This window comes from Saccopteryx leptura, chromosome 10 (genome assembly GCF_036850995.1).
Source record: "Saccopteryx leptura isolate mSacLep1 chromosome 10, mSacLep1_pri_phased_curated, whole genome shotgun sequence".
NCBI classification, from domain to species: Eukaryota; Metazoa; Chordata; class Mammalia; order Chiroptera; family Emballonuridae; genus Saccopteryx; species Saccopteryx leptura.
This window is the reverse complement of record NC_089512.1, coordinates 17,585,760-17,657,848: the sequence shown is the minus strand read 5'-3', so window position 1 is coordinate 17,657,848 and position 72,089 is coordinate 17,585,760.

The window sequence follows — 72,089 nt, the reverse complement described above, 5'->3', positions numbered from 1 at the left end:
ATAGGGATTTTTTTATAGTTGTTTTTTTTTATAGTCCGGCCCTCCAACAGTCTGAGGGACAGTGAACTGGCCCCCTGTGTAAAAAGTTTGGGGACCCCTGGATTAGAGAAACAACACTAGCATGGCGTTCTCAGTATTCTCTCCTTTTGAAGGTGTAGTGAAGAGCATGGAAAAAGATTTTGCCAATATTATTGTTGTTGTTATTTAAAATTTAGAGCTACAGGAAATTGATATTTTGGACCTCAATCTGGTGAGTCCTGGTGGGCTATTCAGTGGGGTAAAGGTAGTGGGAGCCATTATGGCGCTATCCAAGTGTTCCAGAAAGTCAGGAAGCCGTAGGGTGGCGCGGGCACAGAGGGGATTTCTACTTCAGGAGAACTCAGAACCTCTGACGCGGTGCTGGCAGGTGCCCTGGCCTCCAGCCCTGGGTGCAGTGAAGACTGCAGGGAGAGAGGAGAACTCAGGACCCCCGACGTGATGCTGGCAGGTGCCCTGGCCTCCAGCCCCGGGTGCAGTGAAGACTGCAGGGAGAGAGGAGCCCTCAGGACCCCCGACGCGATGCTGGCAGATGCCCTGGCCTCCAGCCCCGGGTGCAGTGAAGACTGCAGGGAGAGAGGAGCCCTCAGGACCCCCGACGCGATGCTGGCAGATGCCCTGGCCTCCAGCCCCGGGTGCAGTGAAGACTGCAGGGAGAGAAGAGCCCTCAGGACCCCCGACGGGATGCTGGCAGGTGCCCTGGCCTCCAGACCCAGGTGCAGTGAAGACTGCAGGGAGAGAGGAGAACTCAGGACCCCCGACGCGATGCTGGCAGGTGCCCTGGCCTCCAGCCCCGGGCACAGTGAAGACTGCAGGGAGAGAGGAGCCCTCAGGACCGCGTTTTGGAGGATGACACCCCCTGAAGGTCCCCTGGAGAAGAAAAAGGAAAAAGCAGTGTTCTTGAAAAGAGACTTGACAGCACGTTGGATCAGGAGGTGACCTCCGTCTGCGGTCCAGAGGGTCAGGGAGAGGGGCCCAGGCTGGGCTGGGCTGGGCCAGAGCCTCAGCTGCCAGGCCAGATGGGAATTCAGAGCTCCCAGATGCGGCAGATGGTTGTGCCCGCAGGCTGCCTGCCGGCCTCCCAGGCTGTGGGCACGGGTGCGATCAAGCTTTATGCTCCCTTACCCAGCGGCATTAAAACAAATGTAGGAGTATGGACTCCCTTCAAAGCATTTTCACAAAGAAGGTGGCTGGCGGTGGTGGGAATGAGGCCTGAACGATCTGTGTGTAGAAATACAAGTCTGAGCCGCAGTTAGAGGAGGAGACTTGTGTCTGAGGTGGGGACGGGGGACCAGGTGTCTTGCGTCATAAACTTATTGTAGAATCTCTGGAAATGCCCTGAACTTGTGCAGATGACTTTCTCTTCTCTTGGGAATGGCCTTGCTTGTTCTTCCTGTTTGGGGATACCCCTCTCCAGTGGGAAGGAGCGTGCCCGCCTGGGCTCTGGAGTTCATCCATAACCTGCCCCGCACCTTGCCTGAGACCAGGAACCCAGCCTTGACTCTGTTCCTGGGATGGTTGAGAATCTGCAGGCAGACTCTCAAGTGGATGGTTGGTTGCATTAGTTAGCTCGGGCTGCTGACACAAAAGAACGTAGGCCGGGAGTTTCGACCTCAGACATTCACTCCCTGCAGCCCTGGAGGCTAGAAGTCTGAGCTCAGAGTGCCAGCACAGTCTGGATCTGGGGCGAGCCTGCTTTCTGGCGTGTAGGTAGCCGCCTTCTCACTGTGTCCTCATATGGCCGTGCGAGTTTCAGCTCTAGTCTCTTTCTCTTCTCAGACACTGATCCCATCATGAGGACTCCACCCACGAGACTTCTGAACCTAATCACCTCGGAAAGGCCCCACCTCCTAATGCCATCCCGTTGGGGGTCAGGGTTTGAACATAAAGATTGGGGGGGGGACATATGTACAGTCCATTACAGCATCTAAGCCAGGGGTCCCCAAACTTTTTACACAGGGGGCCAGTTCACTGTCCCTCAGACCATTGGAGGGCCGGACTATAAAAAAAAACAACTATGAATAAATCCCTATGCACACTGCACATATCTTATTTTAAAGTAAACAAACAAACAAAAAACAGGAACAAATACAATATTTAAAATAAAGACCAAGTAGCCCTGGCCGGTTGGCTCAGTGGTAGAGTGTCGGCCTAGCGTGCGGAGGACCCGGGTTCGATTCCCGGCCAGGGCACACAGGAGAAGCACCCATTTGCTTCTCCACCCCTCCGCCGCGTTTTCCTCTCTGTCTCTCTCTTCCCCTCCTGCAGCCAAGGCTCCATTGGAGCAAAGATGGCCCGGGCGCTGGGGATGGCTCCTTGGCCTCTGCCCCAGGCGCTAGAGTGGCTCTGGTCGCAACATGGCGACGCCCAGGATGGGCAGAGCATCGCCCCCTGGTGGGCAGAGCGTCGCCCCATGGTGGGCGTGCCGGGTGGATCCCGGTCGGGCGTATGCGGGAGTCTGTCTGACTGTCTCTCCGTTTCCAGCTTCAGAAAAATGAAAAGAAAAAAAAAAAAAAAAAAAAATAAAGACCAAGTAAATTTAAATTAACAAACTGACCAGTATTTCAATAGGAACTAGGCTCCTCTCACTGACCACCAATGAAAAAGGTGCCCCTTCCGGAAGTGCAGCGGGGGCTGGATAGATGGCTTCAGGGGGCCGCATGTGGCCCGCGGGCCGTAGTTTGGGGACCCCTGATCTAAGCCTTGATTTAGAGGGTAAGGCCAGGCTCAGACCAATAACTGCTATATTTATTTACAGTCTGGAATTGAGGGGCTGAGCTTGGTAGTCAGCAGAACTCCAGGTCTCTCGCCCACCACCTGAGTGTTAATTGGGCACATTATTTAGCCTTTCTGAATCTCAGTTTCCACATCTGGGCTTGCTGGGATAAAATTTTCTACACTCCATAGGGTTAGGGAGAGGAATCGCTGGGATAAATTATGTAAAGTACTTCATTTATAGTAAGTGATCAATAAATGTTAATTACTATTATTATCCATGTCCCACATCCATTATTATTCATCCACATATTTATTCCCTTGCACACGGATCAAGAACCCGTCAGAGAAGATAATTGACTTTTGTAGATAGAAAGCATTTGAATAACCTCTATTTGGTTGGGTGAAATTTTCTGCTCATGTTTATTTGCAAAAGCTATAATCCAAGTTGCATGACTAGCCATCAGAGAGGCATCTAGGAATAAAAGTTTTCAAGGGCAGATGGAGATAATGACACCTTGTGGAGCTGGGCTGATGAAACGCAGAGTAGAGAGAGGTGGAGGGATTTAATGATGAGGCACTCCTGAGAGAGGCACCTGTATTTTATGCTCTTTCAGAGCTGAATGCAGGTAGTCACGAGGGCCCCTGGCTGCGTACACTAAACGAGCAAAGAAAGGCCTCCGTGATCCTGGACCAAAGCACTCTTGGAAGGGGCATGCACGAAGCCTCTGTTAATAGCACACGTTGTCTGGGCTGTAAAATAAACCATGTAGGAGCTCCAACTTGCTATTTCATTCCTTCTCTGATACCCAGATGACATTGTTAGGACATCGAGGATGATGGCAATGATGAAGCAGCCACCATTGACTGATCAGATGCTACTTGCCAGCTGCGGTACTAGATATTTTCTACTCGTTACATCCCACCCGGACAGCACTGTGAGGTACACCCATCCCATGGCATCTCTCTTGGTCTGGGGACTTGTGCTGGAGCTGAGGCCCAGGGCTTGACTTACTCTAGCTCACAAAGCTGGGAAGTAGAAGAGTTGCGGCTCAAACCTTGTCATCTGAATCCAAAACCTGTGCTCTGTCTTCCATAACTGTTACCCCCACCCCCACCCCCAATACCCCGAACTACCAACAGACTATAGCAGGAGTCAGGAACCTTTTTGGCTGAGAGAGCCATGAACGCCACATATTTTAAAATGTAATTCTGTAAAAGCCATACAACGACTCATGTACATTACGCATTATCCAATAAAAATTTGGTGTTGTCCCGGAGGACAGCTGTGATTGGCTCCAGCTACCCGCAGCCATGAACATGAGCGGTAGGAAATGAATGGATTGTAATACATGAGAATGTTTTATATTTTTAACGTTATTATTTTTTTTATTAAAGATTTCTCTGCGAGCCAGATGCAGCCATCAAAAGAGCCACATCTGGCTCACGAGCCATAGGTTCCGACCCCTGGACTATAGAGTGTTGTCTCCAGCATCCAGCTGGCTATGTGATTAATTTGTATATTTAGGTTTTTTATAGTCTTCATAGATATATATTTTTTCCATTTAAATCATGGGTTGAGAGAAGCAGATTAAAGTAATCTAATGTATTTCTGTTTATTTTTCCTTGTTTTTTGGTACCACATCCTATGTCCTAAATAGTGCTTTTTTTTCTGAATTCAATCCCGTCTTAGTGAAGATTCAGAGCCTCTACTTTTTGATTTGTATTTGCCTGCATATCTTTGTGCAGTTTTTATTTTCAACCTTTCTGAGTTAAAATGTCTCAGATGTGTCTCTTGTATGCACGTCATAGATTTTTACTTCATGGCCCAATACAAGTATATGTTTTTTTCACAGATGTTTACTTTATATCCATTGTTACCAAGTAAGTTAGGAATTAATTATGTTGCCTTATTTGATGTTATAGCTCCTATTTTTGTTTGCTTTTCAATAATCTTTTGTTATCTGGTCAGTTTCCTCCACTTGTGTGTGGTGGAAGGGTATCATATGTGTGTACTTTCTGGTGATTTGGAAAGTTTGTGGTCTGTTTTAGTATCTTCTGGTGTTTGCATTGATAATTTATCTTTTCTCTTTGTTTAGATTCTATTAGCTTTGCTGTAACCACTTTTGCTTCCATTCCTCTCTCATTTCATCTTTCCCCATTCTATACCCAATTTTTTGTCAGTTCTCTCTTTTCTTTAATTTTTTTATTTTTTATATATTTTTTTCAATTCAGTGAGAGGAGGGGAGGCAGAGACAGACTCCTGCATGTGCGCCTACTGTGATCCACTGGGCAAGCACACTAGGGGGCGATGCTCTGCCCATTTGAGGCATTGCTCTGTTGCTCAGCAACCGAGCTCTTCTTAGTGCCTGAGGCAGAGGCCATGGAGCTATCCTCAGTGCCGGGAGCCAACTTGCTCCAATTGAGCCATGGCTGCAGGAGGGGAAGAGAGAGAAAGAGAGAGAGAAAGAGAGGGAGAGAGAAGTGAGAGGGGGAAAGAAGAGAGGTGGAGAATCTGGGACATCTACATGCCAGGCATTCAAAAACATTTCTTTTAAAGAAATGTTTAAAATATTGACCTTTGTATTAGAGATAAATTAGAAAATGAAAAGGAAACTTCCTCTTTCAGTCTTTGTGCCAGTTTTTAAAACTATCTTAATGTGTTCCGGAGCTAGAGATGAGGTAGAAGGGAAGGAACCTACAGTGCTGGCTTTGGGAAGCGACCACCGAAACCCTCTGAGGAATGGGCCTTTGCTCCTTGTGAGCCCATTTGTAAGTCAAAGGAGGGAGGTGAGCAGTGGTGTTAGAATAGTAGGTGCTGTCTACTTAGCTCAGTGGTCTCTGCTTCTGGGTTTCAAGTATTAGAATAGGTCAGAGAGAGGAGCGTTAGTGATGTCTGTAAATCATTCTCACAGTCTTCATGTTTTTTTCCCCACATGTTTGCTTCATGCTCAGTCACCATATTTTTGTTTAGAGATGAGGAAGGCTCAGGCTGAAAAAAATTGACTTCTTGTTCTGCTTTTGTACTAACTTTCCTTTCAGACACTGGACGAGAGAGAGGAGAGAGGGGAGGAAAGAGGAAGTATATTGATATGGGTAGAGAGAGACCCACTTAAGTCTCTGCACCGTAAATTCACATTTTCTGCTGGAGAATCTGATTGGTTTGGCTTTCATCAAGTTTTTACATGGGTAAAAACAAAGGTGCCCAGCTGAGAGGTATATTGTCTGAGAAGGGGGACTTGGACTGAGGAGGGGATGTGTGGCATCTCTTGGCCATTAAATTGCTATGTTAATGATTGGGACCCTGCTGTGACAGGGCACCTTGCACTCCGGCTTCTCAGTGACTGGGGACACCAGTCCTGCCTCCATTCCCAGGCCAGTCCCCGAATGTGCCCCTCGTGCTGGCCTGGTTTCCCCGTGTTGAGTTCATTTGCTTGAGTTCGTTAGTTGTCTGATGTGGACGGTTCACCTTGGCAATTGGTGCCGCTTGTTGGTTCCTGTGCCCTCTTTAGAGCAGTGGTTTGCCTGGCATGTCAACTTTGCCTCTCTCTGCCAGGTGATCTTGCCCTTGAGCACCTTGCCATGGCAGCAGGGCGCCCTGGCTCAGATCTCAGCCAAAGTTCTGGAAGAAGGGGGGTGGGCCACTTCTGGAAGAAGTCCTCCGTGCCACTTCCCTGCACCTCTGTACACATCATCCCAATCTATTTTAAACATTGAGCTGAACAATCTCAGGGGGACATTTCATCCCTAAAAAGTTCTCCAAGGAAAGTTTAAAGATGGGCTGTTGTTTAGAGATCAATGAAAAGGAGATGGAATTTAAATATTAAGAAGAAAGCTCTTGCCTTCAGGTGAAGCTGACATTTGCATAATAATGAGAATGACTAGGCAGATGGAATTGAGAATCTGACTGGAATCTCAAATCCTGGTGAGGGAAGATTCATTTACCTGAAGTGGCAGTGGGAAATATGCTAATCAGAGGCTTGCTGCTGTCCATCACGTTCAACAGATTCCCAGACAAAGAAATAGAGTTCACAAATAGGAGGTGATACAACTTGACATTAAACTTAATTTGGTTTGTTTTCTCATCAGCCCTTGGCAGATGAGCAACTGTGGAAGTCTTTAAGGGGGGTGAGGGGGAGAATCACTCTCTTCTGTCAGAACTGTGTGACAGTGTCATCACCAGTGCTGCCATTGTCACTATTGTTATTGTGTGAGAAACAAAAAGAGGGAGGGAAAGGAAATCTGAGTATGACCTGAGTCATTATTGAGAAATAATGGTGACATCTAAGGAAAAAAAAAAAAAGTAAGAGGAGAAGAAATAATAAGGACTCCAAATAAACATTTTTGTGTCTTGACGGTCAAGAGAGGGGAAAATTAGCATCTGGGTAATAAAGTTAATAATTTAGAAGACACCTGAACTTGGAAATTGGATTCTGTGAGGTAGAGAAGTTTGTTAGGCTGTCCTAGACTTGAGCCTGAATTCTTTTACTTATGGGAAACAAGAAGCTATTCTGGGGGAAGATAGCGAAAGGTTGTGGTAGACAAAATTCTAGGATGGCCCCTGTGATAGCCTCCTTCTGGTGTATGTCCTATACAAGTCTTTCCTTTTGAGTGTAAGCAGAACTTGTGGACTGCTTCTAAGAGAATCATTCCCATGATTATGTTACATTAGATGGCATAGGTGAAGAGATTTTTGCAGAGGTAATTAAGGTCCCTCAACAGTTGACTGAGTTGATCATAGGGGAGACTATAGTGGGTGGGCCTGACCTAATTGGGTGAACCCCTATCAGAAGAGGGTGTAGCCCTATTTTTGAAGTCAAAGACTCTAAGCAACAGACTCATCCTCTATTGCTGACTTTGAAGAAGAAGCTGCCATGAAAGTCACAGGAAATGACTTCTGTCAACAACCCGAGGGAGTCTGTAAGTAGATTCTGCCCTTGTTGAGCTCTTAGATGAAACCAAGGCCCTGGCCATTTTGATTTCAGTCTTGTGAGACCTTGATCAGACAGCCTAGCTAGGCCATATGTGAACTCTTGACCCACAGAAACTGAGATAATAAAATGAATGTTCTTTAAAGCTGCTGAGTTTGTGATAATGTAGTACATAGCAATAGAAAATTAATATAGAAGTTTATACTTAAATAGGTCCATTGAAGAGATACTAGGTGCGTTATTAGCCTTTCTGGTGGAAGGGCAGGGCACTGGGAACCAACAACACCTGAGTCACATGTACATTTCTGTAGCCAATTAGATGCCAGTCTAGGCTCTTACCTATTTAGGACGTCTCCACAGGCCTGGATGGCTAGTATGGCCCGGTCTCTATCCCAAAATCACCACCTGTTCAGCTGGTCTTTTTTACCTTTCCAATGGAACAACTGAAAAATGTGTCTACCCAAGACTACACTTTCAAGGCAGTAAGTTTATTTAGGGTTGTAGCCATTCTTCATCCTTAAGCATCCTGACTCCTGTTACTCAACTAGTTTAGTTCAAGTGAAGACAGCATTTGTTGAGCATTTACTATAGATGGGCTTCCTTTGGGGTGAGGACAGGAAGTTGGAGTGTTGGTAATGATTAAAAGAATGGAGGACAGGGCCCTGGCCGGTTGGCTCAGCGGTAGAGCGTCGGCTTAGCGTGCGGAGGACCCGGGTTCGATTCCTGGCCAGGGCACACAGGAGAAGCGCCTATTTGCTTCTCCACCCCTCCGCCGCGCTTTCCTCTCTGTCTCTCTCTTCCCCTCCCGCAGCCAAGGCTCCATTGGAGCAAAGATGGCCCGGGCGCTGGGGATGGCTCTGTGGCCTCTGCCCCAGGCACTAGAGTGGCTCTGGTCGCAACATGGCGACGCCCAGGATGGGCAGAGCATCGCCCCCTGGTGGGCAGAGTGTCGCCCCATGGTGGGCGTGCCGGGTGGATCCCGGTCGGGCGCATGCGGGAGTCTGTCTGACTGTCTCTCCCTGTTTCCAGCTTCAGAAAAATGAAAAAAAAAAAAGAATGGAGGACAGAATCAAAGCCAAGGTCATACAGTCCTATAGACATTTCAATTGGCATCTACTGTAGAAGCTATTATACATGGTGGATTGTCAAGTATTGTAACAGGTAGCAAAGGGTTGTGGCTTCACTATTTTCTGATTGGGTGACCTTAGGAAAATCCCCAACCTGAGCTTCTTCTGAAAAAATAAGATTAATGATAATTACAAAATAAATAAGAATAATGATAATAGTAATGATAATATGACTTGGAAAATTAAATCAGCAAAACTACATGCGATACTGGCATTTTAGTGAACTCCCAATTTATGTTACTATTAGAATATTATTGTTTATGAGGGAAATAAATAAAGGAGAGCTTCCTGTAGGAAACAACATTTTAATGAAGCCTGAAACTGTTGTTAGGTATTTGATGTAGAGAGATATGGGATGATTCAAAGGAGAAAGACCATCGATCAAAGACTCAGAGGTGAAAGGTGAATTATGACTTGGGCAAACAGTGGCTTCCTATAGTCTTTTTTAAAAATCATATTTATCTTCTTACCTTCTGAAGAAGTTGACAGTTTATTTTTTTCAGACAACAGTTGAGATTTTAGAATGGCATAAATGCTGGCCTCCAAGTTCCCATTAAGTTTATTTTTCTCTCTGATTAATACTGGAATTTGAACCCTGACACCTAAAAATATAAGGACAGCATGTCCACTCTTTCAGAATGGCACAGTCTTAGCTCCAGGCGGGGCCCATTTAGATAGCTAACCACAGGGTTCGTGGGCTGCAGTCACCCCAGCCTTTGGGGAATGGGAAGAAGGTACACAGTCTCAGGTGTGGAAGCGTCCATTAGTGATTAATTTCAGTGAAAAAAAAGTAGTCTTTGTAGCTCTGCAAAACCAAGCGTGTTAGGGTAGATTCTTTCCTTGTCCTCCCCTTCTTTTCTTTGTCTTCTTCCTCTTGGCAAAGAGTCAGAGACTCAGAGTAATACATCCTAGTTATATGAAAGAAGGCTCAGTGTTATCCTGAAAAAGAGCTTGTGACGATCCACTTTGAAGACTGAACTTTAGGCCTCCTCTTACAAAAGGCAGTAGACACTTCCCTGTGACATATTAGGGAGGCCCCAAGACCCTGGGGTGAGGATAGAAGACTGGAGGGTATACATGGACACAGGAAGGAGGAGGGACATTATTATTATTATTTTTTTGCATTTTTCTGAAGCTGGAAACAGGGAGAGACAGTCAGACAGACTCCCGCATGCCCCCGACCGGGATCCACCCAGCACGCCCACCAGAGGCGATGCTCTGCCCACCAGGGGGTGATGCTCTGCCCATCCTGGGCATCGCCATGTTGCGACCAGAGCCACTCTAACGCCTGAGGCAGAGGCCACAGAGCCATCCCCAGCACCCAGGCCATCTTTGCTCCAATGGAGCCTCGGCTGCGGGAGGGGAAGAGAGAGACAGAGAGGAAGGCGCGGCGGAGGGGTGGAGAAGCAAATGGGCGCTTCTCCTGTGTGCCCTGGCTGGGAATCGAACCCGGGTCCTCCGCACGCTAGGCCGACGCTCTACCGCTGAGCCAACCGGCCAGGGCAGGAGGGACATTATTAAAGAGAGGGTGTCTTGGATGTTCATACAAGATGAGTTGTGTGGGGGATGAATTGCATATTGGTGGCCCAGTAGAGCAATACTTCGCCCACCTCCTGAATCCTGGGGTGTTTAGGACAGTCTACTTATTCTCTATTGTGGACTCTACCTGTACACCCCCCTGTCCACTGCCCCCAAGCTCTGGGGTTTCTGTGGGTTGGGTGGATGTTGAAATTGCACGAGACTGTTGCATGCGGCACCCATTTGGGACTCCTCGTGGGCATGAGAAGATTCTTGGGTAAATGGGAAGTATCATAGCACCCTATTGCCTGGCACCAGTTCTGCCTGGAGTCTTAGTGCTGGAGGGCACTGGTGAACTGGGCACATTTACCACAAAGTCCAAGACGTGAGGGTCAGAGTGGTGCTCACTGTGGCTGACAGGATTGGTGGTTTTGCTTGTTTGAACATTATCTGGTATTTGCTTCCAAAAATTATACTTGTGAGACTTGTTAAACAATACACACAAGACTCAGAGTACTAAGGTCAAATGTCTATCACTGATACACGGTGGACATGAACTAGTTCAAATCCTAGCCCTCGGCTTGCTTGTTGTTTTCCAAGGTTGGGGGTCTCAACCGTGTTTCTCAAGACACCGATCACAATTTATATCTTGTTTATTTATATCCTGTTTTCTCTGGGCTGTGCATCTCATCAACTGCTTTATTCCCACACTGTAGCTTGTTGTACTGTCAGTGCATATTTGTTGAATAAATGAATGAAGTTCAAGTGAAACTCCTCTAAGTCCATGAATATGTATTGTTTAGTGTCCATGTGCCTCGAGTTCTTGTAAGGTTGCTGGTTTGTGTGTTCAGTATATTCCGGGCCTCAGGAATGAGGTCTCTTGTGTGTTTATACTGATGGGTCTCCTCCTGTCGGACATGGCCGCCATTTTCTCTCTCCCTAGCCCCTGCTCCTTCGTGCTTTCACCAGTGGCTTTACTGTCTTTCCTGTAACCTACAGTTCTTTTGGTGACTCTATTATTGGGGAGCTAGTGTCTGCTAATTATTTTAAAGTTTCAAACCTGTTCTGCCTCTTTGGTGGGAGGCCCAGGGTGGGTGGCTATTTGGTGAAGCAGGAGAGACAGGTCGCAGCAGCAGAAGTGGGGCAGCTGTGGCGCGAGCCAGGAATGAGGAGATGCCCACATTCCGTAAGTGATGAGTACTAGGGAGTTCTTCATCTAGAGCAGGGGTCCCCAAACTACGGCCTGCGGGCCACATGTGGCCCCCTGAGGCTATTTATCTGGCCCCAGCCACACTTCCAGAAGGGGCACTTCTTTCATTGGTGGTCAGTGAGAGCGTCGCTCATGTACAGTACTACTTCCGGTGACGCAGAACACATGTGTCAGGGCTCCGGAAGTGCGTCATATCACTTGTTATGGCTAGCAGTGACAAATATGGAACCGGACAATGACCATCTAATTAGCCAAAAGCAGGCCCATAGTTCCCATTGAAATACTGGTCAGTTTGTTGATTTAAATTTACTTGTTCTTTATTTTAAATATTGTATTTGTTCCTGTTTTGTTTTTTTTTTACTTTAAAATAAGATATGTGCAGTGTGCATAGGGATTTGTTCATAGTTTTTTTTTATAGTCCGGCCCTCCAACGGTCTGAGGGACAGTGAACTAGCCCCCTGTGTAAAAAGTTTGGGGACCCCTGATCTAGAGCCCTGTGGCCTTAGTGTTGCTCAGATTGGACAACCTAGGGAGCATCTGTCAGCAGAAAAATTACCCTTCTCTTCTCCCCCTTCCATTGACCTTCCATTGTGGGGTTCAGGCGCGACTCTGAATGTACTCAAGCTGTCACTAGCATTTTCCTGGCCCTAATATACTTGGGAACTTGGCCACCTGTGGATTGAGACCTGAAGGATGTCTTCCACTGGATATCTAAGATATGCCAAGTATATGGGTCAGAATTCTCCAGAGAAACAGAACCCAAATATATTTATGTATTTTTATGTGTTTTCTTAGCTATCTGGACACCCCCTCGCCTAGTCGAGTTGACAGTTAACCATCAAAACTAAAAATTAACTATCACTGGGTTTTCCCACAAGTCCGGATGGAAAGTAGAACAGCACATTGGTTGTCCCAGGAACTGGACCCAGAGCAGGGGCCTCAGACACAGGTCTCCCTACTGCCGAGATTTTGATGGGTGAACAGTGGTGCCTGCTTTGAGGTTGGGCTGGCGGCTATGGCAGTGTATATATAATATTTGCATACCCATCGTGCTGGAGGAGGGGGAGGCACCGTTCCAGTGACGTGTTGGTTGTCTGAGCTGCTTTTCCCCTTCTGTAGCATAATGCCACTTGTCACTTACAATTAAACTGTCACTTCACAACTAACACAGTCATTCTGACCGGCAAGAGACTATTGGAGAAGTACTCATCTCTGAGAACACCAAACTGGCACTGAGCTGTTTGTCATCACTGTTGTCAGTGTCTTCCTGTGGATGTGAGTGTTATTAATAGTGACGATCATGATCATTAGGCCTAGGAAGAAAATAATGATAAAATGGCTCTAATTAGGCATTATAAAGACATCATGTCCTTATTATGTTGTCTAGTATTAATTATAATCACTATAATCACTATAACAATATGAACTTCTGCCTGCGTTTGTCTCCTATACGATCAAAGCATCGGAAGGCTTGATCTCGATAGCTTTCTGACATGCCGGCAAAGGGAACTCAGGTTTCAAATTGTGGCCTGTGTGTTGGAGTAACGATGAACTGAAGGGGATGTGATAAAGAACTCCAGAAGCCAACACACGAAATGCAGCAAAATAAACAGCGAGTAGACATCGTAGGGGAAATATGTCTGCTGTTGCACAAAGTCTAAAATGAAATAAAATTTCGGGAAGTTCAACTCTACCTTCAATTTGACTTTTGCTTCTGCCGCGTTCCAGCTGTGTGACCTAGAGGAATTTGCTTTGTCTCTCTGGGCACAGTGATTGATCGCACTTTATTCTACTATCGTGATTAGGGACAGCACACACTTTCTATCTCACTCCTCCTTTTAGTTTAATGGAAAAACGCAATGCAGCCTGTCATTGGGTCCCAGGCTGAGAATTCTAGGAAGAAACCATGTGAATATTTACTCCAGCACCTGGCACAGGGCGTGGCACCTGCTTGGTTGGTACTTCACAGATGTTAGGTGAATGAGTGAAGATATCAAAAGAGATGGCCTTCATACAGCATTTATAGCTAGGAGAAATTTTACGTAGATTGATTAATTTCTGGTATATAACTAAGCTTCTGAGATGGTGGAAGTCAGGGCTAATCTGCTCTTTGCCCTGGTCAATTGTACCCTGAGGCTCTGATTGCTTTTCTTCACTTACCTCCCCCTATTGCTGGTAAGGACCCCTGAAGGCAGCTTTTGGGGGCGGGGGTAGGTCTCTGGGCTATAGGCATTTAAAAATGTGGACATGGGTGAAGATGGCCCATTAATGCCCGCCATTCCTACCGATAGCTCAGTGGGCTATGCTCCCGCCCATCCGCTCACTTGCTGTCTACTGTGACGGCAGCCCTCACTTAAAGACTTGCTGCTCCTTCGAGCATCCCTGAGCCCAGGCCCACTCTTTAAACTCTTCCCACAAACAAACATCCGCACTGTGTCTTGGACCAGGACTCAGGGAGCTTATCCGAGGAATCCCTAAACTGCCTAAAAATGGTCTGGCCTCTGAGATAGTCCAGTGTCCCCCTGTTCTGTGCAGCTTATACTCTTATTTGCCTCTAGGAGGTGTGCTGATAAAAGTAAGCTTGGTTTTGTCTTAAATATTGAAAATTCCTCATTTGTCAGGAACAATTGAATAAGGTCTTCACTGTCTTTTCAAAGGACCAATCCTGGAGCCTTTGCACAGCGCCCGCCGGCTTTGAATGACCTGACCTCATTCACTCCTGGCCAGGCCAGGGACTTCCTAGCATTGTGACATCCAGAAGACACTTCCCGGCCTGGCTTTAAACCATCCAGTGCGACTGTCCACGCTCTTGCTTTCCCCTTCTCCAGTGTTCTCAGAGGCCATGCGTTTGGCATAGAAGGAGCCTGGATCCATGTGGAGGAGAAGCCGCAAGCAGAACGGACCCCCACAGGAGGCGGGGTCACGAGAGCATCAACCCTGTGTCCCCTGCCTCCCTGAGAGATGTGGGCTGTTTGTTAACAGCAGCTGGTATGTTTCCCTAACGACTATGGACACTGACCCTCCTGGAAAGTGAGGTGTCGATGAGACCGGACTTCAACCGAGAGAGACAGACATTCTACGTGGGGCGGGACCAGGCTTCTGCTGCCTGGATGTTGAGTCCTCCATTCTTCTCTTGTACTAATTGCAACCGCCCTCCTGGAAGTTAGCAGCCAGCTTGCGTTGACCTCCTTGTGTGACTCCCACAGATGAAAAGTGGGGGAAGCTGCTGTCCCAGGATAGCCGGAATCAGGCACAGTGCCCTGCCTCTGCCCCGGCCTCTCGGTTGGTCCCGTGTTCTGCCCATCGGCTCCTCTTCGGCTGCTCCAGAAGCGACGTTGCCACTGATCTTCCATGCGCTTGATCTCTGCCTGCGGGCCGGCCGCGGGATCGACACCGAGAACAAGTGCGATGCGAGGTGGCCGTAATTTCAGGCTAACGAACACTCCACAGGCTTCTTCTTCTTCTTCTTTTTTTTTTTAGCTGGTTGCCAGCTCTCGGCTTTGTGTGCTGGAAACATCTTGAACAAAATGTCACGGAACATCTCTGCAGTGTCCTGCTGACTGAGGACACGGGGCTGCCGGGGGTGCCATCTGCCCGCAGCTTCTCGGAGGTAATTAGATCAGAGTCGCTCAAGTCCTAGTGCACGGGGGATGTCAAACGCCCTTCCCTTCCTCTCCGAAGGTAATTTTCCTTCTCTCGTTCCTTTAGAGCGGCTCGGCGCTACCGTCCCCAGGTGTGAGGCGGCGCGGAGAGAGGAGCTGCGCGGAGTGTGCCCCTGGCGAGGACAGGGACACCGCTGGGGGCGGACAGGGGGCGGATGTGACGTGGGGGGTGGGGACTGAGGACCCGGCTCAACCGCTCCTGAGCCCGGAGAGGGGCACATATGCTGATTTTGGCAACTTTTAATTAAAGGATAGGCTGGAAGAATTCCATTATTATTACGGCTCCACTTTCTGACTAGAGTGGTTTAATGTCCCCTTTATTAGTGTACTCCTCTGAAAGCGCTTCCTTTTTTCTCTGATTGCTCATTTGCATGAGAAAAAAAGGAAATGTGTCTGATAGCTCGTGGAAGGAAAATATTTTCAGAATTTGCTGAAAACAGAGCTTTATACTTTTTCCCTCTGCTCCTCCTCCTATTACTTTTTGTTTGGAATGGGAGAAAAGGGGAATTTAGTTCTAAAACGCAAGATGGTTAATGAGGCTCTCATTTGGCGGAAGAAATGCCAAGCAAGTCCTCATTGGAAACATACGTACATACACACATATGTACATACATACATATATATATATATATATATATATTTTAGATTTTATTTATTGATTTTAGAGAGCGGAGGGGGGGAAGGAGTGGGAAGCATCAATTCATAGTTGCTTGTAGTATGTGCCTTGATGGACAAGCCCGAGGTTTTGAACCGGTGACCTCAGCATTCCAGGTTGACATTTTATCCACTGCGCCACCACAGGTCATGTAGGGTTCCTTCGAATCCCTGGCTTCCTCCAACTGTGACAGTGTTCAGAGTCCTTCTGGAGAAGGTGGAGCTGCATCGTCTTTCGTGTACCTACAGAATTTTTATAAGAAAAGGCTAGTGACTAAGCCTACAAGGTCGCTAGAGGGCTGGGCAGCTGTCTAGGTGCCCTTGGGTCAGGTAACAAAAGGCTTGTAGACATTAAACAGTTGGCTTGGAAACATTATTTCCTTTGTTCTCACAGCAAGTGTACAAATTAGGCTTTTTTTCAAAAAATCATTTCACAGTTGGAGAAATTGAATTTTCTAAAGAAAAAAAATTATCCAGGGTTGCCTGGTAAGGAGGCTAATGAACTCTATTTTCTTGGCACTGAGGGAGTTCCTGGGACATGGGACTTTCAGTTTTAAAATGATGACAGTTCTTGGCAAAGTGGGACAAGTTGGTCACTGTTGGGCAGATAAAATATATTTTATCTTTGTTAAATATATCTTTAACAAAGTTGCTCACTTTGTTAAAGATGGCGCTGCCCATGTGGAAGCCCATCACTCAGGTGATGATGTTAGTTGCCCCTATGCTTGGAATGGGCGTAATTACATTAATGTATGTTGGGGGCGGGCTGTGGGCAGGCAGGATCCTTGTAGCCTGGGGCTTGGTTTTAGGACTAAGCCTTTCCCACCCTTTTTGATGTGGGGTGGACTTTGTATCAGAGACTTCCCTATTTTATATATTGGATTAAAGGTTTTGGTTTCTACACTATAAAGTGGGGCAGACCGGGAGCTTGCTCTCTTGGTTCCTGAGATTAGCATTAGAGAGCAGAGCAGAGAGAGGCCACATGGAGGAGGAGAAGCAGCCAAGATGGTGGAGTGCTAAAGGAAAAGCCAGTTTGTGCAGAGTTTGTGCAGAGAGAAGGAAGGAGATGGGGAACAGAGGTGAATAAGTCTGGTGAGCTAGAAACCTTTGATTCTAGGAAACTTGGATAGTTCAGTAGCTCAGTAGCTTTGTGAGCACTGAATGAGTGGATTTTGGAGCCCAGTGTGTGTTTTTACTTGCCCGCTGGTGCAAGCTAGGATTAAAGATGATGGCCCACCAGTTTTTGGCTCTGTTGTTTCATTACCATCTGTCCGAATCCAATGTGAACTTGCATGGGCCAGGTGGCTATGATGGTGGCTGTGGATACTGGCTTTACAGTCACCATACTAGTAAGTTCAGTTATGCACCTTCAGATCCAAGGACAGGATTCTTTCTTGTCCCTCACAGCTGCCCTTGGTTTATGTACTGTTTTAATGGGATTTATTTAAGCTTTTATTCTTTTGCACATGGATACTAATGACCCAGCCAGTGAAATAATATGCAGGATTTAGAGGTATACAGGAGAATAAACACATCAAATATTAACCATACTGGCTTGTATATTTTGAATAATGGCCCTTGAGAGGTTACATTCTTAGTTCATTGCTCACAATGTGTTTGGAAATCCCACATCTTGAGATTTGTTATTAGACTCAATATTTGGGGCCATTCAGGAGATAGTCTCATTATTTCACATCCTCCATATTTTCATATCCTTCAGCAAAATTACCTTTTAATAATTTGCCTCTGGTTTCACCTCCCTTGCTCTTCTTTCTAGTTTTGATACATTGTTATATCCTCATACCGACTTGTATCAGAGGTCATGTTTCTATAACAGTAGAAAACGGGATTAGATTATAAGTACAGATGTTATTTAATGGCCACCAATATGGTTTAATGAGTAACTAGAAGTAGGATCCCATTGAATACTGGGGACATTGCATATCAGTGTCATGTGACATTTGATATAATGTTATTCAAATATAATATAAAATTGGCAAGGATCCCTAATTTGGTTAATAAAAAGTAAGAATTGTTATAGTACCATAAGTGAAACCCCAAGAAGGTTTTAGAAAAGGTATTAAGCAGAATGTATCAGGATAGAACTGTAATTACAGGACATGTACTCTTGCCAATAAGCTAAACACTGATTATTTAAAAAGTAAGCCAACAGGGAATATCAATTTCTCTTTAAATTTAGTAGAGATATTATAAAGCATCTCAAAAAAAGAAGCATTATGACCTTTTCCCCACTAAGACTGTTTTCTCTTTTATTACTTCTTAGCATTACATTTCTATAAAGCATTAGGTCAGGAATTAGTTGAATCAATTGCATTTCTTTTTTTTTACTTTGGTTAGAAATCATCAAGTATTGGCAATTTTATATTGTTCCACCTACTGTAAGTATTTCTATCTTGCTGAGGGAAACATGGAATTTACAACGAGACCGTGAGTTATTGGAGAAATAGGACAGAGGGCTACCTAGTTCTTCTGATCCCCAATATGGTGCTTTTTGTTTCTTTTCTTTTTTTCTTCTTTGTATCTCCAGCTTCAGTGGCTGTCACAGAGTAGTGACTTTATAAATGTGTGCGGTGGTTTTGAAAAAAATGGCCAAAATTTGTTGACACTCTCACATCAAGAGGTGGCGTCTGTGTCCGCATCCCTGGAATTTGGCAGTCTTGTGATTATTCTGAGCAATAGGATATGGTGATGTCACTACGTGAGCCCCAAGGCCACCGTCATGCCGGCTTTGCCCGGCTCATGTGAAATGCTTTCTAATGACACTCTCCTGTGCTGCCCAGTCGCCACGCTGTGAGAAGCCCCAGCCACGTGGAGAGGCCACAGGGAGGCACTTCCTCATGCAGGTGCACATGTGGAGCCCAGACTTCCAGTGGCTCCAGCCCCGGCAGCAGATGAGTGAGTGGTGCAGGGTCCCTCCAGGGGTCAGCCCCCAACCATGGAGGCTTTCCAGCTGCGACTCTGGACTCCACGGGGCAGAGTAAGCTCTCCTTGCCATGCTCTCAAATTCCTGACCCACTGCCTCCGTGGGCATACTAAAAGGCCCGTCCCTTTAGGCCACTACATTTATGGTGACTTGTTAATCAGCCATCGGTAATGCAAACAATGCAGAAAGAAGGTGTACGTCCTGCCTGGGAAGTTGGGCTTCAGTCTCATTTACAAAACCGAGACAGCGGGCGCCCCAGGTCACCTGCGGGACAGCCTGCTGTTCTTACGGCCAGCTGAAGCTCATGCTGTCCCCCTGGCTGTGCAGAGGTATAGAACATGAGTGTGGAGGCGACACTGCCCCTAATGGCCCGCTGGTCCCAGGAGCCTGAGGACGTCAGCCTCCTGTGGGAATCTCAGTCTGCAGACACGTGGGTTTATCAGACAGGCATGCCCCTTGAAGAAAGTGCGCTGGAGTGGGTTCTGGAAGGTGCTGGAATGTCAAAGAAGTCCTCACATGTGTAAATCTTTTAATTTAAAAATATTTTAAGAGGAGCAATGCATATTTATTAGAGCATGAACTGAAAATACACCCCAAAGAAGAAAACAAAAGATGTTTTTAGGGTCCCATTCAAGGAGAAGTGCTGTTATCATCTTTCAGACTGTCTTTTTTGGGCATAAATCACATGCCCCAGTTGTATATAATATAATGTAATACATGATTATTATAATATTTATAAACATATTATATATACATTCTAACCTACGGGATCATACAAGCCATGTTGTCTTTTTAACCAAACTTTTTAAAGCCAAAATGTTGTTGTCATTGTTCCGTGCCCGCATATAGAGCTCTAATATTTGTTTGTACTGATTGCACACGATTCATCGAATGATTGCACTACAGTTTGTTGTTTTCTCTGTTGATGGATGTTTACAACTTTTTTATTTCATATTTCTACTGTGCAAATCATGCTGTTATCACCTTTGAAAGATAGTGCTTCAATATTTCAGGCTGGCTGTTGGTTGATGTTCTTTCTTATCTTTTGCACATCCTGGGCACATTTCTAATAGGAAATGGTTTCCCTTATCCCTGAGGTCTGTTCTCCCCTCCCTTCAACACACACACACGCACGCACATACACACACACGCATGCACGCACATGCACACACACACGCATGCACACACACACGCATGCACACACATGTATGCACGCACACACATATGCACACAGATATGCACACACACATGCACGTACATGCACATGCACACACATGCACACACGTGCACACATGTATGCACACACGTATGCACACACGCACGCACGCACGCACACGTATGCACGCACATGCACACGCACACACATGCACGCATGCACACACATACAGTGGGAGACCATGCATAAACACACAAGGACATTCAGGAAGATGGCTATGGGATCTTGAGGTTAGATGCTTCCAAAGTGAGCCAGCCTTTTCATTCTCAGACTTTGTGCAGGGTTGTGGTAAACATCTGCTCTTTCAAAGAAAGAAATATTTTAAGAAGCTGCAGGAAGTAGCTTGGGCCAAACATGAGAGGCTTTTCCTTCCCTCACTGTTCGTTGTGTTTGTAAATATGTCCCCTATGGTTTTTGCAATTGGGAAATGTCAGCTGAAATGTAAGATAAAAACAGGCTGGCCAGCTAGGTGGTTTAGGTTTTCTAAAATGGAGGAAACAAAATGGAGATTTAAAATGGTATCTACGTGAGTGAAGATACCTTTTTTTCCCCCTTTTTCATTTTTCCTTCTTTTCTTTTTCTTCAAAAGAAAGATCCAGAAGGGTTTGATTGGTGTTCACTGAAAATCAATAGAGTATAGGGTTTTTTTGTTTGTTTTTAACATTCTTTGCTGGAGTAACCTTAAACATTTCACGGGATAATAGCAATGTTGCGCAAAGGAAACACTTAAATCAAACGCACTAACCCTATGGAGACCTGACTAATGGCAAAGGAATACATTTAGGGGCTAAGCAGACATGGGTTGAATTCTATACTCACCGTTTGCATTCACTTGCCACATGAGATTGGCTTAAAATTTAGATTTCACTCTAATGAGATTAAAAAAAAATGCTGAGAGGCACTCTCTTGATGTGACTGCCACTTCTTCTGTTACCTTTCCTGGTCTTTAGTATATTCAGCAGCTAAGACATTAACTTGGAACTGGTTGAATGGTTCATTGTTTGGATAAGAGGGTAAGTGTGGAAGCTATTGAAGGTTGGGGGAAAGTTAGGTTTTGCTGTCAATCCGAGTTGAGTTCAATCCCAGTTCCCTCACTTACTTGCTGTGAGACCTGGAGTATATTTGAATCTCCTTGCATCTTCCAAGTTTTCTACTCTCTCTGATGTAGACCACACAGAGTTGGCTTTTGAGAGGGATGCAGGAGGGAAACTTAAAGTGATCAGCACATGATAAATAATTACCATATATTTCACTCCATAAGACTCACCTGACCATAAGACATACCTAGGATTTTAAGGAGAAAAATAAGAAAAAAATATTCTGAACCAAATGGTGTGTTAAAATATTTAATAAAATACTGTATTTTTCACTCCATAAGATGCACAGATATTTCCCCCTCCACTTTCTGGGGGGAAAAGTGCGTCTTATGGAGCGAAAAATATGGTAAATACTCACAAATGTTGGTTCCCACCTTTGCCTAAGACTGCCATTTGAATGTCATAGTGTAATGAATGGGAGAAAGTGAAAGTCACTAGAATCGTTCTGATATTGAAAGAGATCTTTGAGGCAAAGCATTTTTATAAGAGCCTAGGGTTGCATTAGTTACCCCCCTCCTCATCTGTCCAAAAGGGCCAGGGTATGTTCTGAACATATTTTGTGTGGCTGGTGGAAGCCATTTCTTTGGCTGTTCCAGAGATGCTGAGAGAGAAAGCAGGGGATTCTGGGAAGACGTGAGCTCTGCGAGGTAGCCCATCTCCCTGTGTCCCCTTACATCTTCAGGAAGTCTCCTCCAAATCATGAAATACTTGACTTGAGTGGTGGCTTTCTTAGGGCAACTAGTAAAAGTGCTGAGGGTGCTACAGAATGAAAGAGAGCCAGGGATTCAGAGGAGACAGTAGGAGCAGGAGGAATGAACTTTTGAGTTGGCAGATAGCGTGGAGAGGGCTTTTGACTGTTCGAGGCAATGGAATTGGGAGTCAGGACAAGTTTAGCTGAATCACCCAGCGGCAGGCCGACTTCTGGGCTAGCATTTCTCTTTAAGGTTGTGCGTCATTTGTGATTAATGTTTCTGTTTGCATCTGTTTTGGATACGGGAGCAGGACCACTTTTGCCAAATCACTGGGAAATAAAACCCTTGAGTCTCATTCTTCTGACTTTCAAATAGGTTAAAGAATCCTTTGGCCTGCTAGTATTTTTATTACCTTATTAAATATTTAGTGGCTTTCCCCATAAATCCTGGTGCCCTACTAGAAACAATATAGCCAGTAGCACGGATAGGTCAGGGATGAACAGAATGGAAAATATATGCAAGAAATGTACTTGTTCATTTGCCAGAATATAATTTCTTTCTATTCTGACCCATCCTCCCACTCAGGGCTTGGACTTTTGCTTATCTGAAAGTCTATACTATTATACATTTTACACTCTACCATCCTTTCTGTTCAAGGAAATAGGCTGTAAGTTAAGAGCTAGACTTGGATTCCAAAGCTTGGGAATAAACCATTCAGGATCAGAGATAGGGAACCTACTTTAGGTTGACCAACCAGTAGGAGAGATGGTCTAATAAATACATATAGATGGTTAAAACCCTTGTTTTCTCTTGGATATACATATATTCAATAAATTGCAATCTATCTTTATATTAACAACTTTATTATGGTTATTATTGAAAAGAAGAAAGGTCAACTTTGTGCTTCTTAGACATCTGATGTCTAAACATAGACTCTGCATGTAATAAGGCCAAATGCCCCTGAAAGGGTTATAGAAAAACGTTTTTATTATAAATAAAAGTAAAACATGTCATTTGGAGTTACATCTGATAATAAAGATATCACTAATATTGGATATAGGACAATACCTTTATGGCTTGTAATTTCAGAAAAAGCTAGTAGAATAGTAATTATAATGACTCTTTTCAGTAAGATATATTATAAGTCCTGCAAATGCTACTAAATGCCAAAGCTGTTAGCTAGAAAAGAATACTTGAGGAAAAGGAAATGCATACTTTTGAATACCCATTAAGTACCAGATACTTAAATATATATTGTTTTCTTGAATACATGTAATAATCTCGTGATATAAGTATTATTATTTTTACAGATAAGGACATAAGGGTGAGTCAGGTTAAGGGTTTGATCAATCTCATGTGGCAAGTGAATGCAAATGGTGAGTATAGAATTCAACCCATGTCTGTGTAGCCCCTAAATGTATTCCTTTTCCATTAGTCAGGTCTCCATAGGGTTAGTGCATTTGATTTGGAAGATGTTTGGCTTCAAAGCCCAATTTAGGAGGTGGAATGGTTATCCACAAAGTCAAGAAATGAGAAGCTTCCACTTCACATTATTTTGGCAGTTGGCAAATGTCCTTCTTCCATTGTTCCTCTAGCTTCTAGAGAGAAGAATATGTTCACAAGTGTAGTGAACAGAATGTTCGCAAATGTAGTGAAAAGACTTGCCAAAGTGTTTTCAGACATAGGATGTTGAGAATAAAGATAATGAGCTGAAGATATTAAAGAGAGGCTGGCTGACTTGCAGAGGTCCCCAAACTTTTTACACAGGGGGCCAGTTCACTGTCCCTCAGACCATTGGAGGGCCGCCACATACAGTGCTTCTCTCACTGACCACCAGTGAAAGAGGTGCCCGTACAGGAAGTGCGGCGGGGCCAGATAAATGGCCTCAGGGGGGCATGCGACCCGCGGGCCGTAGTTTGGGGACGCCTGTGTGAGAACTGTGGTGGGCACTCCCAGAAACTAAACTTGCCAGTGCCCATATTGAGAGTTGAATGTTAATTGACAAAGTTAGGTTTCATTTCTTTGGCCATATACTGATGATCAGTCTCAAGGAAAAATTGTTTGGATACTAAGATAATGAGGACATAGACTTTGTAACTGGAAGGTTTTTCAGCAAGTAGATTCAGAAGGAATGGAGTGGGATCACCACCTGGCTGTTTTCTCCAGACCACAGGTCAGAGTTTATGCTGTGCTGAGTGACCAGAAAATTATCTTTCACTCGCTTTTCTTTTTTTTTTTAAATTTATTGGGATGACACTGGATAACATAAATATACGATTTCAGGTGCTCAATTCTACAACACATCTCTGTACACCATATTGTGTGTTCACCCCTCCAAGTCAAGTCCCTGTTCATCAACATTTATCTCCTCAATACCCTCCTCCCCTTGCCTCATCCCCGGCAGTCACCACACTGTTGTTTATGTCCCAGAGTTTTTTCCTTTTCTTTTGCCCTTTTCCGCTCAGCCTCTTCACCCCCTCAGCCAGCCCCGCCCTCACAGCTGCCAGCCTGCTCTCTCTCTATGAGTCTGTCTCTATTTTGCTTGTTAGTTCATTTTGCTCATTAGAGTCCACAAATGAGTGAAGGCATATGGTGACAAGAACATTCTCATCTGCTAGATGACAAGGACAACATTCTTCCTCTTTAGTGCCACTTCTAGACTCCATACGACCTTCCTCCTTTCTGTAGATTCACTAATTATTTACGTAAGTGCTATAAAAATACACGCACTAGTCCCCTTAATTGGATCCCTACAATGTCCTGCATTATACTGTTTTGAATGCGGAAAACCCAAAACCAGTCTTCTCCATTAATATAAATTTCAGATGTCACATTTATTCCAAGATTTGAGGTTAACTTTCTGCAGCTTCCCTGTGTAACGAACAACAAGCACATGAGACCATGTATAGAACTGATTTAGTCTGACCTGACAATCAGCAATGAAATGGAATTAGGAAAATTATTAGCGAGAGATTAATGTGTAGGGAAAGAAAATTAATATAAAATGAACTTAGGGAAAGATTTCTGTAAATAAGAATTTATTGCAGAAGCAATGTAGTAAAAAGGAAGAGATGGACATTACATTTTATTTTAGGCAAGAGAAAGAACTAGAAGAAATATTTGCCAGGAGAGAAGTGAGGGTTCTAATTTACAATTTTTATGAAAGATGGCAATAATTTGAACATGTTGAAAAAAGTTTCTTTCAAATCACTCAAGGGTGATATGACATAGTTGGAGTTCTGTTTATCCCTGTTATGATATGTTTCTCTTAATGTAATTGACAGATATCTAACGAGCATTCATTATGGATGAGGTAACTACTGGACATTATGAATAAACAGAATAAGATGGTGTCTTCCTTCAAAGAACACTTGCTTTAATTCCCATGATAAAATAGTCATTCAGGTAAGCTTTATTTAAAACCCAGGGCCATTTAATCTCTTGTGCCCAGTGGAGGCACATCCCACCATTGAGAAGAATTTTTGTAAGATCTTGGAGGTCAAGAGCAGTGCAAGGTCGTATTAACTCAGGTTAGGGACGTTAATGAGTGATGTTAACTCCCAGCAGAGGTAAGGTGCTCCTGTCAGGCATGAGTCCTTGGTAGGGTACTCAGGTTTCCCAGAAAGTTATTGTTCCTATTTCCAATTCGACTACTTGTGCAGGGCAACAGCCCTGTATTTTTTTTTTTTTTTTTTTTGTATTTTTCTGAAGCTGGAAACAGGGAGAGACAGTAGACAGATTCCCGCATGCGCCCGACCGGGATCCACCCGGCACACCCACCAGGGGGCGATGCTCTGCCCACCAGGGGGCGACGCTCTGCCCACCAGGGGGCGTCGCTCTGTCGCGACCAGAGCCACTCTAGTGCCTGGGGCAGAGGCCAAGGCCCAGCGCCCGGGCCATCTTTGCTCCAATGGAGCCTCGGCTGCGGGAGGGGAAGAGAGAGACAGAGAGGAAGGAGAGCGGGAGGGGTGGAGAAGCAGATGGGCGCTTCTCCTGTGTGCGCTGGCCGGGAATCGAACCCGGGACATCTGCATGCCAGGCCAACGCTCTACCACTGAGCCAACCGGCCAGGGCTAACAGCCCTGTACTTAAATGGCTACGTAGATGTCTGTATTTGCGTACTTTCCAGGAGCACATTCTGGAATTTACATCTGTCCAACAGTTATTAAAATTATAGCTGAGAAAAAGCAATGTTAAGGATGCATGACATGAAGGACAGGCTGTTAATTCCTTCTTTTGAAATGCAAACAATTTCTTCCAGGCCAGGAGAGCAGCGAACCTGGATTGAATAGTAATAGTCCAAAAAGACTTGTCCTTTGGGGTGAGTCATGAGCCTGTGTTGAAGAACCTTTTAAGAAGCAGCCCTAGGAAACGTCTTGTGGAGGCTGTGGAGAATGAGCCTGAGAATGTCTTTTCTCAAGGAGGGCAAAGCATAGATATTTAAATCTATTGGGCGAGTTACCTGGTCAGTAGTGTAGGCTTTTTCATTGGTGATTTCTTTTGGGTCTTTGATTTGCTCATTTAAAATGTGGGAGACGGATTGAGAGGGGTGAACAAAGGCAGTGAGATAGGCTGCGTCCTCTGTTCTCATGGGCAGCTCTCATTGCAGATTTGGCCTTCTGCTTTTCACAACGAGCAGAAGTTTAGTGTGAGTCTCTGTGAAGCTGCGAATATCACCATTCCCTGGAGATTTAATGTGAACAACGTATACACTGAAATGAATAATATAATGAGAATAAAATGCTCATTACCCAGTTGAAGTAACTCAGTTGTTCAAGCAGCCGTACCATGGAGTGGGAAGAGCTGGACTATTGGCTAACTTTTTAAATGGTATTGAGATAAAAAAAAGACTAAGCTACAAGAGTAGTCACAGCTACGTTTATTGATCAATGATTTAGGGACAGGTACTTTCTAGGTGTTTGCAAGCAATGTCTCATTCACTTCTTACCTCTGGAAGCAGATATTACTGCAGGCATTTTACAGTTGAGGAAACAGAGGTTCAGAGGCATTAAATAACCTGTCCGAGATCATTTAGCCTGTAAGTGGCAGAGCTAGATAGACCCTGCTTCCCGTTCTTCATCTATCTTAGTAAGGGGCGTGGGAAAGGTCTTCCCTCATTAGATTAGAATCTCACTCTTATGACAGCAGTTTGTCGATACTGGATCAGGAGTGGTGTGGAAATGTTTCTGTTATATGTAAATATTACAGAACGGGATAGGAGTAATCACTGAAATAACAACAGAAAAGGACTGGCTGCAAACGTTAAGCATTAGAGCAGGGTTGCATTTCCTACATGAAAACTCTCGTGAAGCAGAGGATATGGATACAGAAGGGTTAGATCTTCTCACGATTAAAAGGGATGAGGAAAGGGGCTCCGTAGTGAGCTGTGGGCTGTCATTCTGTAAGCCAACTGAGTAAATACTGCATATATCTCCATGGAATCCTCTCATCCTAAAGTGCTGTGAAAAATCCATTACTGTCCATGAGACTTCCCATGAGATGCTCAGAGCTGTCCCATTACCCGCAGAGGGTTTGTCTGTTCTTAAAGAAGTCGTTCTAAACCAGTTATGTTGTCTCCCAGGGGACATCTTTGATTGTCACAACTGGAGAAGGTGCTACTGGCATCTAGTAAGTAGAAGCCAGGGGTGCAGCCAAACAGTTTACAATGCACAGGACCCCTCCCCACAGCAAAGAATGATCAGACTCAAGACCTTAGTAGTGAAAAGATAAATCTCGCATTAAGTTAAACAAGCCAACAGAGAGCAGACCTGGTGTTCTCCAGGTCCTGAAGACAGCAGTGTATGTGAGAGGATAAGGTTTGGATGGGGGGAGGGAAGAGGACTAGAGGCTATGAGGCCTCATGGAACTTACACTGAGCTTTGAAATTCAAGCCCATCCTTTTTGATTCCAAACCCAGTGATTTCCATAGTTCCACCATCTTTTATTTATTTATTTATTTAATTTTTTTTATTCATTTTTTTTAACAGAGGAGAGAGAGAGGGGGAGAGAGAGAGAGCAAGGAGAGAGAGACAGAGAGAGAGAAGGGGGGAGGAGCTGGAAGGATCAACTCCCATATGTGCCTTGACCAGGCAAGCCCAGGGTTTCGAACCGGCGACCTCAGCATTTCCAGGTCGACGCTTTATCCTCTGCGCCACCACAGGTCAGGCTAGTTCCACCATCTTAACTTAGCAAATGTTCTGCACGATTTCGTAAAAGATTCCTTTGGCAGAGAATGTTTTGTTAGAAAATCACTCCAAGTGGAGTTTAAAAATATCAACAAGTGTGTTAGTGCCCAACACTTTTAAAAATAAAGCTTTCAGTAAAGACGAATCAAGGTTAAAGTACCAAATCTCAACTTTCTATAATTTTTGAAAAAAAAAATCTCACCTTTGAGAAAATGATGCAAATGTGTGAACATCTACATAACAGTCCCAAATACAACTAATTTCAGTAAGCTGGTGGAAAAATTGCTCTTGGTTTTAGAACCAATATTAGTCTATGATGTGATGCTATGAAGAAAATCTAGATTTATATAATAATTGGGGGGTAAATTTTACTATTCTTTCCTGTTTTTCTTACAGTGCCTTTGTATCCCTATTTTTTTTTTCTCCATTTTTCTAAAGCTGGAAACAGGGAGAGACAGTCAGACTCCCGCATGCACCCGACCGGGATCCACCCAGCACGCCCACCATGGGCGAAGCTCTGCCCACCAGGGGGCGAAGCTCTGCCCACCAGGGGGCGATGCTCTGCCCATCCTGGGCGTCGCCATATTGCGACCAGAGCCACTCTAGCGCCTGAGGCAGAGGCCACAGAGCCATCCCCAGCGCCCGGGCCATCTTTGCTCCAATGGAGCCTTGGCTGCGGGAGGGGAAGAGAGAGACAGAGGAAAGCGCGGCGGAGGGGTGGAGAAGCAGATGTGCGCTTCTCCTGTGTGCCCTGGCCGGGAATCGAACCCGGGTCCTCCGCACGCTAGGCCGACGCTCTACCGCTGAGCCAACCGGCCAGGGCCTTTGTATCACTATTTTACCCATGTGTTTATTTACTTATTTTTATCCACTTCATTTTCCTGGAAGAGCTCCTGATGGGCTGTCTCTTGGTAGTGATGGAAGGGCATCTCGGATGCCCCAATGAGCCTTCCAGACTTCTCTACACAAGAGCTCTCTTTGTCTTTTCTGCCACAGAGACAGACTGTTCCTGACAGTATGGCTCATCTCTGCTGTTTCTCTTTTCTTTAGAGTGTAGGCTCATTTCCCCTGTCTTTCCAGTTGAATCTAGTCCTGGAGAGCGTTCTCCTCCTGCCTCGCTGACCCCCCGCTCCTGCCCTCTGAGTGGCGGACGAGAGGCAGGGCTGGCTTCAGGCTGTGTTCCTCGTCTTCAGGGAGCAGACTTTTTTCCTGGCATGTTCTGAGATCTACCGCTGCTGGGCCTTTCACGCTGGGCTGCTGCTTGTACAAGCTCCTGCTTCTTCTCGGCTGCTCTGAGGAGCCCTTATGAGAATTTGGGGCAGTCCACAGATTATATGTATCCTGGTTTTGCTGCAAATGGAATTGGTGCATTTTTGCTTCCGTAAGATTTTCAGATGGAGAAGAGGTGCTTATATGAGAATTCTCCAATTGTAAGGTATTTTCCGCCGAGGAAGAAAGAAGGACGTAGCCGCCAAGTGTGGAACAGCAAAAGCTTTATTTAGAGCGCTCCCGGGCGAGGTTCACTGGTCCGAAAGACAGGGGCCAGGGAAGTCGCGCAGCTATTCCTGCCCGGGGGGTAATTTATAGCATTGGTAGGGTGGTGGTGGTGTGATAGGTCGTGGCGAATTTTCATGGGCTGACAGGCAGTTTCAAAATGCTCCTGGGCCGTTTCTTTTAGCGGTCATGGGTGTGGGTGGTTTTGGCCAAAGTTCCCGGACCTGGTTCTCCAGGTGACCATGTGACTTTCCCCCATTGCCAACCGACCTCACACCAATTGTAAAATATGGCGAGCACACTGCTCTTGCAGAAACACAGACCAGGGCGAAGCGAACATGTGTCATTTTTAAAATATGCTGTTTCATCCACACACTTAGGAGCGATGATGAACATGGGGAAGGGTCTTGGTAAACCTTATTTATTTAGCACCTTTTTAAAGTTTTTAACTCTGGTTTCCTTCTTTCACATCTAAGACCGGTCATCTATACAATACAACTAGGGGCATGTTTCTAATCTCTTGAAGACAGCTGCGTTGCTCTAATTGGGCAGTCACTTTAGGGACAATGAGACAGGCTCTTTGACGGTCTCTGTAGTGTGGCATTTGTGTGTGGTTGGTTCCCCACAGTCTCACACCATCTTGATGGTCCCACTGACCCACAGACAAGCTGTAGAATGTAGGGGAATAACTGTGCGTTATAGGCTGAACTTTTTAAAGCCACAACTCATGATACAGAGTTCGTGGGCATTGCAGAGAATGCTAAGTCATCCCATTGAGAGCAGACTCTTTTTGGGGGAGAAGGTATAAGTATTTCATGAGGGTTGGTATTTTCACTCCCGTGACATTATACCATCCTTACTGCCATCTTTGAATGTCAAAGACAAGGTTATCAATGTATTTCTTTTATTATTATCTTTCACAGTGACTTAGCTGCTTAGCAACGCTCTAGTACATTTTTGGGGGGTTATTATAGGTCAGGTTGAAGGCAGAAATGGTTGGACAATGAGTTGAGTAGTGATGGCAATGAATAGGAGAATGGTCTTATAAAAAATAAAGAGCCTTTTTGCAATATATTAAGTTTTGTGCTATTGGTAATACAGAGCTGAATAAATCATATGCCTCAAACTGAAATGGAAGGCAGTAGACTAGCACTTATTTAACACCTCCTATGAGGCAAATATTGGGGTAGGCATTTTATTTAGTCCTTTCCATAACTTTAGTGTGTGGGCATTACTAGCCCTACCTTACAGAGAAGACATCAGGAGCTCAGAGGAAAGGGGTAGAACCCAGACTTGGATGGATTATCTCAGATCTCACCACACTCCTACCACTTCATACTGGTCACATGTCAGTATAGGGAACAGGTATAAAAAACAGTTCCCTGACCTATGAGTGATGGGCTGGGGCTAGAAATGAACGTTAAGCAGCCTCAGTGTTCCCCATTTCTATCCCTATATTAAGGTGCCTGCTACACCTGGGTCCTAAGGGTATGGATGCTCTTTGAAATCCTGCCTGTGTCTGGAGACTGGAGAGTGGGTGGAAGGCGAGTGGGGGTTGAGGGGATTAAGCACTTGTGAGGAGCTTAATGCCAGGAAGATTAAAAAACGAAATCAAGCATAAATATTCCTGAGAAGGCATTGTTTCTCACAGAAACATATGTAAGCTAGCAGGTCTTACCTAGTCTTTAAGGGAAAGCTTATAAAAAAGCATGCCCTGCCTGACCAGGTGATGGTGCAGTAGATGGAGTGTCAACCTAGAATGCTGAGGACCCAGGTTTGAAACCCCAGTGTCACTGGTTTGAGCGTGGGCTCATCTGGCTTGTGCATGGGATCATAGACATGACCCCATCGCCACTGGCTTGAGCCCAAAGGTCACACTGGCTTGAAGCTCAAGGTTGCTGGCTTAAGCAAGGGGTCACTGGCTCAGCTGCAGTCCTCGATCAAGGCACACATGAGAAAGCAATTGATGAACGACTAAGGTGCCGCAACTACAAATTGATGCTTCTCATCTGTCTCCCTTCCTGTCTGTCTGTCCCTATCTGTTCCTTCATCTCTCTCTCTCTCTCTTTAAAAAAAGCATGCCCTGTACTTCTTACTCCCCTGTGGCTGTGCTCGTACACTTTCTGGCTTGGCATAGGTGTGGGAAGTCTGATACTCCTCTGTGCCACTCTGGTGGAGAATTCGATGGTACTGGGGTTGGCTCTTTCCTACCATCTTCATTCTGTGGACACACTAAGTCCAGGTTATCTTCCCACCTGACCCTCATGGCTTTTGTGTTTGCATCCACTGTACTCTCTTCTCCACACACATTTGCTTACAGTGCAGGCTATTCGAACTAGAACTTCGCAGTGTGTCATTTCCTATGTCACGCTAAGATGCTGTGGCCCTGTAATTAAAAGGTTTAGCAACACTGACATTTCTAGTGTTTGTGCTAGAATTATCTTGATATCCCCAGGGCTTGAAGAATGCTGCCACCTGCTAAGAACATATGCATATGTTTGAGCAAAGGTTAATGAGTCTATTCAGTGAAATGAGTCAGGTGTGGGCTCAAAAGCTGCTTGTTACATTCTAAAGCAGACGTCCCCAAACTACTGCCCGCGGCCACATGCAGCCCCCTGAGGCCATTTATCTGGCCTCCTCTGCACTTCCGGAAGGGGCACCTCTTTCATTGGTGGTCAGTGAGAGGAGCACTGTATGTGGCGGCCCTCCAATGGTCTGAGGGACAGTGAACTGGCCCCCTGTGTAAAAAGTTTGGGGACCCCTGTTCTAAAGTAACAACACCCTGTGTTCTGAGAACTAGGTCAGTTTTGGGTAAGCAAATTTGAAAGTTTCCTTTTAGGGAGGTAGTGAGTAGAATTGTAGTTTATTTGATTATTCGAAACTTCAATATAAGACAAATTTTCCCTAGCTTGACTAGATGCTCCACCTTGCAGGTATGTGTGCAGATACTAATCCTTGTCAAACCAGTGCATATTTTTTGGGGAAAAATGTCTCTTTGTCTTAATTTCTGTATATTTGTCTCTGTATAGCACAATGCTGTGCCAAAAGATGGCAGCCATTACGGAGGTGTCTACACAATGCATTAGATTGTTTTTATCGAATATAAATGCGGGCAGTCCCCAGGTTATGAATGAGATAGGTTCTGCATGTTTGTTCTTAAGTTGAATTTGTATGAGTTGGTCAAATAAGTTTGTAAATATGATATATATGTTTGCTCTCTTATGATTTGCATTGGGTGTGGGAGACAGGCTGTAAGCAGGCAGCGTTGTTACAGCCTAAGGCTTAGTTTTAAGACTACAATCGGAGTGGGCGCTGGCTCCTTTGTGGGATGGACTTACAAATTTTGGACAATGTGAAATACCCTGATGGGGGCAGGGGGTGGCTTTGCTGGAGGACCTCTTCCTGCCCCAGGAAGCTTTTCAAATGGTTTGAAAGAAGGTCGAGGACATTTTGTGCTTTTGGCAAAGTGCTCAAAGATTGGTGAAATGTACCTTTGTAATGAAATTGTATGATTTGTCATGTTGTTGTAATTTGTGTAATGTGCCTAATTTCCTTGTGCAGGAATACCTTTGCTTTAGATTGTGAAGCGAGCAAAAGGGGTGGAATGTTGGTCAAATAAGTTTGTAAATATGACATATATGTTTGCTCGCTTGTATTTTGCATTGGGAGTGGGGAAGAGGCTGTAAGCAGGCAGGGTTGTTATAGCCTAAGGCTCAGTTTTAAGACTAAGCTTTTCCCCACATCCTTGACTGTTCCATGATGTGGGGTGGTGCACTCTCATGAGGAATCCCGTTTATGCCTCAGATAAGTGACTTTGTATCAGAGACTTCCTTATTTGTATATTGGATTAAAGGTTTTGATTTCTACACTATAAAGTGGGGCAGAGGAGCCCATGCTGAAGGAGAGCAGAGAAAGGCCACGTGGAGGAGAGGAGAAGCAGGCAAGATGGCGGAGTGCTGAAGGAGAAGCCAGTTTGTGCAGAGAGGAGATGGGGAACAGAGGTGAATAAGGCTGGTGAAGTACAAACCTTTGATTCTAGGAAACTCGGATAAGTCAGTAGCTTTGGGAGCCCTGAATGGAAAGGGAAGTGTTTTTCCACTGAGTGTATTTCTTGCCCGACGGGTGCAAGCTAGGATTAAAGCTAATGGCCCACCAGTTCTTGGCTCCGTTGTTTCATTACCGTCTGTCTGAATCAAATGCGAACCTGAACCTGCACGAGTCAGGTGGCTGTGATGGTGGCTGTGGCTACTGGCCTTATAGTATGTAAGTTGGAACAGAAACATTTATCTATTAAATGCAACTCAGGTAGATGTTGATCTTAACATAGTATTTATTTTTGCCTTTCTATGCATATAAATGTTTAAACATTTTCAGAACCTATCATGTTTGTAACCCAGAGACTTCCTGTAAATATAGGTTGTTAAATTTGATACTATTTAATTACATACACCCTGCATATCAGTTCTCCATTCTCTGAAGGTCTTCTTTAGTTGAAGATGATAGCCAAGCTTTTGAAAATCATCTAAGTCCCCAAGCCTTGGGGAAAAAAATGTTTTTTTTTTATACCTATTTATTGAACCATCTTTGTCTTTGATTTACAAAGAGCAATAGTACACCATTGAAAATTGCTCTTTGAACAAACAAGACATCCTTCTCAAATCAAGATGGTGGCTTGCCCTGAAGAAGACCTTTCCCCTCCCGGAGAAGCAGAATGGTGAAACTTGTCTCTCTTTTACTCAACTTGCCTTACTTTAAGAAAGGACTTGTTCATTTAAAAATAGTCATCTTTTATTCCCTGCCTGTCAGGGCCTTCTGCCTTCTCTTAAAAGCCAGCATTTACTGATGTTCTTTGATTGACACCCTCCTCAGTACTAAAAGGGAAAAGAGAATGGGAGAATATTCCATTTTATTGACAGGCACTGAGACCTTGTCAGGGACAATTGCTTAGCAACCTCTATGGTGCCACTTCTGGGAAAGGGGGAAGAAAAGGAAAGAATTACATATAAAGGAAAGGAAAGTGTGCGTGTGACAAAGGCCAACTATCATAAAACACTAAGTATTTTTTTTTTTTTTTAAAACTAGTTCTTTAAGTTAATAAGATAACTTGTAAGACCTGCACAAATGATCTTTTTCTTCCCTGGAGAGTTGACATATAATGCTAAGTTTCTGAAGAATATATATCAGTGTGGGGCGAGAGAAGATAGCCGTGTTCCAGGAAAGAGGACCCGAGTTCTAGTCTCATTTCCCATCCTGGCTGTTTGACTCTGCCGGCCACATCGTGTTGCTGAGCTTCTCCGGTGAAGTTGGGAAAACCATCCTGGTAAAGACAGGATGAGATGAATGGGGAAAGTCATTGGTAGGTTTCGACCAGATTGTTATTTCGGGACTATTCTGCTTCTCCGGGAGGGGAAAGGTCTTCTTCAGGGCAAGCCACCATCTTGATTTGAGAAGGATGTCTTATTTGTTCAAAGAGCAATTTTCAATGGTGTACTATTGCTCTTTGTAAATCAAAGACAAAGATGGTTCAATAAATAGGTATAAAAAAAATATTTTTTTCCCCAAAGGCTTGGGGACTTAGATGATTTTCAAAAGCTTGGCTATCATCTTCAACTAAAGAAGACCTTCAGAGAATGGAGAACTGATATGCAGGGTGTATGTAATTAAATAGTATCAAATTTAACAACCTATATTTACAGGAAGTCTCTGGGTTACAAACGAGATAGGTTCTGAAAATATTTAAACATAGTGGGGAGGATGGATTAGAGGGAGGCGCTGGTGAAACCAAGGTCAGGGAGGCCAGCTCTGAGCCTAGAATGTTTGAGAAATACACTTGGAAGAGTGGTTGTGAATGGAGAAGGAAACAGATGGAAGAGAAATGTCAGCTGTAAAACAGAGCCTAGCAACCGATTCCATGTGGGATGTGACTAATAAGAGGTGGAGGAGAAGAAGAAACACATCTGGGAGGAAGAAGAATGAGTTCAGTTATGCTGCTGTTGAGGGGGTGAGGTGGCCATTCCCTTCTACGGGGTATTGAGAGAAAAATCAGCATGCATTCACCAAGTTGGTACCCGGAAGAGCGTCCCTCAGAAAGCTCTATCCAAGTCCAAACTCTGGTGCTTGTGTATGCGACTCTATTTGGAAATGCTCTTTGAAGATGGAATTAAGGATCTCCAGTTGAGATCGTCTGGATTCAGGGTGACTGAATCCTTAGAAGTATTCTTATAGAGGGAGGAGAAGGAGATTTGACACACACAGACACATGGAGAAGGCCACGTGAAGACAGAGACAGAGGTTGGGGTTCCACAGGTCAAGGAACTCCAGGAGCCACGGGGAGCTGCAAGAGGTCATAAAAGGTCCCCCGAGGAGCCTTCAGTTGGAAAGTAGCCCTGCTGATGCCTTGATCTCCGACTTCTGGCCCCCTGACGAGTGAGAGCATAAGCTATTGTTTTAAGTCACAATTACCAGTTTATGGTAATTTGTTACGGCAGCTCTAGGAAGCTAGTGCTGTACGCAGTACTTCTTTTCGGACCTCAGTATATATTTTTCGAATGATGTTACTTCTGTGTTGTGAAGTAGGGGGAATTGAAGCTATTTATTCATCTTTATTAGCATGTTGTTTCTGGGAATTTTCGAAGGTGGTTTTTCTTGCAAATCAGCAAACGTAGAAATGAAGTAGTTCAGAAGAATGAAGTTTAGGACACCTTAGCACAGGGGTCAGGAACCTTTTTGGCTGAGAGAGCCATGAAGCCACATATTTTAACATGTAATTCCGTGAGAGCCATACAATATGTTTAACACTAAATACAAGTAAATGTGTGCATTTTATGTAGACCAACACTTTTAAAGTACAATAAGTCTCTGAATTCTTTTTAATAACGTTGTTATGCTGTTGCTAACCAATGATGAATAAAGTACTTCTTACCATTAATGCGACTTCTGGTGCTGCATGGTTTTGCTGATGGCTTTATAGTCTGGTCGATACGTGATGAGGTTAAGCTTCATGCAGGTGTTGAGACTTCCATCTGTTAAATGTGATCGTAGGTTGGTCTTAACGTTCTTTAGATGTGAGAAAGACTGCTCACATGCATACATAGAGCCAAACATTGTCAGTACAGCAATACTCACATGCTTTAGTGTGTGGTATGTGACAGGAAGTGCATTCCAAGTTTTGACAATTAGCTGGTCCGCGGGTTGAAGTTTTTTCATTTCTCCCCATTGTGTTTGCTCGCCAGCTCTGCTTGCTGTCGTGCAAGTCTTTCCAAATCTTCATTCAGTGACTTAACTTATTCACCCACATGTCTGAGGCCTTCAGGTCAGCAGCTTGTAGCTCAAAATCTCTGACAGAGACACCAGGGATATAACTCAGGTCGGCGCTGTCCACAGCATACTCATGTGGATGGGTGATGAACTTAAAAAGACAAGTGCGCTCACGAAATTCTCCAAAGGACGCTTTGAATGACTGCAGGAGATTAGATGTGAAGCCTGCTAGCTGCTGGAGATCAAGATGTTGAGCAGGGTCACTTGCTGTGCATGCATCTTTAAACTCTCCCAGTTTTTCAAAGTGTAGTAAACGACCTGTTTCAATGTCAGCGATGAAGAGTTCCAGCTTGTTTTCAAATGCAAACGCTGCTTGTTGCAGGGATAAGACTGTATTTCCAACACCTTGCATTTTCACATTGAGCTGGTTCAGATGTTCAGTCATGTCCATGAGATAGAACTTTAGGAGCCCCTCAGTGTTAGCTAACTCAGGGTGCTCGACGTTTTTCATTTCAAGAAAAGTCCGGATTTCGCTCAGACAAGCCGCGAAACGGCTGAGCACCTTCCCTCATGACAACCAACGCACATTGCTGTGCAGAAGCAGACCAGGATAATTATTCCCAACTTCATCCAGCAGTGTTTTAAACTGGCATCATTTAAAGCTTGGGCAACAATAAAGTTGACCACCTGAATGACCAGTGACATCACCTCACCAAGCTGCTCGCCACACATCTGAGCACAAAGCGCCTCCTGATGTAGGATGCAGTGAAAACTTAGGATGGGTCTCTTTTCATGTTCATGAAGAAGCGCTATGAATCCTCTGTTTTTCCCCACCATGCACGGAGCACCATCAGTACACACCAGAATAAATTTATCCATTGGTAGATTTTTTTTCTTTAGCAAACTCAGTGAAAGACTTGAATAAATCTTCCCCTCTTGTTGTCTTTTTCATAGGCAAAACAGCAAGGCTTTCCTCACTTAGTGTGTCACTGACAGCATACCTTGCAATCAGGCTGAACTGGGATAAATGGCTTAGTCTGTTGACTCATCCAAAGTGAGAGAAAAGAATGGTGCTGCATTTATGTCCTTCACTTGTGTTACCTCAATTTAATTTGCCATCATGATGGTACAATTGTGAACAGTTCTGGCCGACAGAGGCATGTCTTTTATTCATTTGATTATCTTGTCTTTATCCAAAAAGTCGTCAAAAAGTTCATTGGCAACATCAAGCATGAATGCTTTGGCATACTCCCCATCTGTGAATGGCTTTCGGTTTCTCACAATTGCTAAAGCACCAGCAAAGCTAGCCGAATTCCAGTCACCTTGTTGGGTCCAAACACAGAGTTGCTGCTGACTAGCTTGCACTCTGCACAGTAGCTCTTGACATGCTTTCTTTCTGCTGTCCCCGCTGGATATTTCAATGCAAATGTAGTATGTGTGTGTCGAAGTGCCGCTTTATATTTGACCGTTTCATTGATGCAATTTTATCATTGCATATTAGACACACTGCAGAACCTGCTCTCTCCACAAAGGCAAATTCCTCTGTCCATTCCTGCTGAAAAGTACAGTACTCCTCATCTTTTTTTCTTTTAGCCATCTTCTTCGTCAAAATGGTTTCTGCAATTAGCTAGCTGACTACTTGATTAAAAGGAGGGAAGTTTACTTCCTGACCTCACAATGACCCGTGTACGTTATGCATTATCCAATAAAAATTTGGTGTTATCCCGGAGGACAGCTGTGATTGGCTCCAGCCACCTGCAACCATGAACATGAGCGGTAGGAAATGAATGGATTGTAATACATGAGAATGTTTTATATTTTTAACGTTATTTTTTTTTTTTTATTATTAAAGATTTGTCTGTGAGCCAGATACAGCCATCAAAAGAGCTACATCTGGCTCATGAGCCATAGGTTTCTGACCCCTGCCTTAGCAGGTATAAATGTGATTAAGTTAAGATTAATTCTCTCCCCTTCCTCGTTTATATTCATTTAATTATTTCCTTCCTCCCTCCTTCCCTTTCTCCCTTCCTTATCCCCATCTTTCTCCTATTTTTTTTTTACAGTATCTCTATAAATTGGGAGATTTCCTGCCATTAAAAAAATCCATATATAGTGTTTCCTTTATCCCTCCTACCTCAATGTCCCACTCATATTTCAGGCTGGGACTTACTCCTAATTTAGAGCTCTCTTTCCCCCTTTTGCCAACTTGTATTATGAATTTACCTCTGCCACCCAGCTTAGTGTATCCCAAGGTTCTCTTTACCATGCCACAGTCGCAGAGCTCCAGGGAAAAGCAACCTGGTCTCAACACTCCAGGCAGAGGAGAACAGAAGCTCCATATCCACGCATGCTGCAAATAGCTTTTCCAGTCTACCTGAATCATTACCAGCTAGAAGCAGCGGTCATTGGGACTTGGACATGAGCTGCAAAGTATAGAATGACAACAATTCCAGTGAAAGGTGGACTTTTACTGTGTGGACATTTCCTGGACTCCTGCTCCCTGTGACAGCTCCTAACAGACTGAACTGTAGTTGGGTTGCATTTATCAGGGATTTGGCATGGTGATGGGGCCAACTTGGACTTGAACAAGTTAAGGACACTACTCTTTTATAGATTCTTGCTGTATTGGCCAAAAGTTTGCTTAAAGGCTTTAAATCACTGTAAAAAAATAGGGGACTGGATAAAGAAGATGGGGCACATATACACCATGGTATACTATTCAGCTAGAAGAAATGATGACATCGGATCACTTACAGCAGAATGGTGGAATCTTGATAACATTATGCGGAGTGAAATAGGCGGATCAGAAAAAGACAAGAACTGCAGGATTCCATACATTGGTGGGACATAGAAGCGAGACTAAGAGACATGGACAGGAGTGTGGTGGTTACGGGGAGTGGGGGGAGGGAAGGAGGTAGAGGAGGAAAAGGAGGGGGAGGGGTACAGAGAAAACTGGATAGAGGGTGACGGAGGGCGATCTCTCTTTGGGGGATGGGTATGCAACAGAACTAAATGACAAGATAACCTGGAGATGTTTTCTTTGAATATGTGTACCCTGATTTGTTGATGTCACCCCATTAAAATAAAAATTTATTTATTAAAAAAAAATCCAAACAAAGTAGTTTAAAATTCATTTTTTCATTTCTAGTTTTCAATCAGAACATTTCATCTTGGTATGACCAGTGTTACCTCAGTCCAAAATAACTGGGTCCTCTTATTCTGGTTAAAAATGTGATTTTTTTTTCTTTCGAGACTTGTGAAGTATAGAAATATAACTTGTAGGCCCTTCTAACTTTATTATTATTGTCGGTATTTAGTGAGATGTTACTGTCCTGAGGGTCCTGTTTCTGTTTAGCCCGCTTCCTAACACAGGCTATGGCTCGAGTAGGTGTCCACATATGTTTCTTGATTTCAACTATTGCCTGAAGGATTGGATTTACTTATCTAATTCTGCATAATTCTCATAGTGAATTTTCCTAATAGTTGGAACCATTTGTATCTCAGGTTTTCATGAACTTGAAAAGCATCATATGTTTGCTTGCATGTCAGTAAGAATGCTTTCCATTGAAATTATCAAAGAGCCCAGGTCAACATGTCTTAAACAAAGGGAATGTATTGGCTTAGGGAACAGAAATGCTAAAAGTTTTTACTTCAGGTAAGGGTTGTTCAAGCTGCTTAATGATGCCAAAAAGGAGCCAGTTTCTTGCTGTTTTCTGCTCTGCGTTCCTTGGCATTGGTTTTATCCTAAGGTGGGATTCCCTTGCAGCTCTAGAATGGCAGACAGTATGAAAAACAAGGACCTGCTTATTCATTAATATCCTTGGGAAAGACTATCTCTACCTAAGCTGTCAAACAGAAACCTTGAATGTTCCTCTGATTGGACCAATTAGGGCACATGTCTGACTCTGAATCAATCACTATGGCCATGATCTGTAGTTATACGATAAGAAAGACCTCATAGTTGGTTTAATGGCATGTTGGCCTAACTCCTAAGGATAGGGTAACTGAGTCCCATTTGGGTTTGGCAATTCTTAGTTCATAGATTCACTAGGATAGGTTTGTAAGGTTGAGAATAATAATTAGGACTAGATTTGTGTCCAAGTGTGCTGCACTGGGCCATATGTTTAGTTACATTATATATGATACAATCTCAAAAGTGATGGTTTGCCACTGACCCAAACGAGGGAACCTCAAGACTTATTCAGACTAGCAAACCTGCAGAGGACTTCCGGCATTATTTGTGGAAGGAGACGGCTGAGTATCCAGCAGTCTGATATGACCTTACTTTTCTAAATTTGTCATCTGTAATTGTGAGTCTATTGTTTAGAATCTTTATAATCTGAAAACTTATAACTCTTTTGGAGAGTGTTTTTGACCTCTTTGCTGAATATATTCTGTAGCACCCCGACTTCCTTTTGTATCTTTCAGTTGGTAAACCTTGCTTGATTTGCCAATGCCGAGGTCAGTGTCTATTCTTTCTCAGTGGATCTGAGTCTACTATTGACGTTTGCCAGTTCAGCCTATAGCTAACTGGCTTAGGCCAATCCTGAGCTACTCCTGGAACTGGAGCTGGGGTTAGTCTCCCCTAAACCACATAGCATGCTACAGTGAACCAGGGCTAGAATTGGTGCTAGAAGGGACAATCGCAATGTATGCTCATTTTCATTGTTTGTTCAACTCATAATGGATAATTTACTTGTTGTCACAGAGACTATTAATGTCTTCCTTTTGCAAATGAGAAGCCTGTGAGATTACACTCTCCTAATTTAAATTATTCATCAGTCTAATACAGATTATTTGCTTATATAAAGAATAGTTGGAGGTGTGAGAAATGTTCCCCGGAGCCAGCATGCTATAAGAAGGTGTTTTTGATTTATGCTTCATGGAGACACAGGGCTTCCCTGAGAGATCTCAGAGCTGAGGTGGACAAAGGGGGTTCGAACCCTGTTTCACTCATGATCTGCTTTCTTAGATGTTTCATGCATATTGTAGTCACACCTGCGGGATTCCATGTAAGACCTGATGCTGCTAGCGTACAGGTTGAAAACCACTACTTCGTCTTAGCATTGTGACCTTGAAGAACAAATCTCTCCCCCTCTTCGGTCCTCAGTTTCCTTTACTTGCAAAATGAAGGGGCTGGACAAGAAGTTCTTCACAGTTCCTTTCTATCTTTAGCAGCCTATGATCTTGTGACTCTTGCCTTTGGCCAAAGTGGTACTTATTAGTTGCATGACAACTGACTAAATTACCACCTTAGAAGTTATTAATTCAACACAGCGTTCCCCATCTTAGGGAGTTTTCAGCTGGCTAATGCCCCATGACAGTCATAAGATGCCGGCATTGCGGTGTGGCATGGAGTTAACAGTATGAGATCTGCTAAGTGTTTCTGTGTGATCAGTGTGAAAGCAATCACATCTCCAGAGTGAGAAAGGTCACTGCCCTGTAGCTGCCAAACCTCACCACACTTAGGTGACAAGAAGGGGACTGCCACCCGCCGAACACAAATCAGGCTCAAAAAATGAATGCCCTCTGCAGTTGTAGTCTAATAGCCCCGAATGTCAAATGACATTACTATGGACGACCGGTGAGTCCCCTTCTCAGTGCACGACAGTGCACAAATCCTCTCATCTCATTGATTAATCGGAGAGACTATAGAATCTGTTATTAGGCTTGGAAAACATGACCGTACTGTGATGGTCTGTCATATTACAGCGCATGGAAATTAAGTCCCACTTTTTTATTTATTTTTCTCCTGGTTCCAGATTGCTTGAAAGGGGGAGAAGAAAATCTCATTGATCATAGCTAATTAGTGTCCTGTATGAATTAATGTTAGTGAATATATACCTAAGAAGAAAAATAATGGGTTATACAATGAATCACAAACCCTGTAGGGTCAGGACTCTATGTATCTTGAAGAATAGGCCTCTCTCTCTCTCTCTCACCGCCCATTCTTTAAGCTCCGAAACAGGCAGCCGCACTTGGCCCAGAGGAGACCACGGTGTTAGCAGTGGTTCTCTCTAGCTGGTACGATTACAAAGGGTTTTAAAATTCTTTTTGCTTTTATAGCTTATACATTTTTATAGGAGGTACAAATTATACCAAGAAAATACATGTATTGTTTCAAAATACATTTTTGCTTTGTTCATTTTCAGGTCATTCTTTTCCCCAGAAAGTCGGCTGAGAACACTGTCTTTTTCTCTTTTTTTTCCCTTCTTCCCTCCATCCTGCTCATAATATGAGGAAGCTCCCTGAAACGCCGCGTGGAACAGACGAAGCGAGCCCTGCCTGGGAAAGCATCCCGCGTCTTCCTATTCAAGACCCGAGCCTCTGCGGCCCGGCAAGCGGTAAGAAATGTGATAATAAAGACGATGAGCCACTCCAGGGCTGGATGTCATTTCCAGCTTAATTAAATCCGAGAAACACACCTGACCTCTCGCTTTGAAGAGCTGCTGCCAAAAGCCAGGTGCCCTCGCCGGCTTGGGCTCGCCCCGCGGTGACGGTGGGAAGCCGGTCTGAAAGCGGAGGGTGGAGGGAGGCGGAGGCCAGCGGAGATGAAACAGCAGAGGCAGGCAGCAATATTTCAGAAAAAGCCATTGTATCCAGCGGGCAATCTATTTGCCCTTCTGCTTAAAAGGTGAACAGCAAAGCTAACCTACGAATGTACTGAATTGAAACTCTCCCAACGGCACCCCACGGCCCCGCCACCTGTCCCCCTCCACCAGGTCCTCGGCCAGCTCCCTGCCCCCACCCGTTGTGGTAAATTGGATACATATTGCCCTTGGTCTGCACAGGTCCGACCAGCCCGTCAGTGAGGTTGACTGGATCCTCCTGCATCTACAAACTCGTGGCTGTTTCCAAACCTTCAGCCATGATTGTTGCTGCTACGGCTGCCCGGGGTCTCTTTGTTCTATATCCCGGAGACAGGAAATCATCTGGAAACATAAACACAGAGGAAAAATCCTTGATTTGTTGAGCCCTGTCATAGTCGGAAGAAGCAGAGCCTGAGACAGAGGTGTGGGTGCCAGGTGTTAGGGGAGGGCGCTCTTCAGAGGCAGGGAGGCCGGAGAGAAAGCAGGGAAGATGAGCAAGGGCGTGGTCTCAGGAGACTCAGCCTTGGCCTGATCCCCGAGGGGGAGGGCTCTGCAGTATCAACCATACTGTGGAGCGGTCCCCACCTGGAGCCAGGAGGCCGACTGAACTCTTATCCGTTGTCCCTGGGGCTGAGCACATGACTCTGGAGGCCAGTAGGCTGCCATCAGCCAGGGGCTCTCTGAAGGGAGTGGCCAGTTAGTGCTCACGACCCTCAGTATTTACGGTGCTAGGGGGATAATTGTACCAGGCTATAAAGGGTCTCTGGCAGGGTACCACCAGCACCCGGCAATCCATACTCCATCCAGAGTTCTCCCCTTCAGCACCAGCAGATGACTCTCGGGTTGGGGTGACTAAGCTTGGTCACTTTCGTCCTTGTGGATTTGTGAAGATTGCTGCCAATGTACCTAAACTGTCCAATGCACGGGGGTACTTAGTAAGATAAAGAGTCCCCTGACCCTAAACTAAATATTTCCTTCTTCCCTTGGATTTTTGAGTACTTGATACCTTCACAAAAGCTACCATTATATTTATTTTAAAAAAGTCATTGATTGATTTTTAGATAGAAAAGGAGAGAGGGAAAGAGAGACAGGAACATCTATCTGTTCCTGTATGTGCCCTGATCGGGGGTTGAACCAGCAACCTCTGTGCTTCTAGGCAATGCTCTAACCTACTGAACTATTTGGCCAGGGTGCTATCATTATATTTAGAAAATGAATATATATCCATCTCTTTGACTCAAGTGTGAGGTTCTCAAGGGATAAAACCTTGCCTTATATCATGTGTAACACACCTGCTTGTACACGTGCCTTGTGCATAGTAGGCTACTAATCAACAGCAGTTAAGTACTTCTTGAATATGGGGGGGGGGGCGCACTTGATACTATTATTTCATTCAATCACTCAACATTAATTCAATGTCTGTTAGTTGTGAATAGATAAAAGGGGCATCGTGTCGGTGGTTATCTGTTTTCTTTTCTACCCATCTGCCCAAGAGTCTCAGAATCCACAAAACAGCAATAGGAGGTGAGCTCTGAGGTCATTCTGCTCTCGTAGAGGTTTAGTTACTGAACCAGGAAGAAAAGCAGTTAGGAGGTCGTGTAGGAGGAAGAGCAGGCCTCTTGGAATCAGGACACTTGGAACACCACTCATCATTAGTTCTTGCATCTTTATTATTATTATTATTATTATTTTAATTTTTTTATTTTTCTGAAGCTGGAAATGGGGAGAAACAGTCAGACAGACTCCCGCATGCACCCGACCGGGATCCACCCGGCACGCCCACCAGGGGCAATGCTTTGCCCACCAGGGGGCGATGCTCTGCCCCTCCGGGGCATCGCTCTGCCGCAACCAGAGCCACTCTAGCGCCTGGGGCAGAGGCCAAGGAGCCATCCCCAGCGCCTGGGCCATCCTTGCTCCAATGGAGCCTTGGCTGCGGAAGGGGAAGAGAGAGACAGAGAGGAAGGAGGGGGGTGTGGAGAAGCAAATGTGCGCTTCTCCTATGTGCCCTGGCCGGGAATCGAACCCGGGTCCCCCGCACGCCAGGCCGACGCTCCACTGCTGAGCCAACCGGCCAGGGCCAGTTCTTGCATCTTTAAAATGGGACAGAGAGGCTGTCTGGCTGAACTATGGGCTGTGTTGGAAAATCAGAGGAGACAATACACTTGAAGTTCACAGACTGTGTAGAGAATATTAATACATGTTTAAGCACCAAGAATGGTTTTAAAGGCAAGGAGAGTGGGCAAAATGGCTTGGAATCCCTCCCTGGAGTTCCGGTAGCACATTCTACCTTTACTTCCTGTATGCTCAGAATTCAGTGCCTCGGGGGAAAAAAGAGAAAAAGGAAAATCAGCGTTCTTCCCTCCTCGCCACCAAACTTTAGGTATCTATAGTGGTGTAATTAGGGCCCCAGCTTACACCTCCAATTTCTGCAAGTTTCCCATTTAATTTTACAAGGGCATATACACTTTACGCTGTCTGACACCTGCTCAAGCAGGCAAATAATTGTTTTGACATTGTGACAGTTATAGAGAGTATATTTAAAAAATGTCTGAAACCTGCCAATGGGATAATTAGGGTCTAATTCTTATTTTCCAGGGCTAAATGACTCCCCGATGGCAATGTCAGCACCTTTTCCGGGTGCTTATTGGCGGGTGGAGGTTTAGTTCCACATGATTGCTCTATCCCTTACTGATGACTGATTTTTGACCTTTAATGATAATACCAATTATGGATTGAGTGCATCTCTTGTTGGTTTCTTTGGATGAGCATTTTGCTACTACTCTCATTGCTTGAAAAAAATAGACTTAACTTTTTAATTAAATTAAATATCATTTAATTGTTGGGCTATTCAGGACTTCACATCCCTTGTGGAGTGACCCTGCAGGTGGCCCCAGACTCTGGAACATGGGGAAAAGCAGAACTAGCATTTCTGCCTTGGCAAAGGTAGCTAGGGATGGAGAAATGATCTCCATTTTTTTTTTTTTTTTTTTTTTAGGAATAGAATCCAAAAAAGAAGGTAAAGAGAAAATCTGTCCACGAAATGGAGATTAGTGAAAACTGTCCAAAAGCACTATGTTGTGTTTTAGGATCTGATTTTGGAAGGGTTTAGGAAGCGCTGGGGATGGAGGAAGTGGTGTGGTTTGCTTCCTGGACCACTGGGCCATGAACTTGGGAGCTGTTAGGTTGGCGAGCCAGGCCAGGCAGCCTTCCACAATCCTGGGGTTGGTTATAGATCTCGAAGAACATCTGTTTTATTCCTACAACAAAGTGGGTGTAGAAACTGAAGTCCAGATTAGTGAAGTGACCTGTCCTGTGTCACAGAGCTTAAAGATGTTCAATTAAAGCAAAATTTATTCTGCTTGGCTCTCTGGGAGACATAAGAGAATGCTCAGGTACCTCTAACTGCCAAAGATTTTTTTTTAACATAATCCTACTCTGATTTGTGATTAGGCAAATAATGGAAATAACCATAAAACTTATCATTTCTTTTCCAAGGGGGCATGTCTTGAATCTTGTCTGTTCATATATACCAATTATTGACTCACAGAATTTTGGGCCTTAGATTTGTCCAGAAAAACTTAAGGAGGAATTTTTGTGACTCTTATTTAGAGTCTGTTTTATCCAACTGTGATTTCCTGACATTTATAATCTCTATTAAGGTGCAAGTTTAAGTAATTTGGACAAACATGTTTTAATTTTTTTTTTTTTTTGGTTGTGTACCGAGCTTCACAGCAGGCTCTTCACAAAATATTGTGCACTCACCTCCTTCACCTTCAACTTCTCCAAAGAGAAGATTTATTCTTATATTTCCAACGTGTTTTTTCCCCCCTTTTTTCCAAGTGAGAGGAAGGGAGATAGAGAGACTCCCACATGTGCCCCGACTGGGATCCACCTGGCAAGCCCAGTCTGGGGCTGATGCTCTGCCCATCTGGCCATGCTTGTAACCGAGCTATTTTTAGTGCCTGAGGTGGAGGCTCCATAGAGCCATTTCAGTGGCCGAGGCTGATGTACTCAAGCCAATCAAGCCAGGATTGTGGGAAGGGAAGAGAGAGTAAGAGAGAGAAGAGGGAAAGGAAGGGGTACAGAAGCAGATGGTCGCTTCTTCAGTGTGCTCTGATTGGGAATCGAACCCGGGACATATACACACTTGACTGATACTCTTATCACTGAGCCAACCAGCCAGGGCCCCAACATGTTCTTTAACTTTATAGCTTTGCAATCAGCTTAGTGGCTTATGTTTATTCCTAAATTATGACTCTTTAGTTCTAGGAATCCATGAAAAAAATGCAAGAATAAAGATGATCAACTTAATAAGTGGTTGGGTTTAAAGCCAACTAAATAGAAAGGTTGAATTTCTGCTTTGCCATTGGGGTTCTTTTTATAAAAGAGCAAATTATGTAAAATTATAACCTAGTTCTTCTACATCCTAATTCTAAGCCTTGAAGTGAATATTTGATTATCTTGATTTGGTTAAATAATTTTTCACAGTGACTATTTTCTTGGAAGTCAGATATGGTGTTGAATTTTAACAGCAAAAGATTGGCCCAAAAGTTCATCAGTTACTGAGTTTGTATGAGGGCCGTCATGTCCCTGTCTCTGGGTGTGGTGCTCAGGGGATACAGATCTTTATAAAACACAGTCTCGCCTCTTAAGGATTGTTTCCTGTAGGCTGATCTGCATTCCATGATATGGATGTGTCTACTCCTGGCTGTTGGAAGGGCTGAGAAACACCATAAAAATGGGACGTGATAGCTCAGTGGAAACAAACAAGTTGGATTGTTTTGAAAGGAATGAAATGTTTGCTGAATTTTTATTCCATATATTCAAGAGACCAGGACTCATAAAGTGTTCTGCATTGCTTCCCAGATGAGCGTGCTCATTCATGCTCTGCTCCCTCTTTGCTGGTTGGCCTGGAAAAAGCTCCTAGTCCCTTCTTTACCTGCGTCCATATGGGAGCCTGTAGTGCTAGCTCAGTGTCACTCATACTAGATGGGACCCTTAAAAGCATGTTATGCATTCTCTGTCTTTGGATAATTATGGTTCCTTTCTGACACACACACACACAAAGCACTTAGCCTCGTTTAAGACATGTGAAAATACTCATCAAATATCAGTCATGTCTGGAAGGGGCCTCCTCACCTTCAAAGAACATGTCAAGTGTCACCTTCCCCGGGTAACTTTCCCACCCCATGTTCAACTATATTTGGTACTTTTCCCTCTAAGCTCCTATAGTATTTGCACTTATCTCTCTCACTGCACATCTCATATTATATTATAATGATTTGCTTAGTTATCTCCTATATGCTAGTCTCTTGAATCATAAGAATCCTATTTTAATTTTTACTGTAATCTCAGTATTATAAAAGTGCCTGGCACCTAGTAGGCATTTAGAGACTGTTGCTGATTAAATAATTAAGACAAATTGCTCTTTGATTGGAGACAAGATGTTATGGGAAAATAAGAGAGAGAAAAAAATGGAGTTAAATTATAGAACACGGGTGAGGAAGACATGTAAGGATTTCATGGTTTTCAATTGTTTGGCTGGCTGGGAATGAATGATTATAAAATATCTGATGTGACCCGACCCTGTGAAAATTGGGCAGGTGAATGAAATTCTATTTGGGGAGACTGGCATTCTTGAGAATGGACAGCGGCCGTTATCTACCATCAGCTTTAGCATTATTTTGGTTCTGCTCACAAGTGGCTGTTAATGCCTCATCCTAATGATAGCAGAACCTAATATCCTTCCAAATGCCATGGTCTACAAACAGTAAAACTATTTTTTAAAAAAAAACGAAATCCCCAAGTTTTTCTAAATCTGCTGTGGTGAATTTGCAATTATTGTTATTATTATTATTATTATTTTTTGGCCTAGAGAACTTCTTTTTAAGATACAATTTTTGAAAACATTTAAAAACACAATTTTTACATATGTAGGAGAAATCTTTATTTGGGAGATTATTTTACCTGTGGCCTGAACCTTTAAAACTGCTTGGTTAGGCCCTGGCCGGTTGGCTCAGCGGTAGAGCGTCGGTCTGGCGTGCGGGGGGAACCGGGTTCGATTCCCGGCCAGGGCACATAGGAGAAGCGCCCATTTGCTTCTCCACCCTCCACTCCTTCCTCTCTGTTTCTCTCTTCCCCTCCCGCAGCCAAGGCTCCCTTGGAGCAAAGATGGCCTGGGCGCTGGGGATGGCTCCTTGGCCTCTGCCCCAGGCGCTAGTGTGGCTCTGGTCGCGGCAGAGCGACGCCCCAGAGGGGTAGAGCATCGCCCCCTGGTGGGCAGAGCGTCGCCCCCTGGTGGGTGTGCCGGGTGGATCCCGGTCAGGCGCATGCGGGAGTCTATCTGACTGTCTCTCCCCGTTTCCAGCTTCAGAAAAATACAAAAAACAAACAAACAAACAAAAAACACAAAAAAACCCCCAAAACTGCTTGGTTTATGGGGGTTTATGATCTATGCTGGGCATTTTTCTCCATGAAGGAGATGGCTCCGCCATCTACTAAGAGTGAATTTGATTGAAGAAGTATCATTATTAGGAGGCTAAATTGGTTCAGGAGATAATGAGACTCAAAAGATTGTTCTGCTCAGATCTGCAGGGACAAAGCAAGTAAACTGAGCCTATCTAGGACCCTGGGAAGGTGTCACCTTGGACGACAGACTGGAGATAGTGAAACACTTTAGAACAATGTTTAAATAAGGATTATTTTGAAAGGTCTGTGGTGCAAATCACCTTAATTGTGATCACACCCTATCTCATAGGTGAGCTGAACAATTTTCATACATTATTAGTGAAATAGACAGGTAGCTGCACTTTTTTTTGTTTGTTTGTTTCTATATGAGTTAGCTCAGTAAATTCAATTCCTTGGTGGTGATAGTCCCTTTAAGCTTAACTTTTCTTTAAACACCTTGTTTCACTGGATCCTCATGGCTGTCTTGTGAGGTGGCCAGCTTTTCCCATTTCAGAGATGTTGCAATTCAGACTCACAAAAGCTAATAACCGGTTCATGATCACAAAATATGTGACTGTAATGGTCAGTTTCACGTGTCTAGGCTATAGTCCCTAGTTATTCACTCAAATGTAGGTGTTGCTATGCAGGTATATTACACATGTGATTAACATCCATAGTCAGTTGGCTTGAAGTAAGGGAGGTTACTCTAGAAAACCTGGATGGGCCGATTCAGCTGGTTGAATGGCCTTCAGAGCAGCAGCGAGGCTTCCCAAAGCAGAGATCCCACCCGTGGACTACTTCAGCTCGCGCCTGACGGTTCAGCCTCTATATGCTTCCTTTGTTCCCTCAGAGTCAGCAGGTGACAGCCACTTCCCTCTCTGCCCAGACCTGAAAGATGGACCTCTCTTCCCCACTTGGTGAGTGTTTCAGGGGATGATTTTTCTTGCTCATAGTTTTCTAAACGTTCAGGCTAACCAAGTGAGAAGACATCACAAAAAAATGTAAGTGATTTAGGATAGATGCATCAGACAGGAGGATTGAGCAGGAGTCAGCAAAGTTTCTCTTGAGGAGCCAGAGAATAAATATTTGAGGCTTTAAAGCAGGCGTCCCCAAACTATGGCCCGCAGGCTGCAGACGGCCCCCTGAGGCCATTTATCCGGCCCCCCGCCGCACTTCCAGAAGGGGCACCTCTTTCATTGGTGGTCAGTGAGAGGAGCACTGTATGTGGCGGTACCTCCAACGGTCTGAGGGACAGTGAACTGGCCCCCTGTGTAAAAAGTTTGGGGACCCCTGCTTTAAAGGCTAAGAGGCAGCATTGAAGCTGATATGTAGGTGTTGATATAACCATTTAAAATATAACGGCATAAAAAAGTTAAAAAAAAAATCTTTAGCGTGTAAGCCACAAAGAAACTGGCTGGCTTGGTCTGTGGCTGCAGTTCTGTGACTTTTTCTATGGAAGACTGACCGGAGGGTGAGGAGCAAGGCAAGGGGGCCAGGTTGGAGGCTGGCAGATGAGGGTGGTGAGGGTTAAGGTCGGATGGTCACAGTGGGAGGAAGGAGGAGCCAGAAAGAGATGAGAGAGAATGGGACTATCTGAGTAGATGTATATATGGCGCATACATGAGAAGATGAATCAGATGTGATCTGGAGCCGTGGTTTCCAACCTTTTTATACTTGAGACCAGTGATCAAGCCAGCTAGAAACAGGAGCACACAGTGAATAAAGTTTTGTCTTACCGCACATCCCAGTGAAACGTGGTACCAGCTGGTGCTTGGTTTCCGAACTCTACACGTGCAGCGCACTGAATACCACCTGAGTTTGTCCGAACGCTTTTTGTCTACTGGGCATGATTTGTAAGTGCTCTGCACAGTGCAGAAGGTTGTTCGAATGAGCTTATAAGTTCCAAAGGTATTAAGACAACCCCAATGGTATTTGATCATCGATGATACAGACTGGTAAGTGGCAATCACCCTGAGCAAAAGCGACTTCGACTAAGATCATTGGGTATGTAATCTTCATACAGCATCAGAGTGGTTAACTGTTTCGCGGACCAGCGGGATATCTTTGGCAGAGCAGCACTGGTCCGTGGACCAGAGGTTGAAAAACACTGATCTAGATTCTCGATTCTAGAGGACTGGCTGCCCCCTGTAGCTCTGTCTTTGGGATTTACACACCTATGAGTACATTGAAAACTCTAGCACATTCTACAGTAAGTAAAACTCTCTTTGTTTAGTCCAGCGTTTCTCAATTATTTGTCCACTGAGCTTTTATTCCTGGACTACCTCCTAATGTTCGCAGTGAAGTAATGTATCATGTACTGTGTAAGCTGTTTCCCCGACTTTGTAAGTGCCTTGCAAAATGCAAGGTCCCATCAGGAAAGCAAGGAAACATACCAGTTATTTAACATAGGTAATTTAACCTAGGGAATTGAATTGCTAAACAGCCATTTGGAGGACTGGAACTGCAGAAAGGTGTTGTAGTAACTGCAGGAGACATTGACCACCCTTAGGGCAAAGGGAACAAAGGGAAAAGGTTGGGGTTATGACAACCTAGAAGGTTAAATGAAGGCCACCGGAGAGCTGAAAACCAGGCTGTAAATCAGGAGGTGACACCTGGCTGGTAGTGCTGGTGTCCTGAAGAGTACCCACCGAGTCTGGTTCTGAGAATATGGAAGAAAAGGACCCAGAACAAACTGCTGTTGTTAGGGTGGAGAATCATCATGGAGGTGACATTAGCAGGAACAGGAAGAAACAGCAAAGAGCAAGTCTCTTCTCCTTCCTGTAGACTTGGGGTCTCCCTTCAATACCTCTGCTGGCAGATCCTAACAGAAATCCAGGTGGCAAAGGAAGAATTTCGTCTGTGGAGTCCAGCCTCAGGATCAAACATCAGAGAGCAGCAGGGCAGATGGTGGGGGAGATAGTAGCTTCCTAACCAGCCTTGATCGCAGCCTACACGCATGGTCAGTTTCCAAGCAGCCTGAGTCTGGAGGACTCGAGAGTTCTTCTCCTCCTTCCAAGCACTACAATAGCCATAGGTATCTTATTAAGGGTTTTCTTCCTTCTTAGATAGCAGAAGCTATTCATTTAAGCAGAGAAAATCATGGTTTTAATTACATTTCTCTTATAATTCAAAGGGTTTAAAGACAGAGATTTTGGCACGTTGTCCTAGGGGGCTTCTCGGCATCCCTATATCCAGTTTTGCCTAATCCTGTGATTATGCGCTTTGATTTTCCATTTTAAGTACCAGGGATTACGAGGCACCTCCTTTATTGCTGGTGGAGGGTGCTTAGTAGACAGCTAGGGGACAACAGGGCTATGTGCTGAAAAAAGTGCACAGGGACCAAAGGGGAAGAGGCACCTGTTCCCCCCAAAATGCCCTCTTCTGAGAGATGCAGGGGGAGGCACCTTTCAGGAGGAGATAAAGCATCCTGGAGCCTTTTCTGTAGATGTCCCAGTGGTCACTGTGGAATGAGTTCTTACCAACGAATATAGATGTCCCAGTGCTCACTGTGGAATGAGTTCTTACCAACGAAACTCCACCTGTGTAGAAGTCTGGCTTACGGCAATGTGTATAGTTTAATATCAATATTAAAGAAAAGAAGACAGCTGGCTTTGAACCCAGCTCAGTCACTGGCTATCTGGGTGGCCCTGAGATAGTTCACTTTATTACCTACTTCATTATTGATAGTAATCTTATCTGTCCTTTCCTCTTTTTTGTAACCCTCTGAAGATCAGAAAATATGGTGACTAAATATGAAAACATATTGCAAAGAGTAAAATTAAATACAAACACAAGGAATCAGTAACAATTAAGTTTGGGCTATTTCAGTTGGCTTGGTTCTTCGTTCTGTAAGATGTACATATGGTCTATAAAAGATCCATGTAAGAGAGATACAGCCTTTCCAACAATTTCTGTTATAGAGAAGTTATAGTGTGTATGTTCTGGGCTTATGTTGTGTATTTATTTCCATACAAATATTTGTCTTTAATGTTACTATCAACAAACCTCCCAATGTGCAAGTAAAAACAAACCCAGGAAAAATACCTCTGTGTTCCCAGAGCAATTCAGTTTTCTGTGTTTATTATTTTCAGTTTTTCTTGGAGACAAAACGGAGTGGATGTTTTTGAAAATTTAGTTTGAATCTAGGTGTCAACTGCTTTCCCCCCTTCCTCTCCCCTCTCCCCTCCCCCTCCTCATTTCCCTTTCTTGTTCTTCCCCCTCCTTCTTCTTCCCTCTTCCTCCTCCTCCTCTTCTTCTTCTCCTTCTTCTTCTCCTCCTCCTCCTCCTCCTCCTCCTCCTCCTCCTCCTCCTCCTCCTCCTTCTTCTTCTTCTTCTTCTTCTTCTTCTTCTTCTTCTTCTTCTTCTTCTTCCCCCTTCTTCCTTCCTCTGCCTCTTCTCTTTCTCATTATTACAGTTGCAAAAGTAGTAGCATTGATTGAGTGCTTACTGTAGGCTGTACACATATTAAAGCAGTTTTTACTATGTTATCTATATAAAACTATCCTGTGCAGTAGATACTGTATTTATTCTCATTTAACATTAGAAAATGGGGCATAGAGAGGTAAAGAAACCTGGTTGAGGTTATATATAGATAGTCAACCATGGAGCTGGGATTTGAACCCATGCAAACTAGTTACAGAGTCTTAATTCTTAGCTACTCTCCTGTATTCGTGAGGCACTTTCTTGTACATTGTATAAGTCAAAATTGTCTCCCTATGGCTCTTATTTGTTCACATGGAGACATAATTTATTAAACACTTACAAAGTTCCAGATAGGTTTCTAAGCATTCTCTGTGCATCATTTTATATAATCCTCATAATATATATTTTATTATCATCCTTATATATCACATGAAGCAACTGAGGTTCAGAGAATTTAAGCAAATTGCTCTATCAGACTCTCTCTTTCAATAATTGTTGATCTTAATATTTGAGATCTGGTCTACGTGACTCAAAACCCTGCATTTTAATAAGTCACATATCTGTTTACTGACCATATATATTCTTTCCATTTCTCATGGAGCATTACTCAAACTTCCCTGAACATTAATGTAAAGCTTCTAACAATAAGAAATGCTGAAATAAAGCTAAATAACTATGAGAAATCATGTCGTATCCACAGGGATGGAATAACTATACCTAGAAACTGGGATAAGGGTAATGAAATAAAGCTTAATGTTCAAGCTTTGAACTTGTTAAAAGGCAAAACAAGTGAAAGAGGAAAATCCAGTTTATCCAGTCCTTATTGTCAGACAAAAAAAGTGGATCAGTTATGCAGAAGGCATACTTTTACTATTATTCAGTGTCAAGAGAAATTTATCATAAGTCTTGTATTTGGACAATAGTCATAGTTTGCAGGGAGCTTCCATGATACACAGCATGGTGTGAATGAATACTTGGTGAAAGAGATGTATTAGAATTTATATTGTATGTGAGATAGATGGAGTAGTTCCAGAGAATTTTTAAGAGAAAATGTACACATTTCTGGCATTCTTTGAAAAATTTCTATTTCAATGCAACATGTCAATTAATGTCCTTAAATTGGTTATAAAACTATATGGGCCCTGGGTGATTGGCTCAGTGGTAGAGGGTTGACCCAGAGTGTGGATGTTCCAGGTTAGATTCCCGGCCAGGGCACACAGGAGAAGTGACCATCTGCTTCTCCACCCCTCCCCCTCCCCTTCTCTCTCTCTCTCTCTCTCTTCCCCCACTGCAGCCATGCTCAACTGGTTCAAGCACATTGGCCTCAGGTGCTAAGGATGGCTCTGTAGAGACTTCTCTTCAGGCACTAAAAATAGCTTGGTTGTGAGCATGGCCCTAGATAAGCAGAGCATTGGCCTCAGGCAGGGTGTGCCAGGTGGATCCCAGTTGGGGTGCATGTGGGAGTCTGTCTCTCTACCTCCCCTCCTCCCATTTGGAAAAGAAGATAAAAAACTATATGAGTAGATGTATGTACTCATTGCTTAGAAGAAAACAACTTCACTTATGGACTAAGAACCCATTGCAGTTTTTCTTGAAACACTGGAATAAAAATTTAAAACTTGTTCACCTTCAAGTCAACAATTTCTACCTCATTTCTTGTAAGGTCTGGTTGTACCTCAGGCTTGCTCACTCATTTGTTGGTCTGACTTATAATTTGATCCCATAACTAGTTAAGGTGGGTCCTAGGCTTGGCAAGCACCCAGGCAAAAGAAACAGAAGAAACTTTGGCCAAGGACGTAGTGGATCCCAATGGCCTCTGGTCCATTCATGAGCTCTGTGTACAACTCAGTTAGCCGAGCCATCCCAGTTAGTGTTAGGCTGAAGCGCACAGCCTGAAGCTAACTATCAGTCATTCAGGAAGGTAAAAAAAAGAGAGATGAATACAATCAGGAGATGATAAGTCAGCATTACTGAGGTAGAATGGTGACCTTTCTTGAATTATTTTATTTATTTATTCATTTTAGAGAAGAGAGAGAGAGAGAGACAAAGACAGAGAAGGGGGGAGGTGCAGCAAGCATCAACTCCCATATGTGCCTTGACCAGGCAAGCACAGGATTTTGAACCGGTGACCTCAGTGTTCCAGGTCGACACTTTAGCCACTGCGCCACCACAGGTCAGGCCAGGTGACCTTTCAAAGCCAGGGAAATAAAGATGCTCAGAACCAGGCTTACAGTCAAGTGATGACAGCACAACATACCTGAGCTTGGGACAGCAGTGCTTTGGCAAGCGCTCATCTCACCCACACAGTCTGGGGATTCACACTTCTTCTGCTACATCACCTGATGGATAAAATTACAAACAGAGAGGTCAAGGGTGAATTGAGATGTTTATTGGATTCTGGTCATGTGTACAGATGTATGATCATGAATGGATTCAATGGTTTTACTCAAATCTGATATCTATTTATCTAAGTCCGTTGGCCCATTCATCTGTCCATCCATCTATCTGTCCATCCATCTATCCGTCCATCCACTCATCCATCCATCCACCCATCTGTCCATCCACCCATCCATCCATCCACCCATCCACCCATCCACCCATCTACCCACCCACCAACCTACCAATCTATTCATGTACTTATCATCTAAATAGAATTAAATCTACTGACTTGGGAATTAAACCTAGTTCAATATTAATGGAAATAAAAGCTAAATTAAAATTTGTTACTTCACAATAATTAAAGGAATACAATAGAAATGACACAAAGCATAAGTAAACTATGAATTCATTTATAACCATGATGACCATTTATCAAAACACTCTTATGTGCCAGGAGATATGGAAAAGAGCTAGAGAGCGTACAAAGATGAATAAGACATGGTTCTTACTTTTTTAGAATTCAATCTAGTAGAAAATATTTACATGACCATCTCTGATGTCATGTTTTTTTCCCTTCACTCTAAGATCCTGTTCTCTTTCCTTTTTCTAAAACATACCAAGCATCTAGTGCCTCAGGGCCTTTGCAGTTGCTGCTCTTTCTGCCCAGAATGTTCTTTCCTTAGATATACGCAGCATTGACTTCTACATTTCCTTCAGATCTCTGCTCAAATGTCACCATCTCACTGAGGTCTTTTTTTGAATATCCTATATAGCAGCGGTTCTCAACCTGTAGGTCACGACCCCGGCGGGGTCACCTAAAGCCATCGGCAAATACATAATGCATATCAGGTATTTACATTCCGAATCATAACTGTAGCAAAATTACAGTTATGAAGTAGCCACCAAAATTATTTTTGGTTTGGGGTCACCGCAACATGAGGAACTGTATTGCGGGGTCACGGCATTAGAAAGGTTGAGAACCACTGTTATATAGAATAACAACTCCCTCTCACCCAGGAACATTTTATCTGTATAGTTCTGAATTGTTTTCCTTCCTAATTATATAGATTTACTTCTTTTTATACTTGTGTATTGTTCACCTTTTTTTAAAATGCCTATTAGTATACATATTTCACAAAAGTAGGGAACTTGGTTTTGCCTACTACTCTGTCTCCTTGTTTAGAAAGGAGTTTGGTAAATAGTAGGTACTCAATAAATATTGTTAAATGAACAATACAAGGTAGAAAATAATAATGCTAAAATAGTCTAATGAATTGTTTGAAATCAATGATAGTAGGGAATGTGCCTTATGAATCCTTGAATCAGAAGGTATTACTATGAAAAAGATCAGATATATGGGACAGCTACATGAATAACTTTCGTGACAGATAGATCCAATGTTTCTGGAATCAAGGTGCTAGTTAGATGTAATGAATGACCATATGATGTCTGAAAATTTCCCACTACCCTTTACATTTTTTTTTTTTTGTAGTCTGGGACCATCTGGAAACAAATAGGTTTGACCTCATTTCCAAAACTACTTATGAAACCTGTTTCTGTTAACCAGGAGCTAAATCTTTGCTAGTGGGCTGTTGATGCTTGAGTCTGTGCTCTAATCTTTACAGTTCTGACTACTGATGGGACTCCAGAGAACACTGAGCATTTTCTTTGTTGCAAAAGCCATCATTCACTGGAGACCGGGAGCAGGGATGAACTCTAATATCCACTGGAATGGCTCAGTGCAACTCGAGCTGCCAAAGAAAACAGGTGTTCCGTGATCTCTGGAACCACTTTGAGGCAGAGAATCCCAGCTGTGCCTGGGCCATGTGATCACTTTCCTCCAGCGTTCGTGATGTCAGACAGGTAAATGAGGGCTCTCCGGCAGCCAGAGAAGACACTTTGGGGCAGCGTCTCTCTCCTACAACCAGTCAGTCAACCATTATTTATTGAGCATCTGCCTTATGCAAGTGTCAGAGCATGACCCAGTCTTGATCCAACTAGAACGTCTCTGCAGTAAATTGGTGGGCTCCCCTATGGATTTCAGGGAGCCGTCTCTTGGAGATTGTTTTAATCAAAAAGTACTATTTGAAGGAAGGAGAAACTCATTTAAACAAGCTTCTTTAAAACAGAGGAGAACAGGGGAGAAAATTTCCAGAATCCATAGGCAGGAGGTGGCAACACAGCAGTTCATACTATATATTTCTCCACAAGGTGTAGTGTTCTCTGGTCACTTCAGCCTCCTTTCTTAAACCTGGTTCCTCTAATGCTCAGCGTTTCGGGCCAACAAAGGCCATTTCATACCTGACTGGACAGAACTGTCCAGGAGCATTCAGAGGAGACCCCCACCGTCCCTGTGTTTCATTCCAAATTCCCAGAAGAGAGTACCTGATTGGCTCAGCTCATACCTGGGGTCCTCCTTCCATCCAATCAGATATAACCAGGGGGAACTCAACAGGGCTGTTGGAGGTGACTCTCTCAGAAGGTAGAATGAGACTATAGGGAGGACATGACTGACATCTCTAGTGTAACTCGAAGGGCTGTTCAGAGGTAGGGACCAGCAATTTTAAATGGGACCTGTGGGCACAGTACTCCATTGACAGGAGCTATTAGTTTGATATAGGAAAGGGGAAATTTGGATACCAAGAAGGAAGCCTGGACAACGGAAAGAATGGGGCCTCTGCGGGTCACCATCCAAGAACCTGCAGGGAGGCAAATGCCTACTCACACTTCAAGGCATTCAGTTCCACACTAGCTAGTGACATCCTTGAGGGGAGGAGCTATGAGCTTGTTTATTGGATTTCGACATCCAGCACAATACCTGGGTTATTGTTACTTAAAACGTTGTTGATTGAGTAAATGAATGAGTTAATAAAAATGCGTGAAGGAGGATCACTTCCTCTGTGAAGGTTTTAATACTTTCTCCAACAAAGTCAGAATTCCCTCTTTTACCCTCCCAACATGCTAATAACATTTTATGGTCATTGTCAGATGACAAATGAGCCCCCATTATACGAAATAAACTCTATTAAGTAGAAAGTGGGTTCTGTTAAACTAAAGTCAACTACATCAAACTAAAAAGCTTCTGCACAGCACAGGAAACAATCAACAAAAAGAGAAGGCAACCTATAGAATGGGAAAAATATTTGCAAACCATATATATTTATAAGTTAAAGGGCTAATATCTAAAATATACAAGAAACTCATACATCTCAATAGCAAAATAAAATAATTTGTTTAAAAATGAGCAAAGGGCCTGACCGGGCGGTGGCGCAGTGGATAGAGCGTCGGACTGGGATGCCAAGGACCCAGGTTCAAGACCCCGAGGTTGCCAGCTTGAGCACGGGCTCATCTGGTTTGAGCAGAAGCTTGCCAGCTTGGACCCAAGGTCGCTGGCTCGAGCAAGCAGTTACTCGGTCTGCTGTAGCCCCACGGTCAAGGCACATATGAGGAAGCAATGAATGAACAACTAAGGTGTTGCAATGTGTAACGAAAAACTAATGATTGATGCTTCTCATCTCTTCGTTCCTGTCTGTCTGTCCCTGCCTGTTCCTCTCTCTGACTCTCTCTCTCTCTCTAAAAAAAAAAAAAAAAAAAAAAAAAAAAAAAAGCAAAGGACATGAATAGACATTTTTCAAAGAAGACGTGCAAATGGTCAACAGGTACATGAAAAGGTCCTCAACATTACTTATCCTCAGGGAAATACAAATCAAAACCACAATGAAATATCAGCTCCATTGATATTTCCATTGATATCCTAACTCTTGTTAGGATAGTGCTATCAGAAAGATGATAAGTGTTGGTAAGGATATGGAGAATAGACAACCCTTGTGCACTGTTGGTAGGAATGTAACTTGGTGTAGCCATTATGGAAAACAGTATGGAGGTTCTTAAAATCATAAAGTAGTTAAAAATAGAACTACTCTATGATCCAGCAATTCTACTTATGGGTATTTATTTGAAGGAGACAAAATCAAAATCTCAAAGAGATATCTGCACGCCCATGTTCATTGCAGCATTATTTGTACCAGCCAGATATAAACACAACCTAAGTGTCCATGCAGAGATGAATGGATTAAGAAAAAGTGATATATATGGGAAATTCTGTCATTTGAGACAACATGGATGAATTTGGGGGCTTTATGTTATGTGAAATAAACCAGACAGGGAAAGACAAACACTATGGAATCACTTATACGTGGGATATACAATAGTTGAACTCTGCCCTGGCCGGTTGGCTCAGTGGTAGAGTGTCGGCCTGGCATTCAGGGGTCCCGGGTTTGATTCCCGGCCAGGGCACACAGGAGAAGCGCCCATCTGCTTCTCCACCCCTCCCCCTCTCCTTCCTCTCTGTCTCTCTCTTCCTCTCCCGCAGCCGAGGCTCCATTGGAGCAAGGATGGCCCAGGTGCTGGGGATGGCTCCTTGGCCTCTGCCCCAGGCGCTAGAGTGGCTCTGGTCGCGACAGAGCGACGCCCTGGAGGGGCAGAGCATCGCCCCCTGGTGGGCTTGCCGGGTGGATCCCGGTCGGGCACATGCGGGAGTCTGTCTGACTGTCTCTCCCTGTTTCCAGCTTCAGAAAAATGCAAAAAATAAAATAAAAAAAAATAGTTGAACTCACAGAAGCAGAGAGTAGAAAGGTAATTTCCAGGGATGGTAGACTGAAGCAAATGGGGAGATACTAGTCAAGGGATGTAACTTTCATTTATAAGATGAGTAAATTCAGGGAATCGAAAGTACAGCATGGTAGCCGTAGTTAATAATACTGCATTGTAGACCTCAACTTTGCTAAAAGGGTAAAGTTTATTATTTTACAGAGACAGAGTCAGAGAAAGGGTTATATAGGGACAGACAGACAGGAACAAAGAGGGATGAGAAGCATCAATCATTAGTTTTTCGATGCGACACCTTAGTTGTTCATTGATTGCTTTCTCATATGTGCCTTGACCGGGGGGCTACAGCAGACCAAGTAACACCTTGCTCGAGCCAGGGACCTTGGGTCCAAGCTGGTGAGCTTTGCTCAAACCAGATGAACCCACGCTCAAGCTGGCGACCTCGGGGTCTCAAACCTGGGTCCTCGGCATCCCAGTCCGATGCTCTATTCACTGCGCCACTGCCTGGTCAGGCTGAATTCTCTATCTCTTTATCATTGAACTTACAGGCTATTTCCAGGTTTTGCTATCATAAAAATATCCTTATGAGAATTTCCTTACACATGGCATTGTTTGTTCCTCTAGTATGTTTCCCAAAGTGGGATTATGAGACCGAGGGCATGCAGGTTAGGTAGGCTGCTTGGTGACTACTGCCCACTCCCTCTAAGGGACCAGATTACTTGATGACAGTTGGGTATGACCGTACTTGTTTCCCCACATTCTCACCCCCAGGTGGAATTATAACTAAGAAGAGGGCAGCTCGATCCCTGGCTCAGCACAGAGAGCTCGGATTGCCCGGGAGCGGTGTCACTGGCTGAGAGTAAGTGGGCCATGGTAGGGCCGAGATGACAACAATGTAGTTCACGTTCTCGAGTATTTTAGATTCTTTGGGGTTGGAGACATTTCCTAAACATCTCATTTTAAAGCAAAGACAGAATAAGAACATCAATAACTGCAGGGCCAGCAGGAAGACAGGCACAGGCTGCTCATCTGCAGGAGGCATTGGACACCAGTCATTTCTCAAGGTGTTGTCACAGAAAGACAAGGGAGGCCTTGGTAGATGCTCCAGCCTGGTGTGATGTTCACAACAGGGGGCAGGTGCCCTGTGTGGGGGCATCTTTGGAAGTTCACCAGCTGTCAAGAGTGACAGATAAGGACTAGGATCTTTATTTTTATTTTGGTATTTTTACAAAGTGAGAAGCAGGGGGAGGCAGACAGACAGACTCCCGCATGCGCTGACAGGGATCTACCCAGCATGCCCACTAGGGGGCAATGCTCTGCCCATCGGAGGCATCGCTCTGCAGCAGTGGGAGCCATTCTAGTGCCTGAGGCAGAGGCCATGGAGCCATCCTCAGCTCCTGGGCCAACTTTGCTCCAATTGAAGCCTCGGCTGCGGGAGGGGAAGAGAGAAACAGAGAGAAGGGAGAGGGGGAGGGGTGGAGAAGCAGATGGGTGCTTCTCCTGTGTGCCCTGGCTAGGAATCGAACCTGGGACTTCCATACACCAGGCCAACGCTCTTCCACTGAGCCAACCGGCCAGGACAGGACTAGGATCTTTAGGAGGCCACTAGACTCTGCAGCCCCTTGGGCTGTGGGTTTCCTGATCCTGTTAAGGATCGAGGGGCAGCTTGGGCACTCTGGCCTGAGAAGACGGAGCTCAGGGCCTGGGCTTCCTCCCTAGTGACTCCAGGAGCTCATAGGGGAGTGACTAAAAGCCCTGAGGTTATGGCTTCAGGTGGGGGCAGGGTGGGGAAGTAGTTTCTCAGGATGGGGTCATATATACAGGCTCAGGGGTAAGAATCTTCCTGGTGAGAAGATGCCGAAGACAAAGAGACCAAGGAGGTGAAAATGAGTGCTAGAGAAGAGCCACCTCTCAGCATTGTCCTACCTTCCTCTTCCCGCTCCAAACCCATCCCATTCCTTCTCTAGTCTCTCTAGCCTCCAAATACTTAGATCATTAGGCAGAAGGAGTGGTCTCTAAATACTTTGTTTGCTTACGGACCAAACTTTTGGGGTTTCAACTTCCCCAGCTAATGCAGTCTATCTATTTTCGTAATCAAATTTTTTTTCTCTTAAGAGAATATTTGGTTGTAGCTATTAAAATGAGTTTTGTTTTGTTTTTTAAATCTCAAGAAACAAAGATCCTAGCCCAAACCAGATTTTCAATAGACATTGGATTTCCTCGGGTCCCTTTAGTAAATAAAGCCCTAGATTGATGCTGACCCCTCTCTGGGCTCCTCTGAATTATATGCTGGCTCAGGCAAGGGAAATCTTGAAGGTAGAAACCTCTCTGGAGTTGTGAGATGTCTGGTCTAGCTTTGGGGACGTAGTCATCCCTGACAAGAGTGGATGGGGTCGACCATTGGCCCTGCACAGAGTGGGAGATTAAGGGCACCTCCCAGTGTGGGACCCCAGACACTGCTGTGCACGGACCCACAAGCCAGCGCCTCTTGCTGGGGCACGGAACCAGTGGGTGCCAGGGCAGTGCCTGTCTCCCCAGTAGCTACTTCCTGTTCTGCAGGTAAAATGGGTGAAAGACACTCCCCTGGTCTGACAGGGAGCTGCCAGAGAAGAAACTGAGAAATTAATGGACAGTAGTCTGTGAGTGTCAATGGCTGGCATTCCCTTTCTCTTTGAATCCGGGGGGTTGCCTTGCACACCTGGGAGTCTCAGCTCATCATTGTAAAACATGATTCTGAGCTGCAAATAAGAGCAAGCAGGAGGACTGGTCTTGACTGCAGTGTGTGAAAGACAGAGGTGTTCTCCCCCGTTCTAAGGAAGAGAAGGAAGAGCCATCTGTTGAGTAACTGCTATGTGTTTGTAAGAACAGACTGACGTGGACGCTATTGGTGCTCCACCCAGACCCCCGGGCTATCTTCTGCCCTGTCTGCGCGTCCCTTCTCCAGCTTCAGTGGGCGTTTGCTTCCAGACACTGGCCCTCGAGACTGTTCTTTGTCGGACTGTGCTCTGCTTGGGTGTTGCTTCGCTCACGTGGAGAGTTCGAAGTGCCTGCAAGCGTTCAGTTTCTCTTCTAGCTCGCGTGGAGGCTCTTACCCGGTAAGTGAGGGATACAGCATATGAAGGTCCTGCTCTCTTGTCTCTGGTGGGGACAGACTCTAAGGCATGTCCTATTCCAGAGCTCCCTCGGGGAGTCAGGCTGAGGCCACTTGGGAAGGTCTTTCCCTGCAATGACACACTCACCTGGCTTCCTCCTCTTCCCTGTCCTGCTTCCTCTCCTATGCCGCTGGTCTCCCAGGGCGCATTTTCTTATTTACTCCCTTGCACATGAATCCTAGTCCTGAGCTGTACTTCTGAGGAACCTGATCTAAACTGCCCTGCTCTCCTTTGTACTTGACAAAAACCTTGCAAAAGTAAATGGTGTTATCCCTATGTTACAGATGAGAAAACCGAGTCTCAAAAGGTAGTAATATGCCCAAAGCTAGTGATTCAAATTCAGTTCCACCTGACACCATGAACTCAATGCCATGAAGAATAATCAGCACATAGGTGAAGCTGGCTGGTGGCCTCCTCACAGACTCAGTTGCTTTCTCAAAGCCATGTACTTAGTCTTCTGAATCAAATCACAGGAATTAAGTCTGGAGCAGAATTGGCCTATAGCTCTGTGACATTCTTACTGACTGTCCTACTTTCTTTATTCTTGAGCCTGTTCCTCCTCATTTCCTTCATGTATCAGCACTCTGCTTCAAGAGTCTGCTGTCACCCATGGCTCCTGTGCAAGCCAGCTCAGGGAGGACCAGGACCGTGCGCCCCTTTCTGCCAAGTCCCCAGAACCAATCACGGTGTTTGGCATCTAAGAGGTATAAATGAATATATCTTCAATTAAAGAATCCAGCCACAGGGCAATTGCCTTCACGAAAAGTCCACTCTGGAGAAATCAATTACGTCAAAATAAAAGAGATTTTCCTCTGTTCTTAAAAAGAAGCACTGTGTCTTGAGTTCATTTCTTAACTCTCTTAGTAACTAGATCATGGCTTTAGTGCAGAGAATTCAGCTAATATACTCTCTCTGTTCAGAGTGTTTCCTTTCCAGCAGTATTAACTCATTCTGTCAAAAGGCTTTTTACCCTTGATACATTTTCAGATGATATACATATTTTAAGGGCCCAGTGACATCAACTCTAATTCTGGATAATTATGAATTCCTCTTCTTAATATTCTATGTAGAAATCTTTCACTACTAAAGTCGAGCCTAATCATTTTATTGGACCAAACATGAATGATGCTTAGGGTATAATTTAACCAATTTTGTGGGTCAAATAATGGTATTATTATTATTTGTTTAATTGCGAATCAATATTAGAAGTTGCTGTGTTTTTTCTATTGATGCTGCTAGCATGTTTTTGTCAACTCTCCCCCTAGTGTGCCGACTTGGATGATAATTCAGATGGATATTATGGCCCACGGTTCCTGGAATTTTCCTTTTTAAAAGGTCTGTAGGTGGACTTCGTGATTATGTAAGCACAGAGCTAACAGGACTGGCAGGGGGGCCCAGCTGAGACCTGGCAGTGGCGTACAGCCCTCCCTCCTCTGGGCTCTGCTAATGTAATGCCTCTGTGGATGTGGGCAGCGGCTGCGCTTTGTGCTTCTGCGTGCAGCACGAACTCACTGTCTACTGCGCCCTGTCACATCGTGGTTCCCAGCTGTAACTGAGAAATATGGGGCCTGGCTCTTGGACTCCAGCAGCCTTTAAAGCAGGGGTCCCCAAACTTTTTACACAGGGGGCCAGTTCACTGTCCCTCAGACCGTTGGAGGGCCGGACTATAAAAAAAAAACTATGAACAAATCCCTATGCACACTGCACATATCTTATTTTAAAGTAAAAAAACAAAATGGGAACAAATACAATATTTAAAATAAAGAACAAGTAAATTTAAGTCAATAAACTGACCAGTATTTCAATGGGAACTATGGGCCTGCTTTTGGCTAATGAGATGGTCAATGTGCTCCTCTCACTGACCACCAATGAAAGAGGTGCCCCTTCCAGAAGTGCAGTGGGGGCCGGATAAATGGCCTCAGGGGGCCACATGCGGCCCGCGGGCCGTAGTTTGGGGACCCCTGGTTTAAAGTCACAGCTACAGAAGGAGCTTGGAAGGCTGGACTGGGGGATGTCCGTGGTCATGAGCAGGTTGAACTGAGTGCTTAGGTTAAGCCCTAAACTCAAGGGGAAAATAATGCGTAGGCATGTGGTTCAGTGGTCTTGGGCTGCCTAAGAAACGACCCCAAAACCCAGTAGTAGAAAGTATCATGTCTTTCTCATAATTATGAGGATCTGTAATTTGGACAGGGCACAGTGGGGGTTGACTATCACGTGTGGCTTCCGGGGTTGGAATGTCCAAGATGGTATCTTTCCTCTTACGTCTGACACCTGATCGAGGATGGTTTGAATGGCTGGAATGGCTCGGCTAGGATCAAACGTTTGACCTTGGTTCTCGCTGCTGTTGGCTGCTTTCCTTGGTTGTCCTTCATGTAGTTTCAAAGCTTCTCTCTCTCCGTAGACCCCTCTCATGCACTCTCTCCAGCGGGATAGTGACAAATCTTACAGGAGAGCCTAGGGGCTCCCAAGGCATAGGCTAGGAACAGACACAGACTTGCTTGCACTGTATTCTTTTTTATTTTTAAAAAATTTCCATTGATTTGAAAGAGAGACAGAAAGAGAGGAAGGGAGGGAAGGAAGAAAGAGAAAGAGAGAGAGAGATAGAAGCATCAACTTGTTGTTTCACTTAAGGTCTACTTAGCTGTGCACTCATTGGTTGCTTCACACATGTGCCCTGACCAGGGATGGAACCCGCGACCTTGGTGCACTGGGATGATGCCAGTGGTGGGAATCAAATAATTTAACAACTGGTTCTCTGCCCTAGTGATTGTATTATGTATAAAAAATGATATACTAAAGGTAGTTTATTATTTCATGCATTTAATACTTAAATAAGAACAACAAAAAAGGCGCACAAAACGAGATGATAAGAGTTTTAAAATATTAATGAAAAATATTAAATAATACCTGACAAAAAACAAAACTGTTATTTAAGATAGTTCCATATTGCTTCTTGATTGGCGTCCTCACTTGCAATTTTTTTTTCACTTGTGGACTACTACGAGTGCTGTTAGAATGTGCTGTTGCACAGATGAATGTTAATAAAGAGTAAGGAATGTAAATTTGTGATTTCCACATTGGGCGGCTGCTCAGGCACTCACCTTAGAGAGAACCCTGGGTACAAGTGCCATTTTAACAACTGGTTCTCCAAACTCAAGAAAAAAAAAATAGGTAATCAGTTCTGCTGAACTGGTGCAGACCAGCTGAATTCCACCCCTGGGTGATGCTCTATCCACTGAATACCCAACCAGGGTCACTTGTACTGTATTCTTGCTAATGTCACAGGTTGGCCCCCATTCAAGCAAAGGGAACTCTACAAGGATGTGCAGTGTTGGAGGCGTGATCCCCCTGAAACCCACTGATGAAGCAGACCTCCGCAGTCTGGTTTGAAGAAGAGGGTGTACAGACGTGGGACATGCAGCACAAACAGGAGTGGCTGGGGTTTGAGAAACGCCTAGGGCTCTAAATGAAATCCAGAACCCAGTTACATTTGAATCTCTGAAAAACAATAAAGTTTTCAGTATGAATATATGCCATGCAAGTCAGCCAAGCATACAGTATTGGGACCATACCAGTATTTATCTTAAAATTGTGTGTTGTTTTTCTGAAATTCAAGCCTAATTGAGCATTCTGAGTTTTTGTTCGCTAAATCTGACAAGCCTAGGTGAGAGCTGTGTGAACAGGAACAAGGTCCAGGTCCTGAAGGCTGTTTACTGGCCACCGGGGAAGGTCTTTCACTGCAATGACACCCTCACCTTCTTCCTCCTCTTCCCTCTCCTGTTTCCTCCTCTACGGCGCTGGTCTCCCAGGGCGCATTTTCTTATTAAATCCCAGCCAGGGCACACAGGAGAAGCGCCCATTTGCTTCTCCACCCCTCCAGCGTGCTTTCCTCTCTGTCTCTCTCTTCCCCTCCTGCAGCCGAGGCTCCATTGGAGCAAAGATGGCCCGGGTACTGGGGATGGCTCCTTGGCCTCTGCCTCAGGCGCTAGAGTGGCTCTGGTCGCAACATGGTGACGCCCAGGATGGGCAGAGCATCGCCCCTGGTGGGCGTGCCGGGTGGATCCCGGTCGGGCGCATGCGGGAGTCTGTCTGACTGTCTCTCCCTGTTTCCAGCTTCAGAAAAATGAAAAAAAAAAAAAAAAGAAAAAAAAATCGCTCACACCTGAATCCTCGTCTTGAGTTGTTCTTCTGAGAAACCTCAACTAAACTGCCCTGCTCTCATTTGTACTTGACCAAAACCTCGTGAAGTAAATGGTGTTATCCCCATGTTACAGAAGAGAAAACTGAGTCTCAACAGGTGGGAATATGTCCAAAGTCAGTGATTTGAATTCAGTTCCGCCTGACATCGTGAACTCAATGCCACCAGGAATCATCAGGAAAAGAGGACAGAGGTATGAGAACGGGGAGGTATGAGCCTTTGCCCCTGGCTGAGGGCAGTAGCGCTCAGTAGGAAGCCAGAGTGTTCAGTGTCCCCGAGTGCCCGCAGTTGGGACATGCGCAGTCAGACAGACCAGAGACTGCTCTAAGAATCACTCCCCCACCCAGGTTTTCAGGTCGGCAGACAGTACCGCTACTTCACAGGGTCGTGGTGAGGGTTAAGTACAGGGGGACCCCCCCCCCCCCGCCCCGAGTGCACTTGGCACAGTGCCTGGTACCTTGTAAGTGCGGAGAAATGGGTTTCCTAGCAGAGCACCAGTGGCGGTCATGATCACGTGTGCGGGGTATTGGAGCTGGTGCGGGGAGAGGGGGAAGAGGCCCAGCGGGACCTGTGGTTCCCAGAACACGCGCCTGGCGCTGCGCTCAGTGCTGGCCGTTCATCTCCCTTAATTACCATAGCCTCTGCAGGCACAATAAATCCATTTTAAAGACTAGTGAATTGACTTGGAGGAATTGATAAGTTTGCCCGCGTGGCGACATCAGGTCTGTCTGCCTCTAGATTTTTTTTTTTTTCCCTCCCATAATGAAGAACCAGTTAATATAGTTCATTCAGGGGAACCTGCAGTTTGTGTCTTCCATCAGTGTTCTGTTGACAGCCTTTCCCACTGACCTCTCTGTGGCCTTGACTCTGAGCCTTCCCTACTCAGTTGGAAGGTGAGAGAATTAACACCCACATTGCTTCTCCCGGAGTCGATTGAAATCATTCGCTGCAGTAAAGGCTGTGGAGACATTTGCCAACTGCTGTGTCCCGCAGGAGTTGAAATTGTTTTAGAAGGCCTAGTACATCAAGTGTCAGTGGGATTGAGTGTGTTAATCCTGTATTCTGCTAATTTGGGGCCTCGGCAGGGTAAGGAGTGCGGCTGCCCTGAAGACGGGGCTTGGTGAGGCAGGGAGAGGGGAGAGGTGAGATTTACAATGTGGTGCGTTATGCTGACATTTCCCCCTCTAACACTCTAGAACAGGGGTCCCCATACTACGGCCCGCAGGCCGCATGTGGCCCCCTGAGGCCATTTATCCGGCCCTGCCGCACTTCTGGAAGGGGCACCTCTTTCATTGGTGATCAGTGAGAGGAGCATAGTTCCCATTGAAATACTGGTCAGTTTGTTGATTTAAATTTACTTGTTCTTTATTTTAAATATTGTATTTGTTCCTGTTTTGTTTTTTTACTTTAAGGTATGTGCAGTGTTCATAGGGATTTGGTCATAGTTTTTTTTTATAGTCCGGCCCTTCAACGGTCTGAGGGACAGTGAACTGGCCCCCTGTGTAAAAAGTTTGGGGACCCCTGCTCTAGAACAAGATTCTGGGAGTGTATCTTTCTCCAGGAGACTTATAACAGGATTTAAGGGCAAAACACGAGGGGAGGACAAGAACATAGGGTGAGAGGTCTCTAGCCCTCACACCTGCTCTTGACTTCTAGGTGGGTGGCCTTGGCAATTGTCCCTTGCCTGAGGCATCCGGAGGTCAAATCCAGGGATTGATAACATGCTGATTTCACGTTTCTTTCATCGTCTGCTAAAGATTTGGGACTTATTTTCAAGGCCACTATGAACTTTTAGACTTCCCCGGAGAGAAGCAGCTTAGAAACATGTGGAAATATTGTCATTATCTGTTTTATGGACGAGCAAGATGTCAGCAGTGACTGACAGAGCTTGAGTGAGCTGGCGCGTGCCATGGGCCGGGGTTTTCTCTGCCTCTCATTCATTCTCGGCCTGAATTTCTGTCGCCCCCAGCACATCGGACGTGTAGTGGCATTCATTATTCTCACCCGCGCTGCCCAGATCTGTCCTCGAAGGAACAAAGTGACCTGCAACCACAGACTCATTTTCTGGGCAGTAAATTATGATAACACGACGAGAGAAGGTTCTGGTCATGACACATGTTTTCCAAGTTTGTTGGAGGTACTAGCATAGCTGCTGGTGGTGGTGCATGTGTTTCTGTGTGAATGTGTGGGTTTCCGAAAAGGCATCTTGTGAACACCGCAGTAGAGAGAGAGAGAGAGAGAGGTGAGAGCATTCGCTGCTTGGATAAGGAGATTCAGTGTTATGGGGCTGTTATTTTTAGCATTTAAGCTGGGAAAATCTCATTCTGTCCCTAGAGGCCTCCTTCTCTCTGCCATTCTTTTAGCACAGCAGGTGAGAAATCAAGTGTCATCTTTTAAAAAAAATGATAACAGATTCCAAGTTAGCTTGTAAAAAAAATGACTCCCCCAATTGGAAGTGTTCTGTGTGGTAAGAGTCATCTTATAAATTGGAATTTTGATTTGAGATGAGCAGGGGAGGGACAGAGGAAGAGAGAGGATTTAAAAGTCTTAAGTTAGATAAGGAGAACTAGAGCTAAAGAATTTTTTTAAAAAGTGCAATTTTCTATTCCTTACGAATAATTGAGCATAAATGTCTACTCAAAGTATGTGTATGGCTTTACATACAGATATACGTCTTCATATGTATTATTTGCATTTCCCATATATGTGTGTGTATGTGTTTCTGATGTCCTTTTGATGTGTTCCATGAATACTTGTTTAGTGATTTTGCTCTAAAACCTCTTCCTTGGTCACGCTCATATTTTATGCCCATAGTCATGCCCATCAAATTTCTTTAGCAGAGCTGGCAAAATGATTGCAGTCTTCAAGTTTTCACAGGCGTTTCTACTTTGACAATGTAAGCTCCAGAGACAGGATTTCTATTGTTACATATCTTTTGCCTGCTTATTATTCAATTAGTAAAATCCAGGAGACTTGAACAAGAAGCTGCTCATGGCTTCCAACACCTGCATAACTTCCGAATGTATATTTTCAGCATCCGCATTTCCCATGAGCTCCAAACTTGTAAGTTCAACTGCCTACTGGCCAGATTCACCTGAATATGTATTAACTCAAACTTAATACATCCCGTATCAAACTCATCATTCAGTTCATGACTATTCCTTGTTTAATTCTGTTGTGGCTTTCTGCTTTGCAGTAAATGTTCTCAGTTTTTCCTGAGTCAAAAACTCATAAAATCAGCCTTGATTTCTGTTTTTCTCTCCCAGCCAATGTACCCAATCCATCAACAAATGTTGTCAGTTCTACTTTCAAAATATATTCAGAATCTGACCATTTGCCACCTCCAGTGCTCACCCTGTGGTCCAAACCACTACCATCTTTTCCCTTTAAATTATTGCAGTAGCAATAACTGGTCTGCCCCCCACCACCAGCTGGTCCTTGGACAACAGTGTGCACGATCCTTTAAAACCTGGGCCAGATTGCAGCCCTCTTACGTTCAAAACCCTAGAAGTGACTTCTGAGTGAAAGCCATTGTGGAAGTGACAAGCCAAGTGA